The sequence below is a fragment of the Etheostoma spectabile genome, unplaced genomic scaffold (assembly GCF_008692095.1).
Source record: "Etheostoma spectabile isolate EspeVRDwgs_2016 unplaced genomic scaffold, UIUC_Espe_1.0 scaffold00018341, whole genome shotgun sequence".
NCBI lineage: Eukaryota > Metazoa > Chordata > Actinopteri > Perciformes > Percidae > Etheostoma > Etheostoma spectabile.
Genome location: NW_022604214.1, coordinates 60,628 through 131,822, shown reverse-complemented (window position 1 = coordinate 131,822; position 71,195 = coordinate 60,628). Strand labels below are relative to the sequence as shown.

Genomic DNA, 71,195 nt, shown 5'->3' with positions numbered 1-71,195 from the left:
GTAATAGTTTTAGACAGCTGGGGACTTATTTTGATACACTAGTTAGGGCATAGAATCGAATATTGTTAGGGAGTAGTAGTTAGTCACATAGTTTTCAGATTTATCTACCATATAATCAAGAATATAATAGAACTAAAGGGAGACTTGGCATACAGCCCGATCCGGTTGGGGAGAGTTCTGGCCCTGCCGGGCTGGAGCTCTCTTTACCTTGTCTCTCTTGGTTTTGCTGTAATAATTTTAGACAGCTGGGGACTTATTTTGATACACTGAGCTCCTCTCTCCTCTATCTTTCCATCTTTTTCATTTATGTGCATCCATGTCCCAGAAATGCTTGTTACTAACCTAGCTCTGGGGAGTCATTCCCCGGAGTCCTCATGTTCTTTTTTCCCCAGCATGTTCCCTTGGATCAGAGAGGCTCCGAAATCAGGGTAGCAGCTGTCACCATGGTCCCGCTACACGTTCTGTGATGCCATGTTCAACTGCTACACTGCTACGTCCTGCTACGTCCTGCTACGTCCTGCTGTGCCTTGTAATGCCGCACAGCGTCCTGCTATGCCATGAACTACTACAAAGAACTGCTACAAACTACTAATTTTTTCTATTTTTGTTATTGCCACTCTTCATTCTAACCCCAACCGGCCCGTCAGACACCGCCTACCAAGAGCCTGGGTCTGACCGAGGTTTCTGCCTAAAAGGAAGTTTTTCCTCGCCACTGTCGCACTGTTGCTTGCTCTGGAGGAAACTACTAGAACTGTTGGGTCCTTGTAAATTCTGGAGTGTGGTATATCTGTAAAGTGTCTTGAGATAACTCTTGTTATGAATTGATACTATAAATAAAATTGAATTGAAATTGAATTGAATTGTATAAATCATAGATAAACAGTAACATCACTCAAAGAAAGGTACTGCAATGGCTGGGAGACAAAACCAACTGCGTGGAAGGTAGCTACACTGACCACCATCACTGGGAAATGCACTGCAAATCATGCAACACATCTGGTCATTGAGACTGATTTCTGCATTAACTGCCAGAAACGCAAGGAGGTTACTACGACCCACAATATCATGGTATTCAAGCTTGTTCAAATCCTTCTCAATGAGACAGTAACACTTGTTGGAGATACCGGGAATTGAACCCGGGGCCTCATACATGCGAAGCATGCGCTCTACCACTGAGCTACATCCCCTGACACTTTTCAGATTTCAAACATGTTTGTCAGTAGTCTTTTTCTCTGCTGTGGTTGTGTGTGTGTTGGTCCTCTTGTGACGCACACCCGCCGCCATCACAGTCACGGTGGTGGTTGTCGTCGTTGTGTTCGTCGCGGGCCTCTTGTGGGTTTTCTCCTTTTTGTACCTTGGCTTCAGCGGAGACATTGCGAGCGGCACCGCCGCTCACGAGAATCCGATGCAGCTTCAACTCCAGAGTCAAACGACGGGCCATGCTGCAGCTGCTCCCCCGGCTGTGCCGAGCCACGTGCATCAAGTGCACAGGTCCAAAACAAGATGACGTGAAAAAAAATGACAACAACAAGAAGACAAATGTGTCTAAAGTGTATATTGTGTGTGTGTGTGTGTGTGTGTGTGTATGTAATAAAAATAATTAGTGGACTGATGTCAAGCCTTTAGTTTTCTTTTTTAACCTCCCTTTCCACTCGCCTTTGCCTTTCCTGTTTTTACTACAACTACAAGCCACTGGCCAGAATCCCAGGGACTCAAAGGCAGGACGATGCGAGGGTAGCAGAACTAATACGACCGATTGAGTGTACCACCAATGTCAAGGGTCCCTGTGACCTGAAGGACAATGCCACGGGTCCCTGGGAACCGAAGGACAATGTCGCGGGTCCTAGGGACCCAAAGGACAAGGCCACGGATCCACGTGACCCGAAACGACAATGCCACGCGTCCCAAGGACCCATAAGGCCATTGCCACGGGTCCCTGGAACCTGAAGGACAACGTCAAGGGTCCCCAGGGACTCAAAGGCAGAACGATGCGAGGGTAGCAGAACTAATACGACCGATTGAGTGTACCACGGGTCCCTGGGACCCAAAGGACAATGTCAAGGGTCCCTGTGACCTGAAGGACAATGCCACAGGTCCCAAGGACCCATAAGGCCAATGCCACAGGTCCCTTGAACCCGAAGGACAACGTCAAGGGTCCCCGGGACCCAAAGGACAATGCCACGGGTCCTTGGGACCCGCAAGGCCAATGCCATGGGTCCTATGGACCCGAAGGACAACGTCAAGGGTCTCCGGGACCCGAAGGACAACGTCAAGCGTCCTATGGACATGAAGGACAATGTCAAGGGTCCTATGGACCTGAAGGACAACGTAAGGGTCCCCGGGACCCGAAGGACAATGCCATGGGTCTTTGGGACCCGCAAGGCCAATGCCACGGGTCCTATGGACCCGAAGGACAACGTCACGGGTCCTATGGACCCGAAGGACAACGTCAAGGGTCCCCGGGACCCGCAAGGCCAATGCCACGGGTCCCTGGAACCCAAAGGACAACGTCAAGAGTCCCCGGGACCCAAAGGACAATGACACAGATCCTTGGGACCCAAAGGACAACTTCATGGGTCCCCAAACGACCCATGGGACCCAAACGACAACGTCATGGGTCCCCGGGACCCGTAGGAAAACGTCAAGGGTACCTGGGACCCGAAAAGGAACGTCAAGGGTCCCCAGGACCCAAACGACAGCGTTGTGGGTCCCAGGGACCCAAAGGACCACGTCAAGGGTCCCCGGGACCCAAAGGACAATGCTCTGGCTACCTGGAACCCAAAGTACAACGCCACGGGTCCCCGGGGACCCAAAGGACAACACTATGGGTAAAACTGCATGGATCCCCAGGACCCGAAGGACAACAGAAGGGTTAAGAAGTGCCTGGCTAGCTCAGTCGGTAGAGCATGAGACTCTTAATCTCAGGGTCGTGGGTTTCGAGCGCCACGTTGGGCGGTTGTGTTTTAGAGAGTGTGAATGCCTGAGTTCTGCACCGTATCCGATGGCTGTATTGGGGTGGATCGGCAGTCAATCGCAAGATTAGCAGTTCTATCCCAGTGTAAAAATCCCTGAAATTTACCAGACTAAAATGTGCCTGCATTCTACAATCATGGCTTGTGCTGCCCCCTGTTCCTCAGATCAAACTAAAGTCTGGTGACAATCCATGTTCAAATTCTAAAACTTCAACCTATTGTTCTAGAACTGCAACTTAACATTCCAGAACTGCAGCTTAACATTCTAGAACTACATTGTAACATTTTAGAACTGCAATTAACATTTTAGGACCGCAACTCTTAAAATCGTACAACTTCAACCTATTGTTCCAGAACTGCAACTAAATATTCCAGAACTGCAGGTTTACATTCTTGAACTTTGAACTAACATTCTAGATTGACAGCTTAACATTCTAGAAATTAAACCTAACATTCTAAAACTAAAACACAACACTAACATTCTAGAACTGCAACTTACCATTCTAGAACTAAAATGAAACCTTTTAGAACTGTAAGTAACATTTTGGGACCGCAACTTACAAATATTCTAAAACTTCAACCTATTGTTCTTGAATTGTAACTTTACATTTTATAATGGCAGCTTAACATTCTAGAACTACAACATAACATTGTTGAACTGTAAGTAACATTTTAGGACCATGACTCTTAAAATACTAGAACTACAATCTATTGTTCTACAACTGCAACTTAACATTCCAGAACTGCAGCTTAACATTCTTGAATTTAAACCTAACATTCTAGAACTGAATATTAACATTCTAGAACTCAAACCTAGCATTCTAGAAATTAAACTTAACATTCTAGAACTACAACATAGCATTGTAAATCTGTAAGTAACATTTTAGGACCATAACTCTTAATATTCAAAAACTACATCTTATTGTTCTAGAACTGCAACTTAACATTCCAGAACTGCAGTTAAACATTCTAGAACTTCAACCTAACATTCTAGAACTGCAGCTTACCATTCTAGAATTACAATGTAACCTTTTAGGACTTTGAGCAACCTTTTGGAACGCAATTTGTAAAAATTCTAAAACTTCAACCTATTGTTCTTTCTATTCTTTCAGGGATTTTTATACTGGGATGGAACTGCTAATCTTGCTATTGACAGCCAATCCACCCCAATACAGCCATCTGATACTGTGCAGAACTCAGGCATTCCCACTCTCTAAAACACCACCGCCCAACGTGGGGCTCGAACCCACGACCCTGAGATTAAGAGTCTCATGCTCTACCGACTGAGCTAGCCAGGCACTTCTGAAGTTTTGAGTTGCAGTCCAAAAATCTTACGTAAAAGTTCTGAAATGTTACAGTTCTAGAATGTTACTCGGCAGTTCTTTTTATAAATTGCGTTCCCAAAAGGTTGCTCATAGTCCTAAAAGGTTACATTGTAGTTCTACAATGGTAAGCTGCAGTTCTAGAATGTTAGGTTTAAGTTCAAGAATGTTAAGCTGCAGTTCTGGAAGGTTAAGTTGCAGTTGTAAAACAATAGGTTGTAGTTTTAGAATATTAAGAGTTATGGTCCTAAAATGTTACAGTTCTACAATGTTATAGTTCTAGAACCAAACATGGGCTCAAACCCACGACCCTGAAATTAAGAGTCTCATGCTCTACCGACTGAGCTAGCCAGCCACTTTTTAACCCCTGAGTTGTCCTTTGGGTCCTGGGGACCCGTGCAGTTTTACCCATAGTGTTGTCTTTCGGGTCCCGGGGACCCTTGACGTTGTCCATCGGGTCCATAGGACCCTTTACATTGTCTTGCGGGTCCCAGGGACCCGTGGCATTGTCCTTCGGGTCCATAGGACCCTTGAAGTTGTCCTTCGGGTCCATAGGACCCGTGGCATTGGCCTTTCGGGTCCCAAGGACCCGTGGCATTGTCCTTCGGGTCCCGGGGACCCTTGACGTTGTCCTTCAGGTTCCAGGGACCCATGGCATTGGCCTTATGGGTTCTTGGGACCTGTGGCATTGTCCTTCGGGTCCCGGGGACCCTTGACGTTGTCCTTTGGGTCCTAGGGACCCGTGGCATTGTCCTTTCGGGTCACGTGGACCTGTGGCGTTGTCCTTTTGGGTCACAGGGACACGTGGCGTTGTCCTTCGGGTTCAAGTCCCTTCATGGTTAGATATTTCTGTCTACATCCAGAAACAGAATGGTAGCATCTTGGTTTGGACTCTCTAGCTCTGCTTTCCATGTCTTTTTTGCAAGGCCAAAAACATATGCAGTCCCTATAAACCATACACAACCAGGTAGCCCATCCAAAACTCTCCCAATAGTGCTTGATTTCGCGTGGTTTGTTTTTCGGAATTTTGTCTTTTTAAACAGTTAAAAAGCAGGCCGGTTAGCTAAGATTGTTTGAGTGTGGTGCTAAAAATGCTAAGCACCGGCAGACACTTTAGGAGTTCTAAAATTGCCAAACCCTAAGCCCAAGGTCACCTATATCCACCTTTTGTATGCACAAATCGGCCATTAACGCAAAACAAGTCTCAATCTCTATAGCTCTGCTTCCCATGTATTTTGTAGCAAGGCCCAAAACACAGTTGTAAGGTTGTCTGCTCAGCAAGTGCAAATATGAGTCACAGGTAACTGATGTGCCTAGCATTCAAACTATTTCCTTCAACAAAAGCTAACTGGCCACCTAATTAGTCTGCCTTTTTTACAAATGTTACCTCGCTCCTGAATTTCAGATAAACCGTGGAAATTCAGATTTGGAAATATTACTTTATTTTTTGCAGCCATGTGGACTGATGGACAAGGCGTCTGACTTTGGATCAGAAGATTAAGGGTTCAAGTCCCTTCATGGTTAGAAACTCCTGTCTACCTCCAGAAACAGAATGGTAGCATCTTGGTTTGGACTCTATAGCTCTGCTTTCCATGTCTTTTTTGCAAGGCCAAAAACATATGCAGTCCCTACAAACCATACACAACCAGGTAGCCCGTCCAGAACTGGCCTAATTTTTTCAAACACTTAAAAAGCAGGCCAGTTATCTCAGATGGTTTGAGTGTGGTGCTATTAATGCTAAGCACCGGCAGACACTTTAGGGGTAATAAAATCACCAAACCCTACACTCAAGATCATCTGTTTCCACCTTTTGTTTGCACAAATAGGATATTTATGCAAGTGAAGAAGTTCTTGTATCTCAAAGGCATATGAGGTTGCATACAGATGGAGAGAAGGAGAAGGAGAGAGGTACCTAGTGCATCATGGGAAGTCCCATGGCAGTCTAGGCCTATAGCAGCACAACTAAGGGATGGTTCAGGACTCACCCAAGCCAGCCCTACCTATAGGATTTATCAAAGAGGAAAGTCTTAAGCCTACTCTTACATGTGGAGATGGTGTCTGCCTCCTGAACCCAAACTGGAACCTGGTTCCACAGGAGAGGAGCTTGATAGCTGAACACTCTGGCTCCCATTCTACTTTTGGAAAACTTTTCCCACATCCTCTGAATGCTTAGCTAACTAAATGACTTAAGTTGGCCAATAATTGTTGCTTTTTCATCTTCGTTGTGATTGCTCCTCATATCTGGAATAAACTCCCAGAAACCTGTAGATCCGCTGCTACTCTCAGTTCTTTTAAATCAAGGCTGAAGACCTTTCTTTTTGATGCTGCCTTTCTTTAAATTAATGCTCATTTCTTTCTTATGCTGCACTGTAACTTTTATTCTTGTGTTTTATGTGTCCTAATGTTTCTATTTTGTTTTTAAATGTCTATTCATGTGTCTTATTGATTTTTAATGCTTATGACTTTTAACTGTTTGTACTTGTGTTTTATCTGTTTTAATGATTTTGTGTAAAGCACTTTGAATTGCCCTGTTGCTGAAATGTGCTATACAAATAAAGCTGCCTTGCCTTGCCTTGCCTTGTTGTGCAACTTCAATATCATATCATATCAATATTATGTGGATATTATGAAAGAAACTGTCAAGCAAACACTTGCAACACTTTTAAAGGTTCCATGGTGTAATGGTGAGCACTTTGGACTCTGAATACAGCGATCTGAGTGCAAATCTCGGTGGAATGTGTTTTAAGCCACAGTATAAGTGAAAAAAATCAACCTTTCAACTTTCCACATTTAGTTTAAAGTAAGCTTACAGGTTTAATGTCCTTCGCCATTTAGACTGAAAACAGTACATTGGTGGGGGCATGTTGAGGAGTCACCTGGTTGTTAATGTAACTTGAAGAAGCTCCACATTTGACAGTATTGACTGGAAGTGATAGGCTTTGAGTTACATGGGGGATACACACTTTGCATTCAGTCACCATAAAAATTAGGTATCACTGAAATTTGAACTTGTGTTGCTGCAGTCAGAGTATACAGTGTTCATCCTGAATGGGTCAGTATAGTGCATCAAAATTGCTTGTTGAATGGTCTATTAGCTTTGGAACCCCTGTTTCCCCACAGCTTTCAATTGTTAGATATGGGGGGGGGGGAGTGGGCACTGTGTCCAACCCTTTCTGTGTAAAAAAAAAACAACTAAAGTAGTCTCTTGGATGAGAGACAAAACTTCTGCAGAGGACCTTTTTACCAAGTCCTGTTGCCCTTCAAGGTTCAAGGAGTCTTTATTATCCCCAGGGGGCAATTTGTTGTGCAGCACCATGTAACATAAATAACACACTGGTTATACAAGACAACAGCCATACATCTAGAAATAAAATAAATACGTACTACACGGAAGTCCATACCTCACATTGACTTATTAAAAAAGCTTGTAGCAGCAGGGACAAAAGAGGTTTTGTGTCTGTTTGTCCTTGTCCAGACGGCAACAAGATGAAGCAGCTGTTTAGGGGGTGACTAGGGTCTGCCAGGACTTATTGGGCCTTCTTGAGGGACCTTGTCTCATATACAGAGTTTAAGTCAGTCAGAGGGTTGTGAGAATTCTCGCCACGCACCTTAACTATATATTGCAGCCTGTTCTTGTTTTTAAGCGTTGGGGCAACGTTATTAAAAACTGACAGCTCCTAACTAAAATCATAAATATTAAAACAATTATAAAAAGTGTTGTCATTTGAGAGGGCAAGGTGTGACATGCCATTGAGGCGGATCAGACGCTTCTTAGGTTGCATCCCCATCGTTGCTTTCACACCCTACCATGCAGGACGTGAGTGGCCTGTGCTCAGCATGTTCTCAGCTTTGTCCTTATTATTAAGTTTTGTAAGCTTAAGTTCCTTTTTAGCTTGTTTTTGAAGTACTCTGTATTGAGTCATGTTACCTTGGTTGAAGCTAATATTTCGTTGATTAATTATGCTTTTGAGAGATTTGGAGACCCATGGTATATTATTTGGATATATGGAGATGGATTTACGAGGGATGACTAAGTCCTCACAGAAGGGGATGTATGCAGAAACAGTCTCTTTGAGCTCATCAATGTCCTTACATTTGTTTTTGAATAGATCCCAGTCAGTGCAGCAGTAGCATTCCTGTAGACACTGGATTGATTCCTCTGACCAAACCGGAACTAACTTTCGTTTCGGCTTGTTTCTCTTCAGGGACCGTTTGTAAGACGGAACCAAATGAACAGAGTTGTGGTCAGACATGCCGAGTAGAGATCTGCTGTAGGAGTGATAAGCATCTTTGACGGATCCATAACAGTTTGCCACCCTGGTGACTTACTTCCATGTCTCCCTGAACGCCCATATTTCAAAACAAGGGAAGGATTTCTCCCTTGTTAACTATGACCTGGATGACTGAGAACCTACTATATCATGACATGTTTAATTCACTATCTTATAATTTTTTAAACAGGTCCTACTGAACACCTGTTGGATCAGTCAGGATGGCCGAGCGGTCCAAGGCGCTGCGTTCAGGTCGCAGTCTCCACTGGAGGCGTGGGCTCAAATCCCACTTCTGACAACTAGTGTTTTCATCTGGAACTAACGTCTGAGACATGATATTGGGAATAAAGAACTTAGAAATTATTTTTATTTAAGAAGACATGAATCTGCGCAAGAAACGCAATTGCAAGTACAGTGTTTTGTGAGCATTTTTATTGTAAACAGATGTAAAGTTACCATGTGTTTGTACACAGTAGACATATCTACTGCTGAATTCAGTGTCTATGGCAAGTCCTTTAAAACCTGTTCTTGACTTGCCTTTCCCACATCCTCTGAACGCTTAGCTAACTAAATGACTTAAGTTGGCCAATAATTGTTGCTTTTTCATCTTCGTTGTGATTGTTGTGTGCCTTCAATAGCATACATGTGGATATCATGAAAGAAACTGTCTAGCATACCCCTGCAACTAAAGGTTCCATGGTGTAATGGTTAGCACACTGGACTCTGAATCCAGCAATCTGAGTTCAAATCTCAGTGGAGCCTGTTTTTAAGTTGTATGTCTGCTTAAGTTATGTGTAATGTGTTGTAGTATGGAACCATTTTCTTGTCTTTTATGTATTATGAAACTTATTTTCCTGGAAGAAGAGTTACTGTTGCTCAATGGGATTGTTCTTGGTTAAATAAAGGTTAAATAAAATAAAATTCATCTGTAATATATCGAAACATTCCTCTCTTCATTACCAACATACTGGAAGTCGGCCATGTTTAATTGGATGCTCTCCAGTTATTGCTGTTTGGTAGATTAACATTATATTTTCCTACTTTGGGGACTTTTCATTTCATATTCTTTGTCTGACATTTTCTATTCCCAGTTTGTATTTTCTGTGACTGCATGTGGTTTTAAATCTGTTGGAGTTTCTTCAGACTAAAGCAAAGACACTGATGATGTCATCCAAAAGAAACATAAAGGACAACAACCTGTTTCCAGAGGACACTAAAGAATGACGGAGCAGCAGGAAACAGAGCAGCTCAAATAGCAAACAGCTGATTTATTCATCTGACTCGTAGAATAACGCCAATGATTGACTTGTTTTAAATGTCTGGGAATGTGGAACAGCTCCATGCTGACTACCTGAAATAAAACAAGGCCACATGCTGATTATTGGGGACTTGATTTGATGGATTTATTCTTCCTGTTGTGTCTCTGTTTAAACTCCTAATTTAAAGGTAAAGTCAGTGTCCACTAAAGGTTGTGTTGTTGCTGCTGACAGACTCAGATTATTATTCTAAGTGTGTGATAACATTATGGGATGGATCACTACAGAGATAGTCCTTTTAGTTAAAGAGGAACATCCTTTTAGTTTAGATCCTTTAGTTTCCAACCAGACCAGAGTGGTGATTGTAGGAACAGTGGAAAGATGAACCATGACGGCTTTTCATATATACATTTTTTTGCCAGACTATGGATTGATTCATGAAATGCCTGTTATTAATAAGTAGTCATTCCCATATGGTCTAGTGGTTAGGATTCCTTGTTTTCACCAAGGTCGCCCGGGTTCAACTCCCGGTACGGAAATTGGAATATAGCTGGCAGACGGTCTGCAGAAAGATCTGTATGATCTCTGACATTTGTCCGGTATTAGATAAGAGCTGTAGTTACGTACGTAGCCTACACTGTTAGACTTTGCTGTAACTTCTACAGTTACTTACCTCAAAATGTCCAGTAAAATACCATAACTTTCTTTTCTGGTTCATTACTGTAATAAACATTGCATTATGGGTATTAACATTTCATTTACAGTGATTTACTGTACATTTTGAATTTGCGGTACACTGTTCAACTTTACTGCATTTCTACAGTTACTTACCATAAAATGCCCAGTAAAATACCATTATTTTCTGTTCCGGTTTATTACTGTATTATGCATTGCATTGTGCGTGGTAACATTTAATTTACAGTGATTTACTGTATTTTTTTGACTTTGCGGTAGTCTGCTGTAAAGCAACAGCAGTAATGCTACTGTAGTTGAATAAGACAGACTTAAATAAAATTGTTAGTTTATGTTATAGAAGCATGGAAATTAAATATCTCTATAAAGTTAAATTATTTAATTTTATAGAGATATTTTACATTTGATTTATTATGCTTTTGGCAGTGAAGGTAATTTAAAAATGTGACATGCTTTTCAGCAGTGTAAATAACTTATTGAGAGTTGTAGAGACAAACAAGAAAGGGATTACGGATATAAATGCTTGACCGCCATATTTGACCTCTGACCTCACGACTTGTAAAGAATAGCGGGTAGATACTTCAAAGGTGTTGAAAGAAGTAGCAGCTTGAGACATCAAAGGAGGACCGCTTTGGTCCGCGCGCACCAGAGTCCGGTCACACACACTACTCAGAGAGAGCTGGAGCAGCGTTAAGGTAAGATCAATCTTTGCTAATTCTGTGACATTAAAATCTCTGCTGATAAGCCTTCGCAAGCGGCGACGTTAGTTTACCGACCAGTGTCATAGCTAGGCTAGAGCTAGCTGTTAACTAGCTCCCCCCGAAGGAAAACGTAGTCTCGCTCCAGCCTAACATTTTCCCCGTGGTCATGATTAGCTAGCAATAATTACGACGTTCTGTAAAGCTAACACAACTCGGTTTACATGCGCTGTTCGTTGCCTGAAATTGCCTGAAATACAATGTAACCCATATTCTGGAAGTTTAAGGTCGGTTGCTGCTAGTTTTTGAGCTAGCTGTTGCTGCATTTTGGCTAACATTACCTCCGGTTGATGCTAACGTTATGTTCCCGATTCTGTTGGTTGGTTTGTCAGTGTTTTAGAATGATTAAGCAAAACTTATTACAGCTATGTTATAGGCCTAGCATAGGCTACGCGGTTATATTAGTGGAGGTAAAGTTAACATTAAATCGTTACCTTTACATTTTGCCAATCTAGCTAGTTAACATTTAGGCTATGTATTTTTTAAAAAATACCCATTTTATATGTCGGGTGACAGGAAAAGTGTCTTTAAGTAACGTTAATGTGGTGGATGGAAAGGGAAAAATGTATCTTTGTTGTTTTTTTAGCTAAAAAAAAGACGTGTGGTAAATTTAATTCAATGTTACCCACATTTAGCTCTAGTTTTGGTGGAAAATTCAGTGTCTCCAGCATTTATGGAGAGCAGTTTTTGGCCTTGGCTTCAGGGTTTGGCCACTTAAAACCATTGTGATGTCCAGCAAAGATTTTCCCCAGTGCCTTACTTTGCAGTAGTATTACTGCTTTCTGTAATGTGATATTTCATATTGTTCATCCTTTTTAGTGTATGAGACCTAAGCTAAAGAGTGTGTAACTCAAAGAACATGGTGTTAGGAGTTGAGTCTATAGCTACCATGGTTTATGGGGGAAAGGAAAAGTAAAATTTAAAAATGTATTGTCCTATCCTCTTAAACCTTTTTTTTTACTTTGAAAGATTGTTTTAACAAGTTATTTAAGGACTCTTTATAATGACATAGTGATTAACTTTTAATACATCACATAACATTCTGGTTTACTCTAACAATATAAGAGTTACCTACATTATACTGGTTACCTGCATACTAATGCATGCTATGAATTTTTTTATCTTGTTGTAATTGTGTTAAATATACATTTTCATCGTTACAAATGTAGAACAACAACCAGGGACTAGAACTACTGAGAGACGGGAGGAAGAAGAAAGCTGGAAGAAGGTCTGACCCCATGACCCACAGGAGCACATGATCCCTTTCAACAATCTATCATCATACAACAAAAAGTATGTAAAGGTGTACGTTTGGAACCTGTGTGCTCCAGAATAATGAATATTCTGTAGACATGTGAAAAAACATAAGCACATGGCAAACTAGGCTATAGGTTTGCACATGGAAATGAGCAATGTTCCACTTCCTTTAAAGCATAAACACATCATCTTTCATTGATATTAATCCATATACCATCAACATTCTTTGATATTAATGCATATACACATCAACTTTCTTTGAAATTAGTGCAGATACACATCAACTTTCTTTTTGATTTGCGCATATAAACATCAACTTTCTTTTAGATTAATGCATAAACACATCGTGGTTGATGTGGCTCGGGAAAGGGAAGTTTGGGGTCCCCTACTGGAGCTGCTGCCCCCGCAACCCGATATTGGATAAGCGGATGAAGATGGATGGATATACACATCAACTTTCTTTTAGATTAATGCATATACCCATAAACAATTCTTTTAGATCATACAAATACACTTTCTTATATATTAATGCATATACACATCAACTTTCTTTTTGATTTATCATCACTATTCATTATGACATCAACTTTCTTTTTGATTAATGCATATACTCATCAACTTAATTTTTGATTAACGCAAATACACATAAACTTTCTTTTTATTATATCATTAACATTCATTATGACATCAACTTTCTTTTAGATGAATGCATAAACACATCAACTTTCTTTTTAATAAATGCATATACACATCAACTTTCTTTTTAATAAATGCATATACACATCAACTTTCTTTTTGATTTATGCATATACACATCAACTTTCTTTTTGATTTATGCATATACACATCAACTTTCTTTTTAATAAATGCATATACACGTCAAATTTCTTTTTGATTAATGCATAAACACTATTCATTATGACATAAAATTTCTTTTAGATCAATTTATATACACATTCATTATGTCATCATCACTATTCATTATGACATCAACTTTCTTTTAGATTACTGCATGTACACATCAACTTTCTTTTTGATTTATCATCACCGTTCATCATTATGTCATCATCACTATTCATTATGACATCAACTTTCTTTTTAATAAATACATGTACAAATCAAATTTCTTTTTGATTAATTCATATACACATCCACTTTCTTTTAGATTTATGAATACATACATCAACTTAAATTTTGATTAATGCAAATACACATCAACTTTCTTTTGATAAATGTATATACACATCAACTTTCTTTTTGATTAATGCATATACACATCAACTTTCTTTTTGATAAATGCATATACACATTCATTATGTCATCATCACTATTCATTATGACATCAACTTCCTTTTAGATTAATGCTTATTCACATCAACTTTCATTGATATTAAAGTAAGTAAGTAAGTAAGTAAAGTTTATTTATGAAGCGCTTTTCTCAGATAAAAATCACAAAGTGCTGTACAAAAGAGTAAGTAAAAAACAAGCAGTATAAAATGTATATAAATATATAAAATTAAAATGACACTTGCAAAAACCCATCAACCAAAAGCCTTCTTAAACAGACATGTTTTCAGATCATTTTTTTTTTTAAAGACAATATTTTTTGGGCATTTTAGGCCTTTAATTGACAGGACAGTCAAAGATATGAAAGGGGAGAGAGAGGGGGAGTGACATGCAGCAAAGGGCCGCAGGCCGGAATCGAACCCTGGCCGGCTGCGTCGAGGAGTTAACCTCTATACATGGGCACCCGCTCTACCAACTGAGCTATCTGGGTGCTCTTCAGATCATTTTTAAAAGAGACGACAGTGTCTGCAAGACGCAAGGACAGGGGCAGGGCGTTCCACAGTCTGGGAGCAACAGACTGAAATGACATGTCCCCTCGGGTCTTATAACGGGTCTTAGGGACTGCAAGTAGGTTCTGGCCAGAAGACCGAAGAATGCGGTCAGGGGAATACGGCTTCAAAAGGTCCAGGATGTAATGTGGGGCCTGAACGTTTAAGGCTCTGAAAGTCAGCACTAAAATCTTAAAATCAATCCTGAATTTTACAGGGAGCCAGTGGAGGTCCAACAAGACAGGGGTAATATGAGACCTTCGAGGGGCACCTGTTAGAAGTCTGGCAGCAGAATTTTGAACAATTTGCAATTTGTTTAAAGCAGACTTATTCAAACAGGTAAAAACAGCGTTGCAGTAGTCGAGTCTTGTTGATATGAAAGCATGAATTATCAATTCCAGATCCTTCTTTGACAACATTTTGCGAATTTTAGAGATGTTCCTAAGGTGAAAAAAACAATTTCGAACAAGCTGTTTTGAGTGTGTCTCCAGGGACATGGCCTGGTCGAACACAACCCCCAGGTTTCTGAGGCTGGATTTGACAGAAGGGCCCAGGGAGCCAAGCTGCTGTTTGATAAGCGGGATCTTATGGTTTGGGGCAAAAATCAGCATTTCAGTCTTGTTTGAATTTATCTGTAAATAGTTTGTGGCTAGCCAGTCTTTGATGGAGGACACACACTCTAGAAACAGAGGCAAACGGTGAAATTCAGCATCATTAAAAGAACAATACAGCTGAACATCGTCAGCGTAGAAGTGGTATGAAACATCTTTGAAACAGCGGATAATTTGACCAAGTGGCAAAATGAAGTAAGAACAAAATAGGGCCCAAAACTGAACCCTGTGCCACTCCGCAAGACAAATTTGTCACATCAGACTGAACATTATTTACAGCAAGATTGAAGGTTCTGTCACAAATATAGGATGAGAACCATCTCATTGTGGAGCCTATTGATCAATATACCGTGATCCTTAGTGTCAAAAGCCGATGTCAAATCAAGAAGTACAAGTACAGTGTAGCGGCCGGAGTCTGCTGTCATCATCACATCACTAGAGACTTTGATTAGGGCTGTTTCAGTGGAGTGAGATTTTCGAAAGCCAGATTGAAAAGTATCAAACAAGTTGTGCTGCTCCATAAAGGAGGTCAGCTGGCATGCAACTACTTTTTCCAAGATTTTGGAGATAAATGGAAGTTTAGAAATGGGCCTGTAGTTTTTGGGTTCTGAAGGGTCAAGATTGGGCTTTTTAAGGACCGGATTTACCACTGCGTGTTTGAAGTAATTTGGAACTGTGCCAGATTTAAGTGACAGGTTAATTATATTTTCCACCCAGGGGCCGAGGATATCAAATATTTTCAAAAATAGATTTGTTGGGACGATGTCAGCAGGGCTTGAAGACGGTAAAGCATAAACACATCAACTTTCATTGATATTATCCATATACCATCAATACCATCAACTGCATATCTTTGATTTACTGATATCAATCAACTTTGATATAATGCATTACAAATAATTTACAAAAAAACATCTCTCTTTTAGATTAATGCATATACACATCAACTTTCTTTTAGATTATGTGTTAGGTGAGGTGTTTGACCCGGACACAGAATTACCGGAGGTTTGGACTGGGAATGGGTTTAATTCTGAGGGAACAGAATAACCAACACTTCAAACGCACAAACAATCCAGACACGGAAGGTGACGTGGGAGATGAAGGAGATCCAAACAGACGACGAGACGGAACACGAACGTTGTGGCAGAAACACAAGGTAGGTGATATTCAATAAGGAATACCAACAAGCTTAGTACAGGACCAGTTACCACGGGAATGTAGGTAACGAACTGGCGCCGAAGAGGTGGTGGCCAAGGTTTAAGTATGGATGGAGTGGTAATGATGATGATGCTCAGCTGTGTAGAAGCGCTTGGAGGGGTGGAGCAGCAGCTCTCATGTCCATTTAAAATTACTGGACCGTGACACTGAGAACCGTCCGGGGAGGTCGCATCTGACAGCATAGAGGTGGGGGTCATCGCTTCTGCCTTTTGGCTAAGATCAGTGTATATCTGTTTCTTATCAGTTTAATATCTGATATTTCCTCTATCAGGGACACATATTAATGGATTTTTAGATTAATGGCAGTACAAAAGGGGCTTGCTCATTCACTCCACGCATCGACCCGGTATTGCAGCATCGCTGGATGCACCCATCTTCTGTCTTTGGAAAACAATTAACGATGCACATCAGCTGCCCGTTGCCCAAACTGTCAACGGACCTGAAGAGACATGGCTGGCAGATTTTACCGCCAGAAATTGTCCTAAAACTGAATGATCTGTGAAACCTCGTTGGGTTCCTGGTATCAAACGTTGTTATAATACTTGACAAGATAAAGCCATACAAAATGTAGCAAGATTTGCACTATTGATTGGCAAAAAACATAAGGACAAACTTTGGCCCTGTGACAATGGGGGAATAGGTGAGGCCTTGGATTTTAAAGCGGCACATACAAGTCAGAATTACCGCGAGGGTTGGGACTGGGAAGTAGTCATATACTGGGAACTGCTAAGTATCAGCTGTTATGTCATTTTATGAAAAGAAAGTTGATGTTTTATGCATAAATAAAAAGAAGTTGATGTGTTTATGCATTTATTAAAAAAAAGTTGATGTCATAATGAATTGTGATGATGACATAATGAATAGTGATGATGACATAATGAATGGTGATGATGAATCAAAAAGAAAGTTGATGTGTATATGCATTAATCAAAAGAAAGTTGATGTGTATCTGCATTAATCAAAAGAAAGTTGATGTGTATGTGCATTAATATAAAAGAAAGTTGATGTGTATATGCATTAATCTATAAAAAGGGTGATGTCATAATGAATAGTGATGATGACATAATGAATGTGTATAGCATTAATCAAAAAAATTTGATGTGTATCTGCATTTATTAAAAAGAAAGTTGATGTTTATATTAATATAATAGAAAGTCGATGTGTATGTGCATTAATCTAAAACAAAGTTGATGTCATAATGAACTGTGACGATATAATGAAAGAAAGATGATTTGTATTGTATTAATGAAGAAAGTTGATGTGTATATGCATAAATCTAAAAGAAAATTGATGTCATAATGAATAGTGATGATGACATAATGAATGTGTATATGCATTAATCAAAAAGAAAGTTGATGTGTATATGCAGAAATCTAAAAAAAACCTTGATGCGTGTATGCATTAATCTAAAAGAAAGTTGATGTGTATGTGCATTAATATAAAAGAAAGTTGATGTGTATATGCGTACATCTAAAAGAAAGTTGATGTGTATACAGTGGTATGAAAAAGTGTTTGCCCCCTTCCTCATTTCCTGTTCCTTTGCATGTTTGTCACACTTAAGTGTTTCGGAACATCAAACCAATTTAAACAATAGTCAAGGACAACACAAGTAAACACAAAATGCAATTTTTAAATGAAGGTGTTTATTATTAAAGGTGAAAAAAAATCCAAACCATCATGGCCCTGTGTGAAAAAGTGATTGCCCCCTAAACCTAATAACTGGTTGGGCCACCCTTAGCAGCAACAACTGCAACCAAGCGTTTGCGATAACGTGCAATGAGGCTTTTCCAGCGTCCTGGAGGAATTTTGGCCCACTCATCTTTGCAGAATTGTCCTAATTCAGTTACATTAGAGGGTTTTCGAGCATGAACGGCCTTTTTAAGGTCATACCACAACATCTCAATAGGATTCAGGTCAGGACTTTGGCTAGGCCACTCCAAAGTCTTCATTTTGTTTTTCTTCAGCCATTCGGTGGTGGACTTGCTGGTGTGTTTAGGATCATTGTCCTGCTGCAGAACCCAAGTTCGTTTCAGCTTGAGTACACGAACAGATGGTCGGACATTCTCCTTCAGGATCTCTTGGTAGACAGCAGAATTCATAGTTCCTTTTATCACGGCAAGTCTTCCAGGTCCTGAAGCAGCAAAACAGCCCCAGACCATCACACTACCACCACCATATTTTACTGTTGGTATAATGTTCTTTTTATGAAATGCAGTGTTCCTTCTACGCCAGATATACTTGGACACACACCTTCCAAAGAGTTCCACTTTTGTCTCATCGGTCCACAGAATGTTGTCCCAAAAGTCTTGGGGATCATCAAGATGTGTTGTGGAGAAATTGAGACGAGCTTTGATGTTCTTTTTGCTCAGCAGTGGTTTTCTCCTTGGAACTCTGCCATGCAGGCCATTTTTGCCCAGTCTTTTCCTGATGGTGGAGGCTTGACGCTGACCTTAACTGAGGCAAGTGAGGCCTGCAGTTCTTTGGACGTTGTTGTGGGGTCTTTTGTGACCTCTTGGATGAGTCGTTGCTGCGCTCTTGGGGTAATTTTGGGCGGCCGGCCACTCCTTGGAAGGTTCACCACTGTTCCATGTCTTCGCCATTTGTGGATAATGGCTCTCACTGTGGTTCGCTGGATTCCCAAAGCTTTGGAAATGGCTTTATAACCCTTTCCAGACTGATAGATCTCAATTACTTTCTTTCTCAATTGTTCCTGAATTTCTTTGGGTCTCGGCATGATGTGTAGCTTTTAAGGATCTTCTGGTGGACCTTACTGTGTCAAGCAGCTCCTATTTAAGTAATGCCTTGATTGTGAACAGGTGTGGCAATAATCAGGCCTGGGTGTGGCTAGAGAAATTGAACTCAGGTGTGGACAACCACAGTTCTATTTCGTATAGGCTTCGCCCTCTAAGGGCTACGCTATTGGGTTTATCCCTTCGCGCATGCGCAGTCGTGAAGATTTTCTTTCCCGCCCTAGCGTCCAGCTCGGGCCTCAACTACGTCCGCATTTACTGCATATATACAGAGCGGACCCGTTGTTCGACTCCCACTTTTTCTTCAAAGCTCACGCAGTATGAAGACAAGAAGTTCCAGTGGTGCTCGCGTCTGACCCTCCTGCCAGACCGGCTACATCCTGCCGCCGGCCCTTCACCCCCGCTGCGGGACCTGCCTCGGCGCCGTTCTCGCCGGCCAGGCTCTCACCCGGCACGCCTCCTGCCAGTTTTGCGCCCGCCTGTCATCTAAAGAGCTAACTGACAGGCGGAAGCTCTTCTGGTCTTGCCAGGCTTGCGGGGGCAGGAACGGGAGCAAGGCAGACAGACGGAAACAACCGGCGACACCCTGGATCCGCGGGCGGACGGCGTCTTTCGACGAGCATGAGTCCGCTGGCTCTGTTCTCTCGGACAGCGCCGCCGTTACCGGTCTTTTTTTCCCTCCTTACCCTTAGGAGGAATTGGGCCTGGAGACGGCGATCAACGCTCTCCCATGGAGCTCTCTCCGTCTCCCGAACGGCCAGGGGCACCGCCGAGCGGCCTTCCCCTTTGCCTCAGACGGCCCCAGCCTCCACCGCCAAAGCTCCCCTCGCTGATCTGCCGGGGAGGCAGAGGACGGCGGCAGAGCGGAGAGGCGTAGCACTCCCGATGGAGCTGCCAGCCCCCGCTCGCGGCCTTTTTGAGCGGGGATGTTAAGCTCCGGAGCCGCCCCCTTCACGGGCCCCACTCTGGCTGCGCTTCACAGAGCTTCGGCCGGGTGGCTTTTCTCCCAGCCTGGGAAACTGAAGGCTCCCGTCTCTCGCTACGCCCCGTTTACTCGGGCTCAAGGCGACACGGCTGCGGGGTTTCCCAGGGGCTGGCAGCACAAACAACGTAGCCCACCGCCATCCTCACCCGGATTACGGTGCCCACGGTGGCGCTGTCCAGGGTCATGGCTTGGCAGACTGGCCCAGTGAAACACCTGGTTCCACATGCCTCAGCTGACCGCGGCAGTTAGACGCTAGTTTGGCGTCTGTACGGCCCCTTAGCTTCAGAAGGGCTTTTTCGGCACGGTCACCCTCCGCAGCAACAGCCGGCACCACTCGGCCGGCGGGCTGCACGAGGTCGGAGACCCATGAGAGCGGCCCCACCGGGTCCAATCCGGCTCCCGAGCCCCCCAGCAAGCAGCAACGACGGTGGCTATGACGGGACGCGGGGATCATCTGTCTTCGGCTGAGAGTTGGAAACACAACGGCATGTTAGAGGGCCACTACCTCCCATCTTAACAGTCGTTTTTTCCCCTCAACCAAACAGCCCTTGTTTGCTCTGAACAACGCGCTGATATGACAGTCGTTCCCCACACAAGCACACAGGTAACCGCTGCCGCATGCGGAGCGCCACAGCTCCCTCGTTATGCCGGCAGCGGGAATCGCGCCCACCCATTGTGGATGACGCCGCTCAATCAACCCCCTCCCCACGGCGATGCCGGCGGGACGAGGGACACGTTAAGAGAAAAGAAAGAAAAAGGAGAAGGCCGAACAGCCCCTGTTTGCTCTAAACAAGACGCTGTTATGACAGTCGCTCCCCACACAAGCACACACCAAGCCGTCGCCGCGAGCGGGGCGCCATTGCGTCCCCGCTGCGCAGACAGCGGAAATGAGCGTCCACCCACGGTGGACGACGACGCTTGTCCACCCACCTCCCCACGGCGATGCCGGCGGGGCGGGGGTCGGGTTAACCCAGTGACCGCTCCCGCCCCACACGGCGGCGACCGGCCACTGCCCTTTCGAAAAGCCCTACCATGGGCTGGGCGACGCGACGCGATCACTCGTCTCGCCCAGCGGCGGGATGGTCTCTGCGCTCCCTGCCTGCCATGTCGGTGAACAACACTCAGACATGTGCTCGCCCGCTGTCAGAGTGCAGCGCGGCATGGATTGGCTTGACTCACATGGACTCGTGGATGTCAAAGCTGATAACACGGGGTTACACACTCCAGTTCGCCTCCCCCCCCCACCCCCTTTCGCGGGTGTGTTGGAGACGACGGTCTCATCCCTGGCAGAGTCAGACGCAATGACGTCAGAGCTAGAAGGGTTGCTGACGAGCGGAGCTACTTCCCGCGTCACTCCAGGGGAGGAAAACGAGGGTTTTTACTCTCGCTATTTTCTCACCCCAAAGAAGTCAGGAGGACTGCGTCCCATGCTCGACCTGTCAAAATTCAACCGGTATGTCATGGAGCGCCCCTTCCACATGCTCACCATCAGGCACGTGTTGGAATGTGTGCGCCACGACAAATGGTTTACACCCGTGGATCTGAAAGACGCTTACTTTCACATCCAAATCATTCCCAGGCACAGGAAATTCCTGCGCTTCTCCTTCCAAGGGGACTCACTAGCCCCCCGCACCTTTTCCAAGTGCATGGAAACGGCGCTCCAGCCTCTACGGGAGAGGGGCATCAGAGTCCTCTTTTATTTGGACGATCTGCTCATTCTAGCCCCCTCTCGGGAGCAAGCGGCGCTGCACACTATGGAGGTTCTGCAGCACCTGCAAACGCTGGGTTTTGCCATAAATTGGAAGAAGAGAATCCCACTATCGTTCAAACGTTATGGAGCAGGTTCGGGGAAGCGGAGGTGGATCTGTTCGCTTCACGAGAGAACACACAGTGCACACTGTGGTTTTTCTTTGAGCGCGCGGGACAACCCTCCCCTCGGCGTAGACGCCTTCTCCCACAAACCCTGGCCCAAAACCCTCCTATATGCTTTTCCCCCGGTCCCTCTGATCCCTCGCCTCCTGGAGCGCGTCCAGGAGGAGGATCTGTTAACTGTTCTGGTGGCACCGGAGCGCACGAGCGCGTCCTGGTTCCCAACCCTCGTTCGGCTGCTGGTGGCTCCCCCCTGGCAGATTCCGTGGCGGGGAGACGCACTATCGCAGCTGAACGGTGCGATCTGTCATCCCCCAGTGATAAATCAGAGACTGTGGGGCTGGTTGCTGAGCGGGAGCGCTTACAGAGATTAGGCTTGCCCCCCGCCGTGGTACGCGCCATCCAGGGCTCCAGAGCCCCCTCTACCATAGCAGGCTACGCAGGGCGCTGGTCTGCCTTCCAGCGCTGGTGCACAGAGAGGGACGCAGATCCCACATCGTGTCCCCTACCTCTCGTGCTGACGTACCTACAAACTCTGGTGGATAATGATTTGGCTCCGTCTACAGTCAAAGCATACGCAGCAGCCATCTCATCCTGTCACGAAGGTTTCGGTGAGAGGACAGTTTTTGCGTATCCCCTGGTGAAGCGTTTCCTGAAGGGGTTAGGCGTCAAAAACCGGCTGTTCGCCCCCTCGCCCCCAATGGGACCTAGCTCTGGTGCTGCGGGCTCTGGGGAAGCCCCCCTTTGAGCCTTTGGCACAGGCTTCGCTCAGAATGCTGTCGCTTAAGACAGCACTTCTCCTTGCCCTAACGTCGGCCAAAAGAGTGAGTGATTTATGCGCACTGTCAGTTTCTCCGTCCTGCCTCTCCATTAGAGGGGATGGGAGCGCAGCCACCTTACAGCCAAATCCCTCCTTCACACCGAAGACTTTATCTAGTTCTTTTCGGTCGAGGGTGTTTTCCCTCGAGGGTTTTTTTCCCCCACCTCACGCTAACGATGCGGAGGAGGCTTCCCACCGGTTGTGTCCGGTGCGCGCTCTGTCACAATACTTTTTACGCACGGCAAATATCAGGAAAACTCAGCAGCTGTTTGTGCATTATAGAGAACACTCCCAAGGTTCAGCCCTCTCAAAACAGCGTCTGTCTCGCTGGCTGTGCAAGGCTATTACCCAGGCTTATAGCTCGGAAGGGAAAGAGCCCCCCCAAGACATTCGGGGTCACTCTACGAGGGCTTTGTCGGCGTCTGCGGCTCTATTTAAAGGCATGGCAGTAGCCGACATTTGCGCGGCAGCTTCTTGGGCTTCTCCGTGCCCCTTCATCCGCTTTTATCTGCGAGATATGTCTGAATCTTCCATATCTCATGCGGTTCTGTCCACAGTCAGTGACGCGTAATGCCGCGCTGAATGTGCTTAAAAAAAAAAAAAAAAAAAAAGCGGATGCCTTGTTTGTCGCCAATCTCCTTCACGCCTAGTGCTGCAATGACCCTGCTCTGCTGTCTCACCCCTCCTGTATCTGGGGTATTTCTGTGAGACACAGCTCTTATCTAATACGTTGTCATAATCATGTTGCATGCATGGAGGTAATCATGTCTCTCCGTTGCATGCGCGACAGGATCAATCACGCTTAACCCCCATTAATCATTGTACTACTGCATCATATTGCGGGCCTCATGAACCTTTCCGGCCACGCCATTGGCAGGGCAGGCTTTGTCAGAAGAATGACTCTGACTAGCCTCTGTACATTGTTGCTGGGGCAATGTGGTGCATGTTTGGCTTGTGGACCTTGTGCCGCAGGTGGCATTGACTACATCAGCTTCGCCCTAACCCAATAGCGTAGCCCTTAGAGGGCGAAGCCTATACGAAATAGAACGTTAGTTACTTTGGTAACTCCAGATTCTATTAGTATAGGCGTAGCCCTCTAAGGTCCGGGCCACCTGCTCCTAGAACATTAGTTGAAGAAAAAGCTGATGTTTTGGGAGTCGAACAACGGGTCCGCTCTGTATATATGCAGTAAATGCGGACGTAGTTGAGGCCCGAGCTGGACGCTAGGGCGGGAAAGAAAATCTTCACGACTGCGCATGCGCGAAGGGATAAACCCAATAGCGTAGCCCTTAGAGGGCTACGCCTATACTAATAGAATCTGGAGTTACCAAAGTAACTAACGTTATAGTATGTTTTAACAAGGGGGGCAATCACTTTTTCACACAGGGCCATGATGGTTTGGATTTTTTTTCACCTTTAATAATAAATACCTTCATTTACAAATTGCATTTTGTGTTTACTTGTGTTGTCCTTGACTATTGTTTAAATTGGTGACAAACATGCAAAGGAACAGGAAATGAGGAAGGGGCAAACACTTTTTCACACCACTGTATATATTAATATAATAGAAAGTTGATGTGTATGTGCATTAATCTAAAACGAAGTTGATGTGTATATGTACACTGTAAAACCTGATGAGTTAGTTCAACTCAAACCGTTTGAGGAAACCGATTGCCTTGAATCATTTAAGTATATTAACTCAAACAATTTAATCATAACAAAATAGTTGATTTGTGTCCAAGTAACTCACTTACTTATTGTTAAGATAACTTGGTTAGATAAAGTGTATACTACTAATGCCATTCAGTTAATATGACTTAAATCTATCAAGTATTTTTTACTCAAACGTTGCTTTTCTCCAAACTTATTTATAATGTGTCAATACAATTTATCTGATTTAAGTAAAACTTACTTAAAGCAATCTTCTTTATACAAATGATACCACTTAAGTTTCATTTACTCAGTTTATTTCCGCTAAAGTAAATGATTACGTATTAGTTGTGACAACTTTGTGGCTACTCAATTAATTTGAGGAAACCGATTGCCTTAAACCTTTTAAGTGGCATTAACACAATACAAACATGTCTGAAACAACTTCAACTATTTATTTAGTTGAATGCTGAATAACATCAATGTTAAAACATTTTAATGTCCACATTTTAAAATAAAGTGTTTGTCAAACACTGTAAAATTAACACTCAAAAAATAAAAACAAAATTAAATTGATGCTATTATTGATCATATTTGTGCTAGCACAAAAATACCTTTAAACTGAAAAAAGTACAGCAGTATTAATGAGTGCATGTGTTTCTCACCAACTATCTGTTTTAACACAAATCTAGTACAAAAATACCTTGAAACTGAAGACATTATTTAATTAATTAGTGCCTGTGTTTCTCACTACAGCCAGTCAATTCCAACACATAGCTCTGTCAGTTGAGAGAAAAAAGTAACCAATCAGGTCTGTCAGTAGAGACAAAATCTTTTCAATCGGTGCTGCCTACACCGAGTTATCTTCCTGCTAGCGGTAGCACCCAACAGGCTTGAATAGGGCAAGTTTTAAATGTGTTTTTAGCCTATAAACATGTTCAAAATGTTATTTAAAGTGCCCCCCCCCCCCATGTGCAGTGATTCCTTCAGAGTGAACACAGTGAGTCTGACTGCTGGAGTTGTGACAGACAGGCATAAAAGTTTTGTTAATTCAGCTGTGTTTAGTCAACTGTGTTGAGACCAGTTAGAGAGCTCAGGGACCGTCTACAAACTACAACACAGAAAAGAGATACAACTAAAATAAGGAGGCTATCAATTTGATGATTAAATAAGGTAGTGTCTCCAAACTTACCTCAATTATAATGTCTCTCCTGTTAGTTTGCTAGTTGTATTAAGGCACTTAGTTTATAAAAAAAAAAGCATATGCTTATTTTTAAAAATATGTTTTATCTCTTTTTGGGGTTTTAGTTTAGACGGTCCCTAAACTCTCCTTGCAGTATCAACACAGGAACTACACAGAGCTGAACAAATACAATTTTCATGCATTTCTTTCACATCTACTACAGTCAGATTCACCCAGAAGGAATCACTTCACATGGGTGGGCACTTTCAGTGACATTTAGAGGCTGACAACACATTTATAACTTGCCCTGTTTAAGCCTGTTTGGAAGCAAATACTAGCAGGAGGATAACTCGGTGTAGGCAGCACCGATTGGTTTTGTTTATCTCTACTGACAGATCTCCACATTTAGAAACAAAGCTGCGTATTGCAATCAACCGGAGTTCTCATTTAAGTAGAAAGCCAACTGTCTGTTTCAACACAGAAATCTAGCACAAAAATACCTTGAAACTGAAAACATTACAACATTATTAATTAGTGCCCGTTTTTTTTCAGCTTAAGTAGAAAGCCAACCAACCTAGCTGTAACTGTGTAGACAAGTATCTGTTTAAACACATACATCTAAACAAACAGTTTTGGTATGCAAGCCAAAAGATAATTTTTAGAACATTTCTGACCCTCAAAAAAATAACATATTAAAATCTTTACTCTAACTCATTTCTCAAGGCTTGTAACTTAGGTTTGAGCTGCTTTCTTCCATCATCAAGGTTTAGGTGGACAACCTGGATGAACTCAAAGAAGCCACTTAGCTTCTCAGGATAGCTCAAATGAAGGGCATAGATCAGTCCAAACAAAATCACCAGTGAATCAGTCCAAGATCTGTGAGACATTACAACCTGATCCTCAAGGACAATTGAAACATGGTGAGTTTCAAAGGGAACTCCAGCAGGCACCTCCTCTTCATTCACCACTGCCACCAGAGCCACTGCTCCATCCTGGATTGCCTCCAACTCATCCTGGAAAGGGAATACATGTTCAGGATGTGGGAGTGTAATTGTACAACTCATTAAGCTTACAAAAAGTATAATGATGTACTAATATCAAACTGAGACTACAAGATTATTTAAGTGGATTCATACCAACAATTTACCTGCCCATATAAATCAATGGAGAGCTCTACTTTGCGTCTTCTTGTTCCCAATAGAATATCTGATAAAGTGATCAGTTTACAGATAAGGTTTCCTCTTTTCAACTGCTTCAAGACATAATCAGAGCACCTGAACCTGAGCATTTGAAACCCATTGATCTGGACCTAATGTAGAAGTTTTAGTTTAGAAAGGCACGAACAAAACACAAAGAGATGAGTAGGAGGTCTATGGTGTTAAGTTATTTTATACACCATCAACTTCTGTTACAAATTTGGGAGTATAGTGTGTTAAATGTGTCTAAGTGCCTGTTGAGACTAGATTTTTAAGCACAATTTTAACATTTGTTTTATCTGAATACCACTAAAGTTTTTTTTTTTTTTTTTTTAATCTTGATCAACTTTTATACAAGACTCACGTGGTTGTACCATATGTATATAACTGAATTATAAAATTTAGAAGTAGTATATTTCTGCGTGACTATAAATTATAGTGTTGATGAACAACTCGGGCCAGCCTTAATAAAAATAAAATAGAAATCCATTTAATTAATTATTTTGTCCCATCTCATTCTTACCGTTTACTTAAGACTACTTCAGAATAAAGACATGCAGCATTTAATTAAGTTTAAGACCCTAGCATCCTTTTAACGCTCTGCCGCACTACACAGAAAAACTTAAGTAATGTGGAAAATTGCTCTAAAACGCAGCCAACAGGTACACAACGCAGCAAAAGGCAGTTCCTAATTTTTATGTTCAGTGATTTCTCTTTGCAAAATAGATGAGGTATTGAGCTATGAAAACAGGAAAAGGAGAATACAAAAATACCTTGCAAGTTCTGAAGACCTCGGATGAATCCTCCTTTAAGTACAGCGGAAGGCCGGCCAGGGCTGCTGTTTGAGCTGCAGGGATGTTGCTCTTGTCCTGTGGCACAAAAAGACAAAGAATGCATGTTTGGTTCTGCAGTTCTGTTCACATTCAACATCAATGTTATGCATTCATGCTATAAAAATGTTTTTACCTGTTCCTCATATGCCATCAAAACTTCCTCCATCTTCTCGCCAAAACCTCCAGTCTTCCTCTTTTTGTAGCTTCAACAGCTGAGGTGTGTACTTGTCAAGTGCAACAAAGAAGGAATACGGTAGATTTTGATTGGTGATCCTGTGGAATTCACTGTAGAGCTGCATAGAAAAAAAACAATTTTTTTTAAAACAAAAAATCAAATTGCATCATTCATTAACTTTAAGCCACATAAGACTGTAAGGGGAAAAAAAAACTTTGGACAAACCACATTAACACTAATCATCTTTGATCTCTTTATCCAGATCAAACAGTGCTGCAATCAGAACTTTGACAATATGTGTCTTGTCAACTTTTATTTCACTTGGGCTTCACAAAAGAGTGCAGGCCATCTGTCTTTCAGTTCAGCAATGGGAGGAGCTGAATTTACAATTTCTTCACGCCTGAGTGCAAAGGTGCGCAGCATATGTTGATGGATCATAATCATGTCTCTATCAATCACCGTCTTCTTGAACTGCTCCACCATCTCAAGCCTCTGGTTCTCCAGTGTGTCCTTAGTTTCTCCTTGGGGATAACTGGGCAGGAAGTTTATTTCTCCTCTTCTGGGTCTTTTGATGTTGGCCCTGGATGCTCCACCTTCTGGGTAGGTCCTGCTGCGCTTTCCTGCATTCACAGCCACATCCTTAATGCCTGCCCTGCTCAGTTTGGTCAGTTTGGTCCTGTAGTTGCCCATCTTGAAACGCAGGCTGTTCTTCCAACCCTCATACCCTGTTTTGGAACCTTTTTCTTTTAGACAGGGATGTTTGCTCACCAAAGCCTCTGCAGCCATGACAATATTTTTAGTACTAGGATAAGCTTTATGCTTATATATTTCAGCAGCCATTCCTTCCAGTATGTTGTGTTTTTGATCCCTAGTCTATAATTAATTCAATTTTCAATTCAATTTTATTTATAGTATCAATTCATAACAACAGTTATCTCAAGACACTTTACAGATAGAGTAGGTCTAGACCACACTCCAGAATCTACAAGGACCCAGCAGTTCTAGTAGTTTCCTCCAGAGCAAGCAACAGTGCGACAGTGGCGAGGAAAAACTTCCTTTTAGGCAGAAACTTCGGACAGACCCAGGCTCTTGGTAGGCGGTGTCTGACGGGCCAGTTGAGGTTAGTGGAAATAAAAAAAATAGAAAAAATAGTAGTTTGTAGCAGTTCTTTGTTGTAGTTCATGGCATAGCAGGACGCTGTGCGGCATTACAAGGCACAACAGGATGTAGCTGGGCACCGTTAGGTTATCCAAAGTGTACTCACAGAGACAATTAACCACCACATTGCATTGCACATTGTATTAACCTTTGTGGTGACACATGGGTCATAGTATAAAATAGACATTACCTTTAATGGTGTTGTTCAGTGTGTCCATTAATGTGATCACTAGTGTTAAGTGAAGGTCCAGACAGATCTTTAGCCTCCCTCAGGTCTCTGAGAAGAAGGCTGGGGATGTGCTGCTTTCTTACTAGAACACAGGAATGAAATGCTTAGTCTTGAGAAGTAGCTTGCTTGTAACCCTGTAGGCAAAACAGTGGCATTTGGTCAGTTAGCTGACATGCAGATTTCACCGTATGGCCCTTGCTTTTATGATCTGTTAGCTCATATAACCGCAAATACTCAACATACCAGGCCTCAGTCTTTCAGTAGAAAGAAAATGTCATTTCTGATAAGTAATATGTCACTATCCTTGGAAACATTCGAGACATTTTGCACTACAATTGCCACATCAAAGTCTGAAGCATGTTGGTGTTCTGTGCATTGTATGTTGAGTAATCATTAGTTTGAAACTCACAGGCCCTAAATCGACATGGCACTGTTTCTTTTTGTCTTAGATAACCCCTTAAATTAACCAACATGTCCCTCTCAACAAATGGCTGCTTAAAATCACCCACAGGGCAATAAAATGCCAGATTTAGTCAAATCACATTTGTCTGTTACTCATGACAAATGTACCTTCAATGAGTTATAAGTGCTAAAAGTACACATGCAGTTGTTATACAGGTATGGTAAAGGGGAAATTGTGGAATACTGGCCATCTTAAAGTCTGTAATGTCTCAATAACTATTTTTAAGCCACTAGAAAAAAAAACACAATAAACATTTCCACATGATTTGTACCAGTCAAAAAAAATACAACAGTAAGTTTGTCAAAGTGTAGGGAGTAGCCTCTTCAGACAGACCTGCAGACTTGTTCCACCTGCAGTCCTCCCTCTCTGAGCAGCAGCGGCACTGCCGGGACTCTCGCAACAGCCAATCCGTACGGATCCAGAGCGTCGCACTGGCTGCCTCTAAGATACATAGTAATATGTCTTATTTCCCTGTAAACCGCTGTAGATCGCACATACTGCACTTAAGAGTAATAGGGTGTAAGTGTGTTAACTGTATTTCCCCAACAATGTTCGGAGAGTGGAGAACGTGACTGCAAGCGCCAAATGGAGTCCAGTCTGAGCCCAGTCTAAACCAACGTTACCTACAATCTAACATTTTTCATGCAGTCACTTCAGCTAAGCACATGATGTTAAACCGTTAGCTAGGTTATTTCCTTGTGCAATTTTAAATAATGTAACAACATTTTAAGATAACCTTAACTTACTTAACGTTACTTTGCTAACCGAAAGAAAAAAAGGCAGGGGCATATTAGTTAGCGAGCCAACATAGTTTGCTAACGTTAACATAACACTTTCACAAATTAAAATTAATGTTACTTAGCCAACTTAACGTCGAATCGACGAACGAGTTTAAAAGCGACATCCAACCAACAGTTTTTCAAGTTAAAGTTTTTTTTGACCCACTAACGCTAGCTAGCTAAAGCAGTAACTGGTGCAAGCTAGCACACTCCTGCACAACTCAGCAAGTTAGCTAACTTAGTAACGTCACAATTCAAACAGCATGACAAACAGTTTGCAAACCAGAAAGATTAATAAAATAACATAACCTTACCTCGCGTGGAAGAAAATTGGTGTAACGATGTCCTGCAGCAAATAAATTAAGTCAGCAGCAAGAAACACACAGCAGCAGTGCAGGTGGTTGGTCCGAGCGTCGCCGTTATTCCAGTGCCGTGTGCAAACAGGGGACCCTGTCACGTCTTCTCTGTTCAGCGCGCTGCTGGACCTTACTGGCGCCTTGGCGCGGTGCGTTCAAAGCACCTACCGTGAATATTAAAATATACAGTCTATGGTTCAAAGCATAGACTGTTAATGTACATATACAGTCTATGGTTCAAAGCATAGACCGTTAATATTAAAACAGTCTATGGTTCAAAGCATAGACTGTTAATATACATATACAGTCTACGGTTCAAAGACAACTTCTTCTTTTGCATGTTTTGGCAACCAGCTTTTTGGTGCCTTAACGCAACCATTTGGACTGGAGTGTGGATCAAGAGGTCAACATACACTTTATTAAATTCTTTTTAATAGTTAGTTATCTTCAAAAAAGAAAACATAAAAACAAAAGCAAATTTTAACAGATCCTCTTTGCAGTATAACATGTAAAGTTGTGACATCAATCTTTGTCTTGCTTGATGGTATTTAGGATAATACATAATTACATGCTCTATGGTTTCTTGACTATTGTAATATTCACATTCCATTCAACATGCTTTTTCAATATTAATAATGTTCTATTTAATCCTGTATGTTCTATCCTTATTCTGGACACCACGTTTTTTTCTTTCATACTTCTGTATGTATTCCTTTTCCTTAAATACTATACAGGTGTCTCCCAGACTGTTCATTACCCCATAAAAACTGCCATTTCAGTTTATTTTAGCTTTAATTATACTTTTGACTTCAGCTTTACTGTGTTTAATATCCACAATATGATGATTTTTTTTAAACATCAACATTGAAAAAAGCAGGACTTAATTATAATAAGTCAATTAAACTAATTGGAATCGTATTACCAATACTTAAACTTTCCCACAAATTTAAGTATACTCAAAACAACTCAGTTATTACTTCAACAATTCATTTTTGAGTTAGGTTAAATGTTTGCGAATGAGTCACTACAACTTTTTGAGAGGTTTAAGTTATGTTAAATTACTTCTTTTATTAAGATGGGCTGTTAGGTTTTACAGTGTATTAATGAAAATGAAAGTTGAGGTATATATGCATACATCAAAAAGAAAGTTGATGTGTATATGTATTACTCAAAACAAAAGTTGATGTGTATATGCATTAATATCAAAGAAAATTGATGTCATAATGAATTGTGATGGTGACATAATGAATTGTGATGATCACATAATGAATGGTATTGATATATTGAAAAAGAAAATTGATGTGTATATGAATAAATATAAAAGAAAGTTGATATGTATATGCAGAAATCTAAAATGAAGTTTATGTGTATATGCATTAATAAAAAGAAAGTTGATGTGTATAAGCATTAATAAAAAGAAATTGATGTGTATATGCATTAATGAAAAAGAAAGTTGATGTGTATCAGCATTAATCTATCAAAAAAGTTGATGTCATAATGAATAGTGATGATGACATAATGAATGGTGATGATAAATCAAAAAGAAAGTTGATGTGTATTACATTAATATAAAAGAAAGCTGATGTGTATATGCATTAATCAAAACGAAAGTTGATGTGTACATTTATTAATTAAAAAGAATTTTGATCTGTATATGCATTAATATAAAATAAAGTTGATGTGTATATGCATTATTCTAAAAGAAAGTTGATGTGTTTATGCATTAATCAAAAAGAAATTTGATGTGTATATGCATTAATATCAAAGAATGTTGATGTGTATGTGGATTAATATCAATGAAAGTTGATGTGTATAAGCATTAATCTAAAAGAAAGTTGATGTCATAATGAATAGTGATGATGACATAATGAATGTGTATATGCATAAATCAAAAAGAAAGTTGATGTGTATATGCATTAATCTATCAAAAAAGTTGATGTCATAATGAATAGTGATGATGACATAATGAATGGTGATGATAAATCTAAAAGAAAGTTGATGTGTATATGCATTCATAAAAAAGAAAGTTGATGTGTATATGCATTAATCTAAAAGAAAGTTGATGTCATAATGAATAGTGATGATGATATAATGAATGTGTAGATGCATCAATCACAAAGAAATTTGATGTGTATATGCATTTATCAAAACGAAAGTTGATGTGTATATTTATTAATTAAAAAGAATGTTGATCTGTATATGCATTAATATCAAAGAATGTCGATGTGTATGTGGATTAATATCAATGAAAGTTGATGTGTATGTGCATTAATCTAAAAGAAAGTTGATGTGCATTTGCATTAATCAAAAATAAAGTTGATGTGAATATGCATTTATCAAAAAGAAAGTTGATGTCATAATGAATTGTGATGATGATATAATGAATAGTGATGATGACATAATGAATGGTGATGATAAATCAAAAAGAAAGTTGATGTGTATATGCATTAATATAAAAGAAAGTTGACGTGTATATGCTGTTGTGAAATGTTTAGTTTAAAATGGAAAAGGAAATGTTAAATATAGTTTATAGCTGATACTTGAAAAGGTACACAACTTTATTTGTTTTATACTGAAGAACGTCACAGAAAATGCATTTATTTTGAAGTAGCCTTCACGAAGTTGTGTGTGTATTCTTGCTAGTTTTTGCAGATGAACGTGAGATGCTAGACGTAATCCGTGTCCGCCAGGCCTAAACTGTTCTTTTCTTGTATAAACTGCAGCATAGAGAACAATAAATGTTCTTAGTAAAAGACAAGCGTTTTCGGTCGTCATTCGAAGCCATTCCACTACATTCTGTTAGACGTGCTAATCAAGTTCAGGCTCCACCAGATAGCCTTTACTGCAGACATTACTAAGGCATTCTTGCAGATAGCTCTAACAGAAAGGGACAAAGATGCTGTGAGGTTTTTGTGGCTGCATGGACCTCCAACCAGTGACTGTAAAAATGAGCTGCGCATCATGAGGATGAATAGAGTGGTATTTGGTGTGTCACCCAGCCCATTCCTGCTAGCGGCAACCATAAGACAACATATCAAGCAATATGAAACTGAGCAACCTACAGCTGTGAAGGCACTTAATGAGTATCTCTATGTAGATGATTTCATCTCCAGCTCAGACAGTGTGGAAAAGGCCTTTTCAGTCACCACAACAGCAAAGGAGATTCTGTCCCATGCCAGCATGAATTTGTGCAAATGGGTAACAAACTCACCAGAACTGAGGGCTAAGTGGACAGAAAGTGGACTAGAGCCCACACCAGAAACCGGCACTTGTGGAAATGTACTGAAGGTGTTAGGATTAGTCTGGAGATCTGAAAATTATAACTTTGTGTTTGATCTGAAAGGACTGCTGGACATCTTAAAGGGAAAGGAAACACAAAGAGAAGTGTATTAAAGACATCAGCTCGCATCTTTGACCCCATCGGGTTTCTCACCCCATTTACCATACGGGTAAAATGCCTTTTTCAAGGACTATGGGAAAGGGGAATTGATTGGGATGAACAGTTGCCCCCAGACCTGGCTGAAAAATGGGATCAGTGGTGTGCAGAGCTGCCGCAGCTCCACTTGGTTACAATTCCAAGATGGTACCAAGTTAAAATACAGCCAAACTCACCGACATCCAAGTTGCATGTCTACTGTGATGTCAGCGAAAAGGCATACAGTGCAGTTGCCTATCTGCAAGGAGAGAACGAGGAAGGACAAGTTATCACCAGTTTAACTGCATGGGTGAAAAGGTTTTTAGCTAATGCACGTTCTGGTCAAAGGATTCAGGGTGAACTCACTTCTGAGGAGCTTACTGCAGCAGAAGTGTATTGGGTGAAGGTGACACAAGGGCATAGTTTTAGCCAGGAAATCTGTCAACTTAAAGAGGGACAAAACCTGAGAAGAGATTCAAAAATCAAAGACCTGAAACCTTTTTTGGATGAAAATGGTCTCATTTGTGTGGGAGGCAGGTTGCAGCATTCTAATATTAGTTACAGGGAACAACACCCATGGGTACTGCCTACAAAGCACAGATACTCTGAGTTAACAGTTCAGTCCTGTCATGAGAGAGTGATGCATTCTGGTGTCAGAGATACTCTAGTGAAAATGAGGGAGAGATTCTGGGTTTTAAGGGGTAGACAGCTAGTCAAGCGGGTGGTGTTACATTGTAACATGTAACACCACCTAACTAAAACTAAAAGTGAGACCAGCCCAGCAAGTTACAGCTCCGTTACCCAGAGATAGAGTCACAGAGTCCCCACCATTTGAAGTTACTGGGGTAGATTTTGCAGGACCCTTGTATGTCAGATCAAGTGGTCAGCCTAAGAAGGCATACATCACACTTTTCACTTGTGCTGTGACTAGAGCAGTACATCTAGAGTTAGTTTCAGATCAGACTACTGAAAGTTTTCTTTTAGCTTTAAAGAGATTTATTGCAAGACGAGGACTATGTAAAGTTATTTACACAGACAATGCTAAGACATTCAAGAGAGCAGAACAAGACCTAAAACAACTATGGAGGTCATTTAAGGAATCAGAGCTTACAGAGTTGTTTACTGAGAAAGGGATCACCTGGAAGTATATTGCCGAGCGAGCTGCTTGGTGGGGCGGCTTCTGGGAGAGGCTTGTAAGATCTGTAAACACATGTCTAAAGAGGGTCCTGGGGAGGGCTTCACTAAACTTTGACGAGCTGACAACCATGCTTGCAGAGGTGGAGGCTGTGCTGAATTCCATGCCTCTTTCTTATGTGGACAGTGATGCATCAGAACCCCAGCCACTCACACCTTCTCATTTTCTAGTTGGGAAAGGCTGACTTCCTTACCACCAAAGACTATGCTTCCTCCATCTCAAGCAATCAATGTGAGTCGAGAAGACATGTGTAAGAGATGGAGATACCGACAGAGACTAATAACCAGCTTTTGGAACAGCTGGAGAAAGGACTACTTGCTGAAATTGAAATCAGCTCACAAGTGTGACATACCCACACCCACTTTGCTAAAGGTGGGAGACGTCATATTGATCGAAGAGGATAATGCCCCCAGGCAGACCTGGAAAATGGGCAGGATAACAGAGCTATTTTCAGGAAGAGATGGACTTGTTCGATCCTGCACTGTTCGTACTACTACAGGAAGTTTGTTAAAGAGACCTGTTCTGTTGATTTACCCTTTAGAGATTAATTAGGTGATAGGCTGAATAGTAATGAACAACAGTTCATTGTTGTGAAATGTTTGTTTAAAGCAAAGGAATGTGTGGTGTTTAGTTTAAAACGGAAAAGGAAATGTTAAATTATAGTTAATAGCTGATACTTGAAAAGGTACACAACTTTATTTGTTTTATACTGAAGACTGTCACAGGAAATGCTTTTATTTTGAAGTAGCCTTCACGGAAGTTGTGTGTCAATTCTTGCTAGTATTTGCAGATGAACGTGAGCTGCTAGATGTGATCCGTGTCCGCCAGGCCTAAACTGTTCTTTTCTTGTGCAAACTGCAGCATAGAGAACAATAAATGTTATTAGTAAAAGACAAGCGTTTTCGGTCTTCATTCGAAGCCATTCCACTACAACATATACAGTTCTGGAGACGTAACAAAAAAGTAACCTTGACCTTTGACCTCCAAAATCAAAATCAGTTCATCCGTGACTCCAAGTGGTTGTGTATGCCAAATTTAACATTGAACATTTAAACCTCCAAAATCTCATCAATTGATCTGCAAGTTCATGTAAAAAAGTTTGCCCAATTTAAAGAAAGTCCCTCCCTGGGGTCCTGTGTTATCACATTCACAAGAATGTGAAGTGCGTACGTATGTAGAGATGGACAGACGACCCAAAAGCATAATACTAGGATACTAGTAATAGTAATACTAGGAACTAGGAACAACTGGTGCTGAGACATAACAAGAGACAAAAAAAGAGGTGGGGGAGACAGAGATAAGCCCTGACAGAGTAGAGAACTACAGACAAAAGACGTGAAATAGTGCCAAGTGTGACCAGAAGAATTGGAAAAAAACTAGAACTATGAAGGACAAACCTTTCTTAAGCAACATGTCACCCAAAAGCTTTCCCCCTCGGAAACACCAAGGCTAACACAAGTGGCCAATAGTTTACTTCAACATTTTTCCCGGGTAGGGGTCCCCACAGAAATCTTAACCAATCAGAAAACTAAATGAACATTGAAGGAGGTATACTCCCTGTTAGGGATCCGGGCATTACCCTACATAGTTTGTGGCTTCATGAACAATATTGTATAATCTCATAGGTACTGGAAGCCACACGTTTCCAACAATGCATCTCTCAATGCCCAGATGTGTGACAAGATTTACATTGAGCGTTGTATTGTCCAGCAGAAAGGCAACAGATGTGTTACTTTTTGACTAGATTTGTACCATAGCAGTGCAAGCATTTTGCCAAGGCTCAATTTCCAGCCACCGCCATGTTTTGAAACCATATACAACATAAATATTACACATTTCACCCAGGTTTCTTCTCTTATTTGATGATTTCAGAAAAAGTAAAAAAAACTCCGGAAATGATCAGGGGATGTAGCTCAGTGGTAGAGCGCATGCTTCGCATGTATGAGGCCCCGGGTTCAATCCCCGGCATCTCCAACAAGTGTTATTGTTTGGTCTGAAGAAGAGTTACAAAAGCTCTTATTCTGAAAGAGAAAAGTATTAAAAGGCAATTTCCTTGTGTTCATGGTAACTAATGCAAAAATCAGTCTAAATGACCACATGTTTTGCAAGATTTGCAGTGAACAGTCCATTGCCCAGTGATGGTGGTATAGTTGTCAGCATAGCTACCTTCCAAGCAGTTGATCGGTGTTGGATTCCCAGCCATTGCAGTAGCTTTCTTTTAGTGATTAACTATGATTTATACAATAGCAGTGCAAGCATTTTGCCATGGTTTGATTTCTAGCCACCACCAGGTTTTAGAATAGAATAGAATGCCTTTATTGTCATTATACACAAGTACACGGTACTTGTGCAACGAGATTAAAGCAATCCCTTTGCAGCGTTGACACAAAAAAATATATGAATATAACAGTATAAAATATCAAAAATATAAAGTCAAAGATATAAAGTGTAGTGACTGTCGAGTATACATATAAATCAGCTTGAATAAACATAGATAAGTGTTAACACTCAATAAATAATATTGCACAGTGATGGAATGAAATGATTAAGTACTAATATTAAGTAAATAAGTATTGCACAGTAATGGAAAGGTTAATGTATTAAATATTGCATTGTATGAAATGAAATTGCACAGATTCCAGTGTCCTATGAGGTATTATATAACAGTAACAGTATAACAATAATATTGCACAGTCGGACGGAATGAAGAAGACAGTCGGGGGGGGGGGGGGGGGGGTTGTGGAGTGGAGTCAGTGCATATGTGAGTTCAGGGGTGAGTTCAGGGTCGTTATGGCCTTCGGGAAGAAACTGTTCTTGAGTCTGTTGGTCCGTGCTCTGATGCACCTGTAGCGCCTTCCTGAGGGCAACAGGTCAAACAGATCAGAGCCGGGGTGGGAGCTGTCCTTTATGATGTTCTCTGCTCTGCTGAGGCAGCGGGAGGTGTAGATGTCCGTCAGGGAGGGGAGAGGGCAGCCGGTGATCTTCTGTGCTGACCTTACAACCCTCTGCAGCCTCTCCCTGTCTGCCACGGTGCAGCTGCCGTACCATACTGTGATACAGTAGGTCAGCAGGCTCTCGATGGATGAGTGGTAGAAGGTCAGCAGCAAGTTGGAGTCCAGGTCGTACTTCCTGAGGACCCTCAGGAAGTGTAGTCGCTGCTGGGCCTTCTTGATGACCGCTGTGATGTTGGCTGACCAGGAGATGTCAGCTGAGATGAGGACACCAAGAAACCGGAAGGTGTGGACCCTCTCCACACACTCGCCGTTGATGTACAGGGGGCTAGGTCGGTGCTCTTCTTCCTGAAGTCAACGATGATCTCCTTGGTTTTCTTGGTGTTCAGAGACAGGTTGTTCTCCGAACACCAAGCTGCCAAGTTCAGGACTTCCTCTCTGTAGGCTGCCTCGTCTCCCTTTGAGATGAGTCCGACCACTGTGGTGTCGTCAGCAAACTTGACGATGAGGTTGTTGTTGTGGGTCGGACTGCAGTCGTGGGTGTAGAGGCAGTACAGTTTGAAGCCATATACAATATTAACGTTACATATTCCACCCAGGTTTCTTCTCTTATTCAGTGATCTCACAAAAAAGTCCAAAAAATCTGAAAATCATTAGGGGCTGGAGCTCAGTGATAGAGCACATTTTGAGTCTCAAACAATCCAGATGTGTTACAAGATTTTCAGTGTATATTGTGCTGTCAAGCGATGGTGGTATAGCGGTGAGCATAGCTGCCTTCCAAGCAGTTGACCTGGGTTCGATTCCCAGCCATTCTTGTGTGGTTGCTTGCTTTATTTGTGAAGATTAGCCAGAAAGGTTACTCGCCCAACACAATTTGGTAAAATATTACATCTCTGTTATGGTCCAACTAAGGGAGCATATCAATCAATTAAGCTGCCTCCATGAGTATCCACAGACACAGGCAGCGCACTACGATTTGAAAATTGCCCGTGTCTGGTAACTGCTTGCAACCAATTAAAAAGTTTATGAACATTTGTGCAAACAGGTATACTTCTAGGCCTTTTCAGGTTGTTGTGGCCGAGTGGTTAAGGCGATGGACTAGAAATCCATTGGGGTCTCCCCGCGCAGGTTTGAATCCTGCCGACAACGAGAGGCATTCTTTAAGAGTGGTAGCAAACCAATGACACATCATAGTATACCAAATCACTGATGTGCATTCATTAACAATGATGTGTTATCTGTAAGCCACCAATGTATCTCTTAGCATTTATTTTCAGTCTGTGTTACAAGATTTGCATTGAGCGTTGTATTGTCCAGCAGAAAGAGAACAGGTGTGTTACTTTTCGACTATGATTCATACCATAGCAGTGCAGGGTCCAGGTTTGATTTCCAGCCACTGCCGTTGCATTTACAGGTTTTGAAGCCATATACAACAATAACATTACCCCGGTTTCTTCTTTTATTCAGTGATATTTCAATTTCCTTGCGGGAGTCATCCCAAAAGGATTAATAAAGATAAGTGTATGTCTATCTCAGAAAAAAGTCAAAAAATCTGAAAATCTTCAGGGGATGTAGCTCAGTGGTAGAGCTCATGCTTTACATGTATGAGGACCTGGCATCTCCAGCAGGTATTATGGTAGAGTCTTTAAAAGAGCTGCAACAGATATTACCTCCTGTGGTAATCTGACTGGTAGGGTTATAGAACGTAGTGGTAGACTAAGACCTCCTGTGACACAAACCAAGTAGTATGCTCTCTCTTTTATACCTCAGACTATCAGACAGCACAACAAGCACTTTAACAGTACATGTTTTACAGTTTCTATTTTACTGTATTACATGCTTGTACTGTTATGTTTTTGTATTATACTCCAGTTTTTATGGGTGTTACGGCAGGTGTGAGCATTGTAGAGATTTCACTTCAGCACACAGATGCTTTGTTAAACATCAACAGACTGGAAATAGCCTTACTGATGATACAAAGCATAGGAATTAGCAGAGGATTGTTTCGATCCATCGACCTCTGGGTTATGGGCCCAGCACGCTTCCGCTGCGCCACTCTGCTCTGCAACTTCTCACCAGGCCTTGGAGAATCTGTGATTCACATTTTGACGGAAGGTGGCAACCAAGGTTACAACAGCTTACGGGTTGTAAAGTTAAACATTTGGTAGACCTTGCAACTATCTTTTATGTGAGCTACATTGATTATTCACATGTAAGACTTGTGATTGGCTGGCGTTTTAAAAATGTCATTGTGAGTACAAATATAAACATAAGTAAGTAGTCTACCAAGTTTCCTCTTATCATTTTAGTTTGGACACCCAGTGAGGCTTACCACGATGGTTTGGACTGGGTCGACTAGGGTTTTCAGCTGCTCTCGAGCAGACGGCTGTTTTCACTCTGGTTTCTCTTCATAACACACAAGTCTTTCGCCTTTAACTAAAGACTTCCTTGGAGGGGAACGTCGATGAGTTGAAACTATTTTTGGTGGGCTTTGCTGTTTGGCCGAGCCTTTTGTACTTGTTTTTGCTTACCTTTGCTTTTACTCATCAGCTCTGTTTTAATCCCACCCAGAAAAGAGATTTTAGACCTGGAACGAGCCATCTTTTATTTCCTGTGGAGGTCCAAGTGGGAACGAGTGCAAAGAAGAGTGATGAAGAAGCCAAAGGAGAAAGGAGGGAAAGGAGAGCCGGACCTGTTATTGTTTTTAGGGAGCAGATTTACAGCTATACACATAACAGCAGCCACGACCCCATCCAGAAATCCTAAGACTGCAGCTATGGCACGGTTCTGGATGGGATCATACCTCAGAAGAGTGAAGACATTACCCTCTGATCTTAAAGTACCTGTTAGGGATGAGCGAGTACAGCATTATCTGTATCTGTATCTGTATCTGTACTCGGACTGGGCGGGGCCTAACCCGGGAGTGGACAGGATTTAACCCGGAAGTGGGTCGGGTTGTCTTGAAATGGGCGGGGCTTTAACCGGTATGTTATTTTAAGCATGCAATTGATATGGGTTGATCAGAAGCGGGGGGGACTGTGTTCTACGGATTAAATAGATTTAATAAATTCGAAAATTAAAAAAAAAAACTCTTGACAGTCAGAGACGCAACAAATGAAAAAGGAGAGCCATGTTCTGCTCATTGTTCCTCTTATTTTTTCCCAGTTTTTTCTGTTGCATGAAGTTGAAGCAGGACATGAAAAATTGCCAGCATGCTCTAATACAACTTTGACTGCTCCTAATCTGGGCTAATTTAATGATAAACTGGATTTTAAATTTCAGATTATGATTGCAACAGCTCCTGCCTTCAGAGCTCGTCCGGGAGTTGAACCCGGGACCTCTCGCACCCGAAGCGAGAATCATACCCCTAGACCAACGAGCCACTTAAAAACAACATAATAGAAATTTTCTATCGAGTAAATGTGATCAGTGACTTGAAAGGCAATTGTTAAGTAGTTTTTTTGGCATGTGTTGTTTTTATGGCTCCACTACCAGATTGAGCTTTCTGACAATAGTGGACGAAAGACTACTTTTGAAGCAAAACATTTTACCAACATTGGAACTTGAATTTTGGTAAAAAGGAAATTCAGCTTGAAAAAGGAAATGCAGCTTGGATTTGTCACTGACTTGAAAGACTATGGTCAGGTAGATTGCCATGGGGACTTTTCATGGCTCCACTGCCCGATTCAGCTTTCCGATATCATTTGACAACAGGAAACATTTGATACAAAATGTTTTTTACCAAAACACAGACTTGATTTTGTCAGTAAAAAGTGAAAGTAAAATCGGGGGAAGGGGGAATTTTCAAGCCCCACCTGCTCCCATCACCCCAACACAAAATGCTTCACCCTGTTTAGTTCTGACTCTGGGGACAGAAGGCAGACCTGTCCCAGATGACCTGAGAGGTCTGGGGGGGTCATAGTGTAGTAGCAGATCAGAAATGTATTTTGGACCTAAACCGTTAAGTGATTTATAAACTAGCAAAAGTACTTTGAAATCAATTCTTTGAGACACAGGAAGCCAGTGTAAAGACTTCAGAACTGGAGTGATGTGATCCAGTCTCTTGGTCTTAGTGAGGACTCGAGCAGCAGCGTTCTGAATCAGCTGTAGCTGTCTGATTGATTTTTTTAGGGAGACCTGTAAAGACCCCGTTACAGTAGTCAAGTCTACTGAATATGAAAGCATGGACAAGTTTTTCCAAATCCTGTTGACACATAAGTGCTTTGACCCTGGATATATTCTTAAGGTGATAAAAGGCTGTCAGTTGTTGTATTGGACCATAGTCCCCTGGCGATAAGGTTATTTAAATTTGTGTGTCGTCCACCTTTTTATGGTAACTTATTTTGCTGTTTTCCATAATCAGAGCCAGTGGGAGCATGTTAAGAACCAGTATTAATGCAAAGAAAGGACTGGAGCATTTATTGTAGAGAATAAGTAGGCTGACACTGAAGTATTGAGACAACAGTGACTGAAAATCTAATTCAATCTACATATCGGTCTTCTTAAAGATCTAAATAGATTTTCTCACCTCAGAGTCATCTGGAGCACGTAACGATTAGCTTCTGTCCCTCTGAACCCTGAGTGACAATCACTCTGCAGTGAATGAGATGCAGTTCCCCCCCCCCCCCCCCCCTCAGTCTAACCAAGACTATACTTTCATGGATCATTACTAGAGTTTCTGACTTGAGGAATGCGTTTCTAAAGTGTTTGGACTCGCTGACCACGATGATGAGTCGTGATATTCCTTTCTGAGCGTGAAGCTGACAGAGAGTAATGATTCACTTCATATGCTCTTTGTCATTGATGATTGTTCTTTGCTTCTTTATGGAGCATTGAGGAAAGGAATGTGATCAGAGTGCTAGTAGCAGATATGTGGAAAACTAACATCAGTGAAGGTAATAAAACATGCTAAGCTTTCTATTTAACTGAAGTTATAATCAGTCTTGAGATATGTTTAGTCCACGGTGGACAAGGTTACTTTAACGGTTTAACACCTACTTTCTTGACTTTGTAATGCCTTATGTCCAGTGCAAAAATGTGACCTGAGTTAAGCCATAATTCAATTTTATTTCTACCTTTGCTTTTCCTACTTTAACATGTGAAAAGGTGCATTGTTTGAAAACCCATCTCTACACATCCATGTTCCACTCCCACAGGTGTTTCCACTTGACTAATCAGACTGTGTGGCCTTTACAGGCTCAGCTTGATTGACATGTATTAAAGGGGTGGAACAGTACACTGAAGTCCCGGTGGACGGGATGGCATGTTGGAACGAGGTTTGAGTACATACAGCAAATACTTGAAACCAGGTTACTCTTCGAGTGGATACGGGGCATTGAAGGTGATGTGGAAATTTGTGATTTTTTTTTTTTTTTGGCCCTATTTGTATTTGGATCTAAAGGCTGGTTAACCACTGTAGGGAGGAGACGTTGGACAGTTTTTTTTTTTGTCTCGTTCCAGTGATTGGCATGTCTGGGTGATGGCGTTGGATATGCGTTAGCATGTTGGATGTATTTCCACTCACGTACCAACAACGCCGACCCACAGTCCTCGTTTTATCCACCACTTTCTCACCTGTACTACTGGAACTGACTGGGAAACCAAAGTTTCCCCGTGGGTCGCCACCACTCGCCGTAGGAGAGGCTGCTCTTCCTTAGTGCTGCTGGCTCTGACTCATATGAAGGGAAATATGGGGCCAAAGGTGAGAGCTTGCAGAACAAAAAAATCTGAACTAAATGTTTAAATTTGCACTTGTAAAAATAAGATTTTAATTTGATGTCACACAATGAAAAAACACACGAGCTTGGAAAAAAATCTGATTTTTTTTTTTTTTAATTTGCACTAGTAGGAAATATTCACACACCGGTATTCTATGTGAAGTCACAGAAAAAATATTCACAAATGTGTAGATTGATATTTCCATGAACAGAATGACAGCTGCAAGCGTGCAGTGCAACATTTACTTGTGTACTTTTTTTTTTACTCTGGTTCATTTTCCATCACAACCACAACTCAGTGATGACATGATATCATAAGCTAAAGTCTTTTCCCAAGCTAAAAGAAAACAAGGCGCTCTTCTGCAAAAGCACAGCTGGGAGTGCTTGAGAGTCCTTTGAGGTGCAGCGTGATTTTAGGCTGAGATGCTTCGGGTGTGTTAAGGTGTGAGCCCAAATAGTCGTCGAACGACAAAGACAAGACAGCGACCAGGTGATAGAACTGGGGTATTGATGTCCCATCCATGCAACCCATGGATATGATCAAAACCTGTAAATCACATCACTGGGAAGTCAGCATTACTATAGGATCCTGACAGGGTAGTGGATGTCAATTTTTTAATCTGCCAGAACATGACTTGCCACTTTTCATGGGCTGTCAAGAGCTTTTCCAGCAGTTATATCATGATTCATCTCACCATTGAAATTAGAGTTAGCATACTCCAGCATAGGACACTTCCATTGTGCCAATCTGCTGAAATTCACCCAAGTTGGGACTTGAACCCACAATCCCTGGCTTAGGAGGCCAGTGCCTTATCCATTAGGCCACTGGTGCTTTACATCTCCAAAACTCACCAGTTCAGGAGAAATACATATACAGTTCTGGAGACGTAATGAAACAGTAACCTTGACCTTTGACCTCCAAAATCGAAATCAGTTCATCCTAGACTCCTAGTGGTTATGTATGCCAAATTTAAAGTGCTTCCCTCTAGGCGTTCAGAGATATTGCATTCACAAGAATTGGAGGGACAGACATGAGGACACAGTCACCTTGACATTGAACCTTTGACCTCCAAAATCTCATCAATTGATTTGCGAGTTCATGTGAATGTTTTTGCAAACTTTGAAGGAACACAAACATGGGCGTTGTGATAAGATGGTGCTGTCTATCGTTGTTTCTGAGATCAACAATACCTTCTAAAGTTGAATAGCTATTGCGTACCCGGTAATATTAGAGAAGAGCTCTCGTTGGCACTGTAGGCGGACAATTTAGAAAATTAAGTTACTTTACACTTTAAACTGTTACATCTCCTCTGAATCACCATCTGCAAATTTCCAAGCCTCGTTGGCATGCCGACCACCATCTACAGGAGGTAAATCACTGGCTAGCTATGCAGGAGTACCTCATACCTTTTACCAGGTTCAGGTGGTTAATAGTTATGGTCAAATGAAGCTTCATTAAGCTTTCTGAACAATGTTCTTCATTTTCTGAACACATTCACTCAGTAGTGTTTTATTATTGGTTGTGCATCTGTGATTGCCCTAGAGGTCTCTCAGTCCAGCACCTCTCCCGCTCATCTTTGTTAGTTTTACTCTGTCCAGCATAAATCACTGACACCATACCTCACACTCATCCATGCATACACCTTGCATACATGTATACAACCTTTGCACACAGTCTTTTGTCTCCCCTTTTCATGGGGTCATGACAAAGCATATAGGGTCAATTTTAGCCTTTGTGTGAGTACATATGTCTCCACATACATTGTTTTTATTAAGATTGACGACCAAATTGTTAGTTTTTCTGAGATTTTCCCAACCATTGCAATGCCTTTTGTTGCCTCGTTGGCGCAGTAGGCAGCGCGTCAGTCTCATAATCTGAAGGTTGTGAGATCAACCCTCCCACGGGGCAGGTGTTTTAAAAAAAAAAAAAAAAAACACTACTGCTGCTAAAAATACAGTGACAGGTGGTTGAACACAAGCACATGAATGAAATTTGTCATTCTTTGGTTATTTCTGAGAGGGATACAATGAAAGGAATTATTTAAGAGTGGTAGCAAACCAATGAAAAGGGTTATAGACCATAAATGGTATGTCCTTGGACATACTATCCAAGCAGGGAGACGAGTACAGAGATTTGGCCGCTAGCAAGATGGATGTAGGTTGCCCATTGTTCATTTAGACTTACCAGCAACATTGTTATGATACAAACCTGCTTGAAAAACAGTCACAATTCTTTTTAAAGACTTGCGCATGGAACACACATGATATGATAGCGTCTGAATTTGTCCATGTCCATACAAGCATGTCAAATGGACAACTCATCTAGCAGAATGTGCAACTCTACGGCTGAACAGGGACTTGAACCCTGGACCCTCAGATTAAAAGTCTGATGCTCTACCAACTGAGCTACCCAGGCTTCAAAAGCAAGTGACTGTGGAAAAAACCATGTGCTGAACTACAGAATAAAGTGCAAGTAAATGAAGACCATTGAGCTGTTGCCATGATCACAGTCTTCTGGACAGCAGGAGGGTAGACCATAATTTGCACAATGCAACACCAAATGTTATTGCACAAACTGGTTGAAAATTGGCCAAAAAGGTTAATTAAAAAGCTCAAAGTCACAGCTCATCATGGCGACTAGCAGACTGTGAACATCCAGCAAACCTGCATGACAGATGACAATAGCGAGCACTTCATACATATCACACAATCAAGCTGTTGCCTTACCAGGGACTTGAGCTGTGGTTTTCTTTTTCGCTCAAAACGTTGACAGCCTAATGCAATTTTATGGCTACAGACAAATAAACTTTACTGCTAGTTGGTACAATAAAACAACTCTCCCTCTTGATCAGCTTCCTCTTGACGGAAAAAATCCACCAGATGACTTGCCATCCAAGCAGGGAGATCAGCACAGAGATTTGGGTGCCATCAAGATGGATGTAGGTTGCCCATTGTTCATTTAGAGATAGCACCCGCATTGTTATGATGCAAACCTGCATAAAAAACAGTCACATTTCTTTTTAAAGACTTGTGCATGTTACTTAAATGATACAGTGTCTGAAAGTGTTAAGGATTGCCAAAGTGTACAATTTATCATGGCATCAAGCAAAATGTGCAACTGCACGCCTGAACAGGGACTTGAACCCTGGACCCTCAGATTAAAAGTCTGATGCTCTACCGACTGAGCTACCCACGCTTCTGAAAAAGAGGGCTGTGGGAAAAAGAAGTGCCGTTATTGCTTCCTAAACCCAACCGTCCCATTGTTGTCCCACATGTCATGGTTAACACAAATATGCCCGTTTCGTTATTTCGTTAATTATTTGGCTGCTGGCTTTTCCTCCTCTTCCTCATCCCAGTCAGTCGCCGTAGTTCTAGTGCCAGGCTGAGACTTCGCTCCCCAGTGTGACGTCATCGCCGAATTGACTTAATAAACCAGCGAATACTAAAAATGACCAAAAACTAACTTTTAACATTATTTGGAGACATTTAAAAAAATGATATATATACATATCTTGAGTGCTTTTTGTACCCAATAATCAACAGTGGTGGTTAACCCGCAACATTCTGAGACCAATTAATGCAAAGAAAGGACTGGAGCATTTATTGGAGAGAATAAGTAGGCTGACACTGAAGTATTGAGACAACCGTGACTGAAAATCTAATTCAATCCACATATCGGTCTTCTTAAAGATCTAAATAGATTTTCTCACCTCAGAGTCATCTGGAGCACGTAACGATTAGCTTCTGTCCCTCTGAACCCTGAGTGACAATCACCCTGCAGTGAATGAGATGCAGTTTCCCCCCCCTCCCCCAGTCTAACCAAGACTATACTTTCAGGGATCATTTCTAAAGTTTTTGACTTGAGGAATGTGTTTCTAAAGTGCTTGGTCTCGCTGACCACGATGATGAGTCGTGATATTCCTTTCTGAGCATGAAGCTGACAGAGAGTAATGATTCACTTCATATGCTCTGTCATTGATGATTGTTCTTTGCTTCTTTATGGAGCATTGAGGAAGGGAATATGATCTGAGTGGTAGGAGCAGATATGTAGAAATTAACATGTGTGAAGGTAACCAAATATGCTAAGTTATAGTCAGTCTTGAAGTATGTTTAGTCCATGGTGGACAAGGTTCCTTGAAAAGGTTAACACCTACCTTCTTGACTTTAATGTCTTATGTCCAGTGTAAAAATGTAAACCGAGTTAAACCATGATTCAATTTTATTTCTACCTTTGCTTTTCCTACTTTGACATGTAAAAAAAGGTGCGTTGTTTGAAAGCCCATCTCTACACATCCATGTCCCACTCCCACAGGTGTTTCCATTTGACTAATCAGACTGTGTGGCCTTTACAGGCTGCTTAATTGACATGTATTAAAGGGGTGGAACGGTACACTGAAGTCCCGGTGGACAGGATGGCATGTTGTAACGAGGTTTGCGTACATACAGCAAATACTTGAAGCCAGGTTACTCTACGAGTGGATACGGGGCATTGAAGGTGATGTGGAAATCCTGATTGATTCAGTGATTTTTTGGCCCTATTTGTATTTGGATCTAAAGGCTGGTTAACCACTGCAGGGAGGAGACGTTGGACAGTTTTTTTTGTCTTGTTCCAGTGATTGGCATGTCTGGGTGATGGCGTTGGATATGTGTTAGCATGTTGGATGTATTTCCACTCATGTACCAACAACGCCGGCCCACAGTCCTCGTTTTATCCACCACTTTCTCACCTGTACCACTGGAACTGACTGGGAAACCAAAGTTTCCCCGTGGGTCACCACTACTCGCCGTAGGAGAGGCTGCTCTTCCTTAGTGCTGCTGGCTCGGACTCATATGAAGGGAAATATGGGGCAAAAGGTGAGAGCTTGCAGAACAAAAAAATCTGAACTTATATGTTTAAACTTGCACTTGTAAAAATAAAATTTGGACTTTATTCACACACGTGTGATCTTTGATGTCACACAATGGAAAAAAAACACGAGAGCTTGTAAAAAAATCTGAATTTGTAATTTGCACTTGTAGAAAATATGCACACACAGAAGTCACAGAAAAAATATTCACAAATGTGTAGATTGATATTTCCATGAACAGAATGACAGCTGCAAGCGTGTAGTGCAACATTTACTCGTGTACTTTTTTTTATTCTGGTTCATTTTCCATCACAACCACAACTCAGTGATGACAACCTCTCAGATTAATTTGTACCTGTGGACTGAGTCTGTGGACCTTTGAGCCAACAGGACGGGGGGAAATCAGGGTTCTATCACCAGATGAGGGACAACTCTGTCTGTCTTATTCATGTAGCATGGAAGCTAACGTTAGCTAACTAGCCAACGGCCGGGCCAACTCACAATCAGACTGAAAATTGTTCTTGAAAAAATGCTAATGAATAGTAAAAAAAAAACTAAAAATAACACTTTAATATATTTTTTGTTCTGCCTATGCACCCCCTGTCTGCACTTTGTATATCACATTTCACTTTTCTGGTTAGACACAAATTGCATTTTGTTGTCTTTGTACTTGTACTCTGACAATAAATGACAATAAAGTTTAATCTAATCTAATCAACAACAAAAAAAGATGGATGTCTTTGCACAAGAGCAGTACACACAAGTATGCGCCGTTTGGGACGTCATTTTCTCTAACATCTTCCTATTATTTAACCCTCTGAGACCTAAGGTCATTTTTATAGCTCATTGTCCGTCTGCTTCTATTTTCTACAAAAGCTTGTAAAACATCAACCCGGGTATCTACAGTCAAGATATCAACATCATTTCTTTCAGAACAAACTGGGCTATTAGAATATTTGTGCTGCACTGAGGTCATTTGAATGTTAAAAATGGTTGTAGGGCCTTAAAGGGAACATTAATCTTCCAGATATGTATTGATATCACACACAGAGCAGTACGAGCTGAGCCAGTCTCCTCTAAAACACTTCTCATATGTCCTGGGAGTCAAGAAAGAAACATTAGAACTTCTACAACTATGCATTTATTTTTAGTTTAATTTACCCAACAGAACAGCTTCGGAGTCATTAGAATGAGTTAAGTGGTGGTCGTCTCACTCCCCCCTAGCACCTGTGAGCTGGACCCCCCCCCCCCTTGTGACTTTCAGTCAGCGAGTCGCCGTCTCAGCGGAAGTGTAGCGTGATATCAGGTCTTGCTAACAAGGTAGCGATGGATTTCTTTTGGTGTTTTTCACAGCATTGCCATGACTGAGCCGATAAAAGGGAAACAGAAACTTAAGAAAGCATTGTTGGAGGAACAGAGAAAGAGGAAACTGCAGACTGACCGAGGGAGGAGTCAGACACAAGGAAACAGAGGAGCCGCCAAATATCTATTCAGAAGCTGGAGGTGGAGCTCGATAGACAAAACCTGCGAGCAAATAGCGAGAAAACAGCCAAGAAATGGCCAGAACTGCATTGCTCCCCTTTAATTGAAGTGTTTTCCTCTTCACTGAGGTGTGGAGGTTGGAACAGTAGCTGAAGTCTAAATGGAGCAGGTTCAACCATCCTTTGGTCTGGGAATGAAGAGCTTGGTCACTGTTAAGAACCAGTATTAATGCAAAGAAAGGACTGGAGCATTTATTGGAGAGAATAAGTAGGCTGACACTGAAGTATTGAGACAACAGTGACTGAAAATCTAAATCAATCTACATATCGGTCTTCTTAAAGATCTAAATAGATTTTCTCACCTCAGAGTCATCTGGAGCACGTAACGATTAGCTTCTGTCCCTCTGAACCCTGAGTGACAATCACTCTGCAGTGAATGAGATGCAGTTTCCCCCCCTCAATCTAACCAAGACTATACTTTCAGGGATCATTTCTAGAGTTTCTAACTTGAGGAATGCGTTTCTAAAGTGTTTGGTCTTGCTGACCGTGATGTTGAATTATGATATTCCTTTCTGAGCATGAAGCTAACAGCGAGTAATGATTCACTTCATATGCTCTCTGTCACTAATGATCGTTGTTTGTTTCTTTATGGAGCATTGAGGAAGGGAATATGATCATAGTGGTATTAGTAGATGTGTGGAAAATTAATGTGAATAAACATGACCAAATATGCTAAGCTATTTAGTTAACCACAGTTATAGCCAATCTTGAAATATTTGTCTTGTCCATGGTGGACAATGTTACTTGAAAGAGGTTAGGGTTACCTCAGTGACCTCCACCTGGGAAATTGACGACAATCCCCCATCATCCTCTGCCTCTACCACAGAGGACGTGTCAGCTGGATTTAGGAGTTCCTCAAAGTGCTCCTTACACCGCTCTATTACCTCCTCAGTTGAGGTCAACAACGTCCCATCCTTACTGTACACAGCTTGGATGATTCCTATAATCTATAAACTACTCTGCAGTAGATGAATCTTTTTTAAAGTCCGTCTGCTATTACGAATGTTTGAGTCTGAACTCGGACTTGTCTAGGACTTGACCATTGGTCTTGCCAAATATTCTAGTTGGTGTTGAACGAGTCCAGAACTTTCTCCTTAAAACAACACCATTGAAGTGTGCTTATTCACAAAACAGGTATTAGTTTACTTCAAAATCTATCTAGATAGGGCACTGACATTGGTCCCCTATACTCCTGGTTGCATCATATGAGCCTGTATTAGTATTATTATTATCAGGGGCCGAGCAGCTGTGGTATTATTTCTTCTTCTTCTTTTTCTTCCTAAGAAAACCATGTTCCCATGCACAAAACTCACCAAACTTTGCACATAAGTCCAGGCCTATGCTAAACTCAATCAGTGCAATTTGTGTGCTAAGTGTCCTGATGGTGGCGCTACAACAGCCATCTAAAATTCTAAACTTTACAGTCCATCACTCTCTTCTTAAACCTATTTCCTCCCACATGTTGCTTTCATTTGACACCAAATTTGAGCAACTCTATCTCCTAACTATCGTCCACAAATTCACCTTTCAGATTTTTTATTCATCAAAAACTAAACATTTTACTGCTTACAGTACTATGAACTAATGATGCAATTTCTTTCAAAATAAATATTTGATGTTCCTGGAAAAAACACCCAAAGATCATTGTAGATTTGATTTGCAAAATTTCAGAATTTTATCTAAAAAAAGTTGTTTAAAAAGAAAATCTACGCACTGCAGTCAATGCAACATACAGCATCTTAAACATCAGTTTGCCATTTATTGATCTATTTTAAAATTCTGCATTTTCACGCGAGCCTGCCCCTTTTCTACTCGGTGTTCAATGCCACTTGTGACATCACCCAGATGATAGCTCCCTGAGACCTGAACCTGCAAACGGCCTCAAAGGGTCTGACTCTGGGCACCTGGTTTTGGAAGATGATCTTACATGTATCTAATCAGGCATTGTGCTGCATCATGCAACAGCCCTGCATATTTTAAATGTGTGTCTGCATTGACACACCTGATTCTGATTAACAATCAGTCCAGTTCCTGTTAAGCAAAGCCATGTTACTGAGGCAACCCAGGCTGACCCAATGAAATACAGCCAAAAGGTAGAGGAGTCATCACCTGGACAACAGCTCCCTGAGATCAGTGTTGGCCTTTGGGCCGAAGATTACGACTTCAAACTGTCACAATGTCGCAGCTTATACATAATCAGCCGTTGGGTTTGGGGCACCGTCCCTGCATGTTCTAGATGTTTCTGAGCATCAGCACACCTGTCTGAAATGATCAGCTCATTAGTTTGTGTCCTAGGTAAATGTGCCACTGTGTACTCTGGCACACAAAATCAAAGATATTTTAATTAAGAAGACTTAAATAATTAACTGTTTGAATGGTTATGATTATAGATCACGTATTAATAATTTTAGACCTCTTCCTGCGCATAGTTTGAACTATTTTACTTAACTATCTTACACGTGTTTGCTGTTTCCTTTCCCTCTTTTAGCTTGATTTGTGCAAGTAAGCTACACAACAGGCCAACTGGTTCAGTATTGATGTTACTCTTTCATCTTGATCTTTAGTTTTCGTAGTGGGTTTTGGAGTGTCACTTGGATCCATTCCCACTTGTTAAAGATTCTGCCTTCATCATGTCTTAAGCTACTATTGTGCTTTCATCCTTCTGGTGTATGTTATGTGTACCCACATCCATCTTATCACAGTAGTTCTAAATAGACTACATTTTTGGTCCTTTTGATAAAGTGAAAAAAACAGTTTCCATGGTAGCAGTCAGTAAGAGTGTCTTGCTCTTACATTTACTTTTGGGTGAACTATATTTCTCAGTTCTGGGATGAGTGTGATTGGCCACATTTGATATACCTTACGTACCTGAGGAAATTTCTAATAAATCCCTTGATGATTAGTGGACGAGCAGTGAAGCTTTTTTGATTTTGGCCACAGACACAATGTCACTGAGCACTTTGTACTGTGGATTCTTCAAGACATGTGATAAAAATGTGAACCTTTTGTATTTTTCAGGGACACCTGTGACACCTGTCCATAGCCTAATTTAGTTCCTGCAGTGTTGTTACACTGTACTTGCTTTTGGATCATTACAAAAAATAATACAAAGTGATTATCTTAAAATAAAAGATATAGTATCTCTTGCATTGCATACATTATGAACAGGTATTTAAGTGGTCTTGAAGAGGATTCTATTGTTCTGTCTCTCATTTGGACTGGGTCTTGACTAATCCTGGTCTTGGACTTGACAAAGGACTACACCACTATTCATCTTATCATCACAACTGCTTTCCTTCATTTCTAGCCTGCAAAATACAAGTCAACAGCTCCATCTTCTGGCGAGTCAGCAGAGTATTTTATGAATTAGTGGTGACCCGGATTGTCAGTCCAGATTACATCACATAGTGTAAAACATCAATAAAAAGACAAGACATCACATTATGAATAAGTCTAATTTATTATTGTATCTCATGCTACCTACAGTGGGGTTTGAAAGTTTGGGCACCCCAGGTAAAAAGTTATATTAATGTGCATAAAGAAGCCAAGAGGGATCAAATGAAAGATTAGACCTTCGTATAATATGTCACAAAAAGTTAGATTTTACTCTAGATAATCTTTTTAAACATAATGTTGTTTAAATTCTTTCCAAAAGAACATCATAGTGCTTCATCTATTTGTGTCACAGAATCAAGAAATGTTATACACGGTCAAGTATAAATGGCACTTTGGCAAACCTGTGTTCCTTTTCTCTACTAGACAGGAAAGTGGGGCTGTTTAGGGACATTTTTTTCTCTGTGCTCTGACCGAACAGAGACATAAATGCAAAGATTTAGGAGCTCTTTTGTTGTGTTGGGATGAAATGTTCCCTAAGTGTCATACATGTGTGAATTTAAAGCTTGCATTAAACCAGGTGATTACCTAGAAACAGTATATGGTGCTTATGACTCTTTCTTTAAATGCAGCAGCATCAGAGAGACACAATACACAACAAGATAAAGCTGAAGAACAGACCTGTCAGTTGTTGATCATACACAATTTAAACTTAAAGAAAGGAAAGTATATCTTCAATTTCTCTATTTTCATTGTCATTCCTTTAATACTTAGTCCCTCCATAGCCTCTACAACATGTTGGTCTCACGAGAGCCAGGCTGCAGTATCTGAAGAGTAACAATGAGTTTAACTGCTTTTCTAAACCAGGGGTAAAACAAGGCATAGATCATAGGGTTTAGACCAGAGTTTAAAAAGTAAAAGATTGGGACAATAAAGGATGCATACAAAGCATTGACCAAGCTGTCACCTGCAAGAGAAACAGAGTAATATGGACAGAAACATATTAGGTACACAACTACCAGAACACCAAGAGTCCTGGCTGCTTTCAGCTCTGATTTCTTTGCCTTTGGAGTCACTGACAGCTGGAGTGTGACAGCTGTAATGTGAGAGCGCATGGCACGAGCCTGAGACACAGCCACGGCAAATACTCTCAGATACAGAGCCACAATGATAGTAACTGGAACAATAAAGGACAAAACCATGTCTACAGCTTTTATGACATAGTCGATGACCAACACACATTCTCCGTAGCAGGAATTATACCTCCTTGGTTGAGTCAGGTCATCCTTCACCAAGAGAAAGCTGTAGGAAGCAGAATAGAGCCAACACAGAAACACACTGAGTTTAACTCTGTTCACAGTGATTCTGGTGTTGTAATGCAAAGGGTCACAAATAGCCACATAACGGTCAACTGATATGAGCACCATGTCACCTAATGAGGATGTGGCAATGATGCTTGAAAGATAATTATAAAGAAAACACACAAAGTCACCAAGAAACCAGCAGGATGTTTTTTTGAGGATTTCTCCCGGCATCAGCACGAGGCCCACTAGAAGGTCTGAGACAGCCAGAGAGAGGAGGAGGATGTTGGTGGGGGTGTGGAGCTGCCTGCAGGGAAAGAGAAAAGTATCACTAAACCAACAACGCTGACAGAACAACCCTAACCAGTTCTCAAAATAAAAATATAAAATCAACATTAGTTTAAATATTATCCAATCCTCCACATCAGTAAGAGTAGACAGTTAAAATGACTTGGTTGAGATCACGGTGGACAGAAAGCAATGATTAATATCAGTAAGAGAGAGGACATGAGCAACGGTTTCTGGCATCAAAGTCAGACATTTGGAGCAACATTATTCAGAATTAGCTCAAAGACAATTCTTCTAAATATACAACAGCTGTCCACATTTTAAAATCCTGTAGAGAGAAGCAAAGCAGTTAATACCTGCCTGAAGTGGGAGACTGAGATGATTATGAGCAGGTTAAGAGTTACAGTGGTCAGAGAGAGGGAGTACCACACAATGTAAATGAGCAGTGTTTGGGGCCAAGGAGACGAGGGCTTCGTGCAGGAGGTGTTTTGGAACTGTGGAAAGCAGAGCTCGGCTCCGTCCTCAACCTCCATCTGCAGAAGTCTGCAGACAGCTGCAGCTCTGGCAGCTTTCTGAACAAACCTGAGTCATGTAACTGATTTATCTCTCTCTCATTCTCTTCATCCCCTCCTCTTTCTCAGTCCCTGTTTGACTCTGATCCCCTCCTCCCTGACTCTGCACATCCCACCATCATCTTCGCTCTCTCTGTAACCCTGCCTTTTTTCACTGTTTCTCTTCTGTCATTTTCTACCCTTGTTTTCTTTCCTTTGTCCTATTATTAAAATCTTTTCAAGTTCATGAAACAGTAGTTTTGCATTTCCAGCTCTGTTTCTACAGCCATGTAGAGTAAGATCTGGCTACACCACAGCTGCATTCTGGGATAGGAGAAAACAACACTCTGGGTTGTTTGCATTTCTTTAACTCAATCACAATTAACTCAGGAGACACTAAGATCTGGATGTAGAGACGGTGGCTCTGCTAAATAGTCTCGAGTAGGACCTTGGTTTGGTGAAACATTTGCATCTGGCAAATAAAAACGTAAGAAACCATAATAAATCAAGTTAAATTACACAATACAGTAACGTGAGTTATTTAAATTTGCTGGACACATGGTTAAACATCATTTGGTCTTACCAGAGTACCGCCATGTTTACTTTTTCCATAGCAATCTCACCGATAGGCCCAGAAAACTCGTCTGGATGACTCGAATCAGCCAGTTGGAGACCAACAATGTTTCCTCTCTAGCACTTAGCTGAGTGAAGCAGCAGTGAAACAATTCACGACGGTGGATAAACTGTGTCGTTCTCCCCAGCTGACCAAGTACGGTGACTTCTGTCTTCAAAATACCAAGATAGTGTTGGCCTAAAGGCAAACTGGTAGCTTCAAAACAGCAGTCAAACCAAAGGGTGAATTCACTGACGCTCTGTCCACTATATCAGCCAATCAGTGTCTGTTGCAGAGCTACTTGCAGCTAAGGACATGGTATAGGTGTGTGTGCTGGGCCAGGTATCTTGCTTTCCCCAGGTGCTCAATCGTGTCATCACTATGTGGCGTTGGATAGCAATCAAACTTTGACACTGAGTTCAGGTATCGGAAATTAACACAAAACCGTATTGTGGCATCCTTTTTTGGAACCAACACCACTGGATCACTTTTGGAGCGCTCAATGATCCCCAGAGAACATCAGGTCCACTTCTTTTTTCAAGGACACCAAGAGGCGCTCTGTGATCCTGTAACTCATTCGTTTAACTGGAGCCTCCTCTTTTAACACAATATCATGCTCCACCATATTTGTGCAACCTGGGTACTCTTGAAATATTTGACACTTCCATGAAGCTTTCACCTGATTTTATTCATCAGCTGGTAGATGGTCCAGGTCAGGTTCTGCTGGGGCTGCTGAGGGCAGATACTGGTCATCTACCACCTCCTCCTCCTCTACAGCTCTGATCTGTAATACCTCTGCCTTCCTAATCCTTTAACTCCTTTAGGATGTTCACATGCAGCACCCTGCTGGAACGTGGTCGGCTTGCAGTAGAAACTTGGTAGGTGGTGGGTCCAAGTTGCTTCTCCACCTCAAAGGGTCCCTGCCATTTTGCCAGCAGTTCGCTGTCACTGGTAGGCAGCATGACTAGGACTTTCTGACCTGGAACAAAGGTCCTCTGCCGTGCCGACTTATCATTCCATTCTTTCTGGTACCACTGGGCCTCCGCCATGTAATGCTGGGCAAGTTCTGCCATCTTCTGTAGCCTGTCTCTTATCTAAACAACTTAGAAGATGATGTTAACACCCCCCTCCTTCTGCTGGTCCCCTTCCCAGGCCTCCCTAAGCAAGGTCAGTGGTCCCCTTACCTCATGACCATACAACAGTTAAAATGCAGAAAACCCAGTAGAGGCCTGGGGTACTTCCCGGTATGCAAAAAGGAGGTAGGGTAGCTATTGATCCCAATCAGAACCAGTGTCATTGATGAACTTATGGAGAATTTGCTTGAGCATCTGATTGAACCCTTCTGTCAGTCCGTCTGTCTGTGGGTGGTAGGGGGTTGTTTGCACACTCTTGATGCTAAGCACTCGGTAAACCTGTTTCAGAAGCGTGGACATAAAGTCCTTTGCCTTGGTCAGTTAAAATCTCACGAGCGAAATCAACTCTAGAGATGAACTGGACCAAGGAGAATGCTACAATCTTTGCTTTGACAGATTTCAGTGGAAAAACCTCTGGGTATCTAGTAGAGTAATCTGTGATCACTAACATGTAGCAGTTTTACTTTTTACTTTTTTCAACTGGACCAACAATATCCATACTAAGACGCTCAAAGGGAGTGCTAACAATGGGGAAGGTTTGAAGGGGAGCTCTACACGGTTCTGTACTTGAAGTCTTCTGGTAATGAGGGCAAGTCCTACAAAATTGAGCAACATCTACCTGCAAACCAGGCCAGTAAAAGTACCATCTAACACGAGCCAGGGTCTTGTGCTTCCCTAGGTGGCCAGCCCAGGGAACAGAGTGACCCAAGAGAAGTACAGTGTCTCGGGCCACCTTGGGAACCACTAGCTGCTTAGCTGGTCCATGTTGATGATAGAGAATACTATTCTGCAGGAAAGACTCCTCCCCGGCACTGTACTCAAACTCACTCCCCACCTCTCTCTCTTTAGCACTGCCCTGTAAATTCACTTGGCTGGAGTCATCCGGTTGCACCTGAACAATGTCTGAAGGTATCTTAAAACCTAGTGGCAAGTCTGAAGTTACTGCAACTGGGAATTTTATGACAGTGTGCTGGAAATTCTCCTTCCTTATTTGCCTGTGTGACTTCCACGGCTTCTCTGGTTGAGTGTCCAGATCTGCATCATAAAAAGGCATGGCACTGAGGGTAACAGAGGGCTCATCTACCAGCTTGGCCTGGGCTCTGGTTATGGCAACACTGCAACTTTGAGGTTGGTTCAACAAATCAAATATGACTGGCAGGTCACACTACCCAGCACTACTGGGAAAGGAAGGTTGTCAGCAACTCCAATGTTCAATAGGTAGGGAAGTCCTTCAATGTAAACATCAGCAGTGGGGTAAGGTTTCTTATCGCCCTGTACACATCAGATGGGAATGGTTTCAAGGGTGCACACAACATTAGTTGGACCAAACTGCCTGTGCACCAGGGTCTGATCACTGCCAGACTCAATTAGGGCCTTCAGAGCTTTACCATTAACTTTGACAGTTGTCATCTTCATGGATTTATTGCTATACCATTTATGGTCATTTTTTCATGGCACAACACACATCTGAGTGATCTTAGCAGGGTTCCTTGGGCATATTGGCTTTGTGTGACCCTCTTGGCCGCACAGGTAGCAAATAGGTACTTTACTAGACCTTTGTGTATTTGTTGGCTGGTTCTCCCTCAGGGGAGCCTTCCCCACAACTGGTGTTGCCCTCTTATGGTATTGAGAGGGTGTGGGCGGGTGTCTTTTGTAGCCTTCCAGGTGGAGTAGCTCCATGGGTATACTTTCCTTCTTGCAGCCATAAACACATCAGCCAATGACGCAGCCTCTGCAGCCGTTCGTGTTCCCTAATCCATACCTGCAGCTCAGGAGATAGCATCCGCAATACTGCTCCAAGATTATAATTTCACCAACAGTTTTAACAGTTTTACCTTTCGGTTGGATCCACTTCCCACAAAGCTCCTTCAGTCTTACATACAGCTCCTTCAGTCTTACATACAGCTCCTTCAGTCTAACATACAGCTCCTTTGGACTTTCACCAGGATAAATATCTGTTAATCGGAATTTCTGCCTGTAGGTCTATGGGTTAATGTTATATTTCTTTAGAAGGGCATCTTTAACACAGTCATAATCATGATAATCATCTAAGTCCTTATTCACATAGGCCCCTCTGGCCTTGCCAGTAGGCAATGGAATAAGGCGCAAAACCCAGTCAGACCTAGGCCACCGACATCTGCTGCAATCCTCTAGTGTCTTCTAATAGTTATAAGGAAGTGTTTAATTTCATCATGCTCTTTTAATTTCTCTAATCTGGGTTCTGAGGGAAATTGAAACTAACCTGATGAGGAAGGGGATGGAACACACTCTTGTGCCAGTTCTGTTTAGACTTTGGGCTCACGTTCATCTGAGTCCAGAGCTGTTGATGTGTTCTCCGGAATTGGGGAAGAGTTACCACCATGAGTTGTTGTTGCCATGTGTGGCTGCTAGTGCTGCATCACACGGTCCGTCCACCGGCGTGTGGCCTTTTATTTCCCAATGTTGCGTCCCCCAGAGACCAATCATAGTGTCCCGCCATGTGGCGATCCGTCCGACGGTGTGAGGCATTTCTTGTCGTTGTGTCCCCTAGAGACCGTGGTCGTGCCCCGGCAGCAGTTGTTCATTACGTGGTGACCACCACTAAATACAATAACTTTCTGCCTTCTCTGCTGCTTGTATTATTTTGCCATACAGTAATTAAAAAGCAAACTTAACAAAACGTCCCCAGTGAAAGGGAAAATTCCAGCACCCTGAAGATCCAAGATCATAGTTTCGAGTGCCCAAGTTGAATTGGATTGAACTCTGGTGGAAGCAAATGTCAAATTGCACCTGGAATATAGTAAGCTTCCTTTTGTGTGAGGTCAGTTCTATTTGTATTCATGTGGGTAATCTGATGCAAAGCTTTCTCATCACACAATCATATCTAACTTAAATATGGGGACAGTCCACTGCCGACCAGCCAGGTGAAAGTTGCCGGTATTTTTCACCAGGCGCGTCTGCGCAGCATTAGGAAACCGCCGCGAGCCACACAAGCAATCACAGCCATTCAAGTCGATGTTTGATGTTCACAGGGCGTCCCAGGGAATCGGCTCTCCGCTCCGATAAAGATACGCCCCAGGTATTTTTTCAAGCAAGCCACAAGCCGGTTGCACAACCACGAAGGAGAGAAACGGCGAGAGTATCCAGTCAGTTTACCTAAACATCCCCAATATCCTTTAAGTCTCCTCCAAAACGCCATGGACAATGAGAGCTTCTTCATGGAGAGAGGTTCATCTCGGCCTTTATTCACCAAGTCAGTAAGGAGAGAGAAGGCATGCCAGACACTTGCTACAGGTCAAGTTAAACCCCAGACTTCTGTATTGAGGAATAAACCTTGGGGTCCCACTAATTCATTTTCAAACAACACATGGTCCCCAGTTCCTTAGGAAAAGTCCTGTGATTGATTCAGTTGTTAGTTTGACCCATCCAACAGCCCAACCTGCCATCTTTTTCAGAATTTGATTCTCTAATACTTCGTGAACTTACTTCCTGCACCTTCGGATGCGCTCCGGCAGCTCTACAACCCTAACTCTCTTTACCTGCTAAATCCTGTACGATATTCACCAGCTAGTCTCTAACTTCATCTATTTGCTGCTGAGTTTTTAGAGAGTACTAAAAGAGACACTGATGATACTGTGAGAGTGAATAAAACATGAATGTTTTTGGCCTTAAAAAACAGATATGAATCTCTCTAGATATGAAAGGAGCTGCAGAGTTGGGAGATAATTCTTTGTGAATCCCCTCTCACATTAAACATGCTAATTAAATACCTTTTTGTTAAAGATCTAGACAATTTTGATAAATTAAAAAACTGTACTCATGTCAGACACAATGTCAACTGAAAAAACTGTCCTGTTCAGTAATGATTACATCACATGTTGATGGGTTCATGCTTGTTTGTCTTCACACCTCTGATTGCAGACACCTCATGGGTTGAGATGTCATCAGGTGTGAACAAACTTCCTGTCCAGAGGGGTTCAGCGCACCGCCTTTATGAGCCACTAATGGGCTGTAAGACGTTAACAGAGAGGCAGATTAAATCTCCCGGGACCTGCCTGTTTGTGTCTGATGATGCCCACTATACACAACAAGGTAAATGGCCATTTAGCCCATCAAACACTGATCTATAGGGAGATGAGCTGTTGTCGCCAACTGTCCCGTTAACGTCCTTTACTTTTTTTTTTACTGATCCTCATCTTTTGTTGTTTGATTGTTTTATCCGGCCTCTTTTCCCAAATAATGTGCCCCCACCTTTTTTACTCAATTCTAGGAAATGACAGACTTGGTTAGAAGGTGAAAAGCAAAGTAAGTGGCAAAAAACAACTGAATTACTCAATTCTCAATGGCCGAGCATTGCCATTAGTCGCCAGGTGCACGCCTGGCTGCATCATATGAGGAGCCATCATTCATTTTCATTTTCAAACAAACTACTATTTATTTTATTTTTATTTATTTTTTGTGACTGTTACTGCCACCCTTCATTCTAATCCCAACCGGTCGTCAGACACCGCCTACCAAGAGCCTGGGTCTGTCCGAGGTTTCTGCCTAAAAGGAAGTTTTTCCTCGCCACTGTCGCACTGTTGCTTGCTCTGTAGGAAACTACTAGAATTGTTGGGTCCTTGTAAATTCTGGAGTGTGGTCTAGACCTGCTCTATCTGTAAAGTGTCTTGAGATAACGCTTGTTATGAATTGATACTATAAATAAAATTTAACTGAATTGAATTAAGGCCACAGACACACATGCTGCTGAGTCCTCTGTAGTAAGTATTCTTCAGGAGAAGTAATATGTTCAAGAATGGGAACATATCAATTATTTTAGTGACACCTGTGTTGCTTGTCAATAAAGTTAATAATATGTGATCCTACAGTGCTTTGTGAAAACAATAATTCAAAATCAGGATGCCTTCAGGATATTAAAACCTGGATGACCTGTAATTTTCTGATGTTAAACTCAGATAAAACTGAAGTTATTGTTCTGGGGCCCAAGCACCTCCGTGACGCATTATCCAAAGAGATTTTTAGTCTGGATGGCACCACCCTGGCCTCCAGCACCACTGTGAGGAATCTTGGAGTTATCTTTGATCAGGACATGTCCTTTAATTCCCACATAAATCAAGGATCGCCTTTTTTCACCTACGTAATATTGCAAAAATTAGGAAATATCCTGTCTAAAAATGATACAGAAAAACTAGTCCATGCATTTGTTACGTCTAGGCTGGACTACTGCAATTCTTTGTTATCAGGCTGCTCAAAAAAGTCCATAAAGATTCTTCAGCTGATCCAGAATGCTGCAGCACGTGTTCTGATAGGAACCAGGAAAAAGAGTTCACATCTCTCCTGTTTTAGCTTCTCTGCATTGGCTTACTGTAAAATCCAGAATATAATTTAAAATCCTTCTTCTCACCTACAAAGCTCTTCATGGTCAGGCACCATTTTAACATAAAGAACTCATAGTACCTTATTACCCCACAAGAGCACTGCACTCCCAGATTGCAGGGTTACTTGTGGTTCCTAGAGTCTCTAAAAGTAGAATGGGAGCCAGAGCGTTCCTCTCCTGTGGAACCAGGTTCCAGTTTGGGTTCAGGAGGCAGACACCATCTCCACATGTAAGAGTAGGATTAAGACTTTCCTCTTTGATGAAGCTTATAGTTAGGGCTGGCTTGGGTGAGTCCTGAACCATCCCTTAGTTGTGCTGCTATAGGCCTAAACTGCCAGTGGACTAAGCACCTCTCTCCTCCTCCTTCTCTCAAACTGTATGCAACCTCATCCCATTAATACATGTTACTATCTCGACTTCTTCCCTTTCCTGGAGTTTTGTGCTCTCTCGCCCCTATCCTTTCTCCTCCTATCGCTTCCTGCAGGTGTTTCTGACTCTAGAGCTGTGGAGTTTGGATCTGTGGTTTGGGTCACCTGCTGCCTCCCTGCTCCTGCTCAACACCCTCTGCTGCAATTATTGTTGTGGTTTGGCGCTATATAAATAAAATTGAATTGAATTGAATGACCTGAACCTCAACTTCTTAGCCTCATAGTTGTTGTTTTAGGTTCCTGGATCCGTCTTACATTTCTGCCGTCTTCCTACGTTCCTGGATCCTGAGGTAGGTGATCATATAGTCACTGAAAACACATATTTGAAAACAGGATCATTCTCAATCGTGTTGTAAAATCCTTTGTCTTTTGGAGTTTATCCAGTCTAATACTCTTCATTAATAAACGCATATTTAAATATGCCTTTGAGATACAAGAACTTCTTCACTTGGGACAGCCACTGACTCCCAAACCGATGGGAGAAATCCTGCACTTTCAGACTAGGAGGGGCTGACTTTGATCCCAACTGCTTGGCACTGGACTTTAATCTGCCCCAGTGGGCACTGTAGATCACTGCCTGATGAAGCCAACAGAACCACATCATCTGCAAAGAGCATAAAAGGAATTATAAGTTGCCCAGACTTGACACTCTCCCACCTCCTGCTACGCCTTGAGATGTGTTGTTCATGTCTAGGAGTTGTGCTCTTTCTATTGCTTGATGTGAACATTCCCATTTAGGGTCAGGAGTTCTCCTCCCATGCTGAACACAGCCTGAGCCAAGGCCCGCTTTCCCCTCATGAGTAGTCCAACGCGTTTGTTCCTCGAGGCCTATGCTGGTAGCAAAATCTGCCCGTCGGGGAGTTGAACCCCGACCTTCCACGTGACAGACAGAGATACTGTCAATTATACTAACGAGGAATGCCCAAGCTTAATATTTGGCATATCAAGAAATAGGTGGTGCTATTCCAACATTTAGGCCACAGTCAATGCATGTAGAAATATTTAGCTTTACTACATATTTGCTGTCATTCAAATCCATGACAAATCATCTGTGACTGAATCTAGTTTAAAATCTCTATTTGTAGCATTTTGAACATTTGCAATAAAATAAAAAATGTGCATTTTCCCACAAGTATGCAAAATAAATGCTTTTCATCAGTTTCAGTAGTGTAGTGGTTATCACGTTCGCCTCACATGAGAAAGGTCCCCTGTTCAAAACAGGGCGGAAACACATTTCTTTGTTTGTATTGACTTTGCACAATCAAACTCTGCAAAGTTAAACTCTCCATAATCTTCACGGAAAAATCTCCCTGACGTGAAATCGTGGCCAGGCCTACCGAAGTTTCCACAGTGCAGTAGTCATCACATTCAGAGATTCAGGAATATCCTGTCGAAAATTGTTGCAGAAAAACTAGTCCAAGCCTTTAGATAGATAGATAGCCTTTATTATTTAGACTCATGGTCCATAAAAATACAAAAGCAACAACAGAGAAACATACAGATACACAAGACAGACACCAATCAAATAAGACAACTATACCAGTAATCCCATAAGGGGGACTGGTATCGCAGAGCACTGAACCTTGGGTCAATCAAATGTAAAATGACAGAGTTAAAAGAAGAATTCAAGCGACCGATCCATTTATACATCAAATTCCTCAGTAAAGCGGAGAAAGTAATAACTCCTGCTTGACAAAACATGTCACTTGCACTACACCACCTGGGTTTCCCTAGTAGAATACGCAAACAGTCATTATAAGCGACCCGCAGCTTATTGTAGCTTGCCTTTTTAAACTTGACCCACATGGGGGCAGTGTAAAAAGCAGTACAATATGCTTTAAAGAGTTTTGTCTTGACAGTAACAGAACACCAGGAGAACTTCCTGGCAAGTATGTTAGCCTGCATATATAACATGCGACGCTGCCTATACATGTCCTCATCATCTGACATTTGATCTGTTATGATGTGACCCAAATACTTAATTTTGCATCCAACAGTTAGCACATGCCCCGCAAGATGGAAAGATGGAAAAATGAGGTCCTTATCCTCTTTTACTCTACAAAACATAACTCTTTTTGCCATTATATTTCACGTCATATTCAACCCCATATTTGGAACATATATTTAACAGCTCTTGAAACCCTGCACTGCTAGGGGAGACAACAGCCAAGTCATCTGCATACATGAGATGGTTCACTAGTATGTTACCCATCATGCATCCTGTCTTACACTGTCTCAGCTGGTCAGACAGGTCATCCATGTAAATATTAAAAAGGGCCGGAGATAATATCCCCCCCTGACGGACGCCATTACCAACACCAAACGGACTAGAGAAGACATCCCCCCATTTGATCTGTATGCTCTGATTGGAATACCAAAAAGCCAGGATCCTGATTATACCATTTGGTACTCCTCTTTGGCTCAGTTTTAAAAGCTTGTGGTGATTAACTCTGTCAAAAGCCTTGGAGGCATCAATAAAACCAATAAAAACAGAGGATTTTTGTCTTCTGTAGGTTCCAACCATTTCCTTAAGTGCATAGATACATAGATCAGTACCATGCTTGGCCTTGAAACCAAACTGGTTATCTGAACTATACAAATAAACACACAACCTATCTAATAAAATTCTTTCCAGGACTTTTGATAATACACTAGCTAAAGCAATAGGTCTATAATTGTCCACACTCCCCACCTTTCCTGCTTTGTCCTTAATGACAGGCACCAAAGTAATGGACAACAGAGAGTCTGGTAACACCCCATGAGACATAAAACCAGTAAAACAAATGGCAAGAAGAACTGCAACCCTCGGGCTGGCCCATTTCAGGTGCTCTACAGTAATATGATCTGATCCGCTAGCTTTATTATCAGCTAGCTGTGTTAAAGCTAGATGAATCTCATTGGCTGTAATTCCAACTTTTTCACCATAGACGACATGGCCAACTTCATACGGTTCACTTTTAACACAATTAAATAGGTCAAAGTAATGTTGCCTCCACAACTCTGCTATGTTATCAGCCCCAGAGACCCCCTCTACGTTGCATGGTAATGATGTACTGTCCCTGTTCAGAGCTCTCACCTCCTTCCAAAATCCATTAACATCACTACCTAGGAGCTTTTCAGCCATAGAGTCCGCCCTAATTTCTTTCTCGTGTTTGTTGACATAACGTAGTGCATATTTATAACTTGCATTAGTACGCTTTTTGAGTTCCAAGACTGGCCCCTCTCTTGGCCTGCCTGCCTGAACCCAGGCCTCAAATGCAACCTTCGCTTCAGCATGGTGAACTGCTACGTATCTATTCCACCCTGGCTTGATGCTCTTTCTTTATAAGGATAGATAAATAATGGCCTGCTGGCCTCATACACAGAACCCACAATACTTTCATACATAGTACAAAGGTCATCACGGTGAGAACTAATGTTACAATTTACATCAGAACACAAAACAGCATCCTTGGGCAAATATATATTGTTCAAAAGTACATCAGATCTACTGCAGTATGAGCACAGTTGTTCATTAGTTACCTTAGACCAATCCAGTTTAGCCTTACGGGCCCCATTAGCCTCCTGAGACATCTCAGGAAGGCTAGCACAGTCAAGTGACATAATAAAAGGAATGTGATCAGACATGGACGCCTCATACACAATCTCTATTGAACTTAGGCTGGAATGGGCATCAGATGTACTGATGCAGTGATCAAGCCATGATGTAGTGTGCCAGGCCTCACTTATATAAGAGTAGCTATCTGCATTTTGATGTGACTCATATGGTGTATATACATTCAGGATAGTAAACATTTTATTGTTAATAGATATCTGGACAGCAATACACCAGTCAACTTCCAACCTGATGACACTAATCACAGAGTCCAGTTTTTCATGCCAGAGGATAGCCACGCCTCCTGCTATCCGTCCTCTTACTATTCCCATAGATAGGTCTGTAGTGGACTCACCGGCCTCATGGAAACCTTCACAAAAAGAGTTCAGTTTCCCCAAATCCTGTTTTGATAAAAAAGTCTCTTGTAAACATAAAATGTCACAGTCCTGCAGCAGGTTATCCACCACTATACGCCGGCTTCTGTCTCCAGCACTATTGCCCAACAAAGGCCGCGACAGTTATATGAACCAACCCGCATAGGCTACAGTTTAGTTGGGCAGTGCAGTTGCATCCGCATTCTGTGGACTTATCCCAGCAACAGGTCTAGCTGTTCTAGCCCCCATCACCCCCTCTTTGCGTGGCTCATAATATCGCCTCACCACATCCTTCAGGCCACAATTCAGGTTTATACAACTCCGCAACATCGTTGAACTCAGCCCATACCTTAAACGAGCTGTATCTGTTGCTCATGGTGACAATACGCTGACAGTTGACCTCCCGGCCAAGTTGTTCAGATAAGTACCCAGATAGTGTCTCCGCTTCAAGGTCTGGTGAGAATTTGGTAGCAAAAACACTTACCAACTTGATGTAACCTTGATGTAGGTGCAGAGAGACCGGCGGCTGTCGCATCCACAGCGAGCACCTCACCATTGCCCGCTGCCGCGTTATCAATACCGCAGGCAACTCCAGCGGCACTCGTAACAGCCAGGCCACGAGTCGGCTCCAACCGCAGCTCCATTGCAGCGATTCTGCTGTCTATGGTCGCAGTCACAGAACTCAAGTCCCCGCAGACATCAGCCTGAAGTTTAACCGCATGTCTGAGAGTGCAGACCTCACTGTACAAACGCTCCATCTTGCTCAGCAGGTTAGACACATCCAGATTGTTAAACGTCACAGGCGGTAACTCGTCCAAGTAGTGGGAGACAAAACGGGGGATGTTTTCTCCACACTCGTTTAACACTCTTAAGTAGCTTTTGATATTATAGTATCCTTCTGGCTGCCTTTATGGATCACGCACCGTTGTTTGGTTTCAGGACAAGTTCAAACAACGCTGTTTGGAAGTCACGATCCACGCCGAATCAAATGTGTTTGCGGCTAAAAGGACAAGCTCATCCTGAGTCATAATTTTAATTTAGGAATCTTAGGAATCAAAGTCTCCGTGTGTTGGTCCTTTGATCTGTCCTTGTTTTCTCCCTCTGATCTGTCCCTGTCTCTTCCCTCTGATCTGTCCCCGTCTTCTCCCTCTGATCTGTCCCCGTCCTCTCCCTCTGATATGTCCCAGTTTTCTCCCTCTGATATGTCCCCGTCTTCTCCCACAGATCTGTCCCCGTTTTCGCTCCCTCATATGTCCCCGTCTTTTCCCTCTGATATGTTCCCGTCTTTTCCCTCTGATATGTCCCCGTCTTTTCCCTCTGATATGTCCCCGTCTTCTCCCTCTGATATGTTCCGTCTTTTGCCTCTGATATGTCCCCATCTTCTCCCACGGATCTGTCCCTGTCTTCTCCCTCTGATATGTCCCCGTCTTTTCCCTCTGATCTGTCCCCGTCTTTTCCCTCTGATCTGTCGCCATCTTCTCCCTCTGATCTGTCCCCGTCTTCTGCCACCGATCTGTCCTTGTCTTCTCCCTCTGATTTTCCTTCTTAAATCTTCGTGGGTTTTTCCCAAAATTTGTAAAGCTTTGTTTTTTTTACACGTCACTTTTCACATTTGCACAAGGAAACTCACATCTACAAAGATGAATTGGATAGATGTGACTCCCTGATGGTCTAGTGGCTAGGATTCACACTTGAAAGAGTAAGTTCCTGGACTGGTTTTTGGTTAATTTAGATTTGTCAGATTCTTCCTCATTAGTTTAACGCTAGAACCCCAACACTTTTAAAGAGTACCATTTCCTTTAAATCAGCTTCCCGACAGCGGCTGAAACTGGTCCCGGATTGGAAACCGGGCAGAAAACATGTTTGTTTTTAATTTTAATTTTTAACACTGAGTGATACAATTAAATGGTTCAGTCGAGTCATCAGTGAGCCGGACAACATTTGGCACTATGTCAGCAAGAAGAAACAACATAGATAGAGAAAGAGTACAGGTTTCATTGTCTTCACTCATGCGCATACATGTTTTAATTCAAATGTTTATATAACTCTTTAGCCTCATTCGTTGTTTTTGTGGATTCCTGGATCCTGAGGTAGGTGATCCTATGTCACGGTAAAGCTCTCTTTGACAGCAGGAACATGCTCAATGCTTATGTAAAGGTTTTGTCTTTCTTGGACTATATTCAATTTAATACTGTTTTCCTATAACAACGCATATCTGTTGTTATATTTAGGCCACGTATCCACACTACTCCAGCATTTCTGCAACACCTACACAAAGACATCTGGAAACGTTTCTCACCCAGCTTAGGTTTGAAAAAGGTTGAGTTGTAGTCTGTACAGACAGAAGGGTAGTTTTGCTGACCTCCCTATAGAAATGTTTAAAAAGGATATTCTCCCTATTTACTGGTTGAACAATGCTGAAATGTTTTCTAAGTCATTCCTATTACTCTAACTGTAGCATTGACTTGACTGTTGAATTCAGTAAGTGCTACTTGTTGGGGCAGTTGAACATGACAATGCTACAGACTAACTGAAGATGGATGTCATTGTAATCACATTCAGATCACCTCAAATGTCGACAATGATGATTATTGGGTTCATAAGTGCTTCTCTTTGGGTTGTCCTGGTAGTGAGTTCATCATCAGACATAGCTCTGAAAAATGCAGAGACAAGTAGGAAGTAAGCAGAAAGGTTATTTGCCCAACCGATTTGATAAAACATTAGATCTCTGTTACAAAATAGCTCTTGTACAAATAAGGGAGCATATCAATCAATCAAACTTCATCCACAACTATACAGACTATGATTTGCACTTTGTCCATGTCTGGTATTACTAACCAATTGAAATGTTTATGAACATTCATGCAAACCATAGACCGTTAATATAAATGGACAGAGCATGTGTGACGTCACCCATTGGTTTGTGGAGATCAGAAATGAGTCGTCGAGTTTGCGTTTATGGGCGCAGCCATCGTGGTTACGGATGTGACGATTTTAGACGAGAGGGCGGAGGTGAGGGAGGAGCCACAGACCGGTGGGCGGGATATACAGTCTATGGGCGGGATCTGACTGACGTTAGCTGACAGTTAGCAACGTTGCTCTGCCGTTACGTTAGCTAACCACTTTCACTGGCAATGTGGATGCAACTGCTGCTGAATAATTCAAGGTAAGATTTAGCTTCACTAGGTTTTAAGTACATCTTTGTCCCATATAGTCTATGGTGATATAACATATAAGAGTCCCATTTCAAAGTAAATGTATCTGAAGTTACCATGTAAATTGTCTGTAACGTTAGCTTGCCACTTAGCTATGGTAAAACATGCTAATGTTAATTTTCTGCAAATCGAAGTTTACTTCTCGTAGTTTAAACATAGTGTCAGCGAAATGCTAAACGGCGATTGCCAATGCGTATCATTATGGAACGCTATTAGCACATTTATAACCAAGTTTCTTATAATGTTTGACTAACTGTAATAACCATAATGATCCAGTAATGTGCTACGGTTTGCCCTGTCAGTCTGTAGTTGGGGCATTTAACCTTGACATGCTGTTAAGAGCTAATGTTAGCAGAAATAAGCTTATTTAACTAAGTTACTGTTGCACTAAAGAACAATGGACTGTTGTTAATTCATATGTATTCTCCTAGATAATTAATAAAGTACAGTTACATGCTAGTGTGCACAGATATTTAACTATGAGGGGCTCAAATGAAAATTGATGATTCTTTCATTCTTTCAGAAACAGGAGTGCTGAGAGCCACGATGGCATGTTCACCCCCCAAATGCCCCAGAAGTAAGCAGTAGTAATAGTTAATTTTCTTATGCTATTTATTGTACATTAAACTTTTATCAGACTTTTGTACAACTAAGCCAAGGTAATAATGCATTTTCAATAGTGTGTAATTAAAAGTGCTGTTAA

The 71,195-nt window shown here is 41.9% G+C and overlaps 2 protein-coding genes, 10 non-coding genes and 1 pseudogene across 14 annotated transcripts; 8 read left to right on the top strand and 5 right to left on the bottom strand.

Moving 5' to 3' along the window:
* Nucleotides 1–1,115: 1,115 nt before the first annotated feature.
* On the bottom strand, nt 1,116–1,187 carry trnaa-cgc (transfer RNA alanine (anticodon CGC)). The gene has a single exon. It is a non-coding gene; the product is annotated as a tRNA-Ala (tRNA).
* Nucleotides 1,188–4,197: 3,010 nt separating this feature from the next.
* trnak-cuu (transfer RNA lysine (anticodon CUU)) lies at nt 4,198–4,270 on the bottom strand. Its single transcript has one exon. It is a non-coding gene; the product is annotated as a tRNA-Lys (tRNA).
* A 12,118-nt stretch (nt 4,271–16,388) lies between these two features.
* On the top strand, nt 16,389–16,568 carry LOC116680133 (uncharacterized; annotated as a pseudogene).
* Nucleotides 16,569–25,981: 9,413 nt separating this feature from the next.
* Nucleotides 25,982–30,775, bottom strand: LOC116680132 (uncharacterized). Of its 3 annotated transcripts, XM_032509421.1 has the most exons (6): nt 30,598–30,775; nt 29,838–29,945; nt 29,003–29,123; nt 27,613–27,772; nt 27,420–27,515; nt 25,982–26,463 (listed from the first exon to the last, which is right to left on the bottom strand). In XM_032509421.1, exons 4-6 carry the CDS (start codon nt 27,643–27,645, stop codon nt 26,152–26,154), a joined length of 441 nt encoding a protein of 146 aa, XP_032365312.1. In that variant the 5' UTR covers nt 27,646–27,772; nt 29,003–29,123; nt 29,838–29,945; nt 30,598–30,775; the 3' UTR covers nt 25,982–26,151. The 3 variants fall into 3 exon arrangements, with proteins under 3 accessions (XP_032365312.1, XP_032365313.1, XP_032365311.1); XM_032509422.1 differs by lacking the exon at nt 29,838–29,945 and having other exon boundaries at nt 30,598–30,762; XM_032509420.1 differs by lacking the exons at nt 29,003–29,123; nt 29,838–29,945 and adding an exon at nt 27,976–28,306 and having other exon boundaries at nt 30,598–30,762.
* Nucleotides 30,776–37,151: 6,376 nt separating this feature from the next.
* On the top strand, nt 37,152–37,223 carry trnaa-cgc (transfer RNA alanine (anticodon CGC)). Its single transcript has one exon. It is a non-coding gene; the product is annotated as a tRNA-Ala (tRNA).
* Nucleotides 37,224–39,267: 2,044 nt separating this feature from the next.
* trnas-aga (transfer RNA serine (anticodon AGA)) lies at nt 39,268–39,349 on the top strand. The gene has a single exon. It is a non-coding gene; the product is annotated as a tRNA-Ser (tRNA).
* Nucleotides 39,350–40,592: 1,243 nt separating this feature from the next.
* On the top strand, nt 40,593–40,708 carry LOC116680138 (U5 spliceosomal RNA). The gene has a single exon (XR_004329648.1). It is a non-coding gene; the product is annotated as a U5 spliceosomal RNA (small nuclear RNA).
* An 802-nt stretch (nt 40,709–41,510) lies between these two features.
* On the bottom strand, nt 41,511–41,582 carry trnap-cgg (transfer RNA proline (anticodon CGG)). The gene has a single exon. It is a non-coding gene; the product is annotated as a tRNA-Pro (tRNA).
* Nucleotides 41,583–42,844: 1,262 nt separating this feature from the next.
* Nucleotides 42,845–43,060, top strand: LOC116680136 (small nucleolar RNA U3). Its single transcript, XR_004329646.1, has one exon. It is a non-coding gene; the product is annotated as a small nucleolar RNA U3 (small nucleolar RNA).
* A 4,678-nt stretch (nt 43,061–47,738) lies between these two features.
* On the top strand, nt 47,739–47,952 carry LOC116680135 (small nucleolar RNA U3). The gene has a single exon (XR_004329645.1). It is a non-coding gene; the product is annotated as a small nucleolar RNA U3 (small nucleolar RNA).
* A 2,761-nt stretch (nt 47,953–50,713) lies between these two features.
* LOC116680137 (small nucleolar RNA U3) lies at nt 50,714–50,929 on the top strand. Its single transcript, XR_004329647.1, has one exon. It is a non-coding gene; the product is annotated as a small nucleolar RNA U3 (small nucleolar RNA).
* A 3,497-nt stretch (nt 50,930–54,426) lies between these two features.
* Nucleotides 54,427–55,760, bottom strand: LOC116680130 (trace amine-associated receptor 13c-like). The gene is made up of 2 exons (XM_032509418.1): nt 55,584–55,760; nt 54,427–55,242 (listed from the first exon to the last, which is right to left on the bottom strand). Exons 1-2 carry the CDS (start codon nt 55,758–55,760, stop codon nt 54,427–54,429), a joined length of 993 nt encoding a protein of 330 aa, XP_032365309.1.
* An 8,706-nt stretch (nt 55,761–64,466) lies between these two features.
* trnav-cac (transfer RNA valine (anticodon CAC)) lies at nt 64,467–64,539 on the top strand. The gene has a single exon. It is a non-coding gene; the product is annotated as a tRNA-Val (tRNA).
* The last annotated feature ends 6,656 nt before the right edge of the window (nt 64,540–71,195 follow it).

Coding starts and splice junctions, on each gene's coding strand:
- LOC116680132 (XM_032509421.1), bottom strand. CDS start 27,645: ATGGAGGAAGTTTTGATGGCATATGAGGAACAG. Junction 27,516..27,612: donor TGATGGCATATGAGGAACAG/GTAAAAACATTT, acceptor TTTGTGCCACAG/GACAAGAGCAACATCCCTGC. Junction 26,464..27,419: donor AGGTCTTCAGAACTTGCAAG/GTATTTTTGTAT, acceptor TTCCCTTTCCAG/GATGAGTTGGAGGCAATCCA.
- LOC116680130 (XM_032509418.1), bottom strand. CDS start 55,760: ATGGAGGTTGAGGACGGAGCCGAGCTCTGCTTTCCACAGTTCCAAAAC. Junction 55,243..55,583: donor CAGTCTCCCACTTCAGGCAG/GTATTAACTGCT, acceptor CCCTGCAGGCAG/CTCCACACCCCCACCAACAT.